The following is a 72,089-nucleotide window of genomic DNA, read 5'->3' as shown; positions in this document are numbered from 1 at the left end:
TAATATAAATTTTTTTTTCCACATACCTTTAATCAAACTGAAAGATGTTTTTTCTCTATTATAAGTGGAACTATAAAGATGTTAGAAGTTTAATAATTTCACAAATAAAGCTAAATTATTATTATGATATAAAAATTTAAAATTATTATAATATATTTATTATATTGACAACTAAAAATAATAATTTTATTATTTTTAATTAAATTATAATATTTAAAAAAATTATTCAACTATCATCAAATAATATATAATATATAAAATAAAATAAATATATGATATTACATAGAATATTAAAAGATTATATAATGCATTATGTCTTTTGGAAGTATCTTTTAATCTTTGTAGTTATTCTAATAAGAATCAATATTAGCATAATGGTAATGTCTATATTATTATATAAGAATTTTAGATTTTTTATTTTTATTTTAATAATTATAAAATTAAAATTAATAATGTAATATAATGTTTATTTAAAAGTATTTTTATGTATCTTTTTATAATTAAAAAATAAGTATTTTAATTATTGTAATTTTTTTAATAAATAAAAATTTATAATTTTTATAAGATTTTATTTTTAAATAAAAATTAATTTGTACTGTAACATCATATTTTATTCGAATTTTATATAATGAATTAATGTTTTTGTATTGGAAGGTTTTTTATTTTTAACATTTTGACATTATTATGAAATGTAATTTTGATTTCTCTAGTAACTTAGTATGGGAAACATATCTATTTTTAAGAATTTCTTTGTTATTATTATTATTATGATATGTAATTTTGATTTCTTTTATGAAATGTAATTTTGGGAAACAAATATTTTTGTAAGGATTGTTTTGTCACTATTTTAATCATTATATGTGTAAAATAATTTCTATTATTATTTTAGTAGAAAAATTTGATTTTCATTATATATATATATAGAGAGAGAGAGAGATATCTGTGTGTATGTAAGTTTTGGGTGGGAGTACATCATTATCATGTTCAATATATCACTTTAATCTTGCGTGGAATTAAACTAGTGATTTCACATCAAGAAATGCTTTAACAAAACACCCAATCAACATCTATCCAAAACTCTGTAGATCTTTTCCATTCAAATAATAATATTATCTTTTTACTCTATTTTAACATAATTTAAATCATTTTAAAATTATATTTTATTATAATATTTGATATTAAAATTCCTTTTTTAAAAAACAATGCACTAATTATTTATATTTAAAATTAAAATTATAAAAAATATTTGTATGATGCAATTTTTTAACTTTATAAGGTGCGTTTTAGTATTATTTTTTATATTTTCTTACCATATATAGATTGTAAACTTACCCTTAAAAATTTATGCAGAGTATACAAATGTGTTGTTGTGTTGTTGACTCTTCATTTGTCATGTATGTAAAGTACAACATTACACTTTTAAATGTCAAGTTTAGAGTATAAAATACCAGATGTTTAAGATACTTGTGCACCGTATACTTTAAATGGATACACTTTCTCAAACTCTGTGCAGTGTTGGCTCATCTCTGACCAAAAGTTGCAGAAATTTCAATATAATTCATAAGGATGTCTTCCCAAGCATACACAGTACATAATTGAGTTAAATTATATTATGAGTGTTAGGTTTTTTAAGAATGTCTATGATGGAAAGTTTTAAATGATGTTCTATCCATTTCGAATACAGGTCCTGTGAGATGGTATGTCATGCATGATGGTCGAGGCAGAAATATGCGTAGACAACACATGTTTTAATATGGTTTTTTTCTATTTTTTAAGGGTCAAACTGTTCTCTAGTAATATTTTAATGTTTTGATGGTTTATTGAGTTGTAATATTGTTTTTAATGATATATTAATGGTTCAGTATGAGTTGGCTTTCTGTAGAACAATATAAGCAATATACAATGGAGGGTGTGAAGAAATTTGGATGTTATCCCATGTATAGAAGGACATGAAACACGAATTTTGTTAAAAAGGATTGGATAGAGAGTTTGGACAATGATATCCATGTCTAAAAAGACATGAAACAAGAATTTTGTTAAAAAGGAATAGATAGAGAGTTTGGACAATGATATCAATATATAGAGATTGGAAAATTATTTTATATTAATAATAATAATAATTTTTGTTGATTTTTATTAAATATTAATCATGTATATATAATTAGAATAATGTAATTTATATATATATGAATGAATAGTTTTATATTTTTTAATATATTAATTAAATTAAAAATATAATATTTTTTAATTAAATAATATTATAAATATACATTATTGTGATGAAATTTGTTGTATGCATATAAGTGCATGTAATATAATTTTTTGTTAGATATACTTTTAATGAATTTGAAATATGTTTTCTCTCCATTATAAGTGTCAAATTGTTCTCTACATATATATGAGTAGACAACACATGTTTTAATATGTTTTTTTTAAGTGTCAAACTGTTCACTAGTAATATTTTAATATTTTGATGGTTTATTGAGTTATTAAATTGTTTTTAATGATATATAAGCAATACACAATGGAGGATGTGAAGAAATTTAGATGTTACCCTAGAATAGCAGGTATGGAAGGACATGAAACAAGAATTTTGTTAAAACTGAATAAATGGAAAGTTTAGACAATGATATATATAATAATAATAATAATAATAATAATAATAATAATAATAATAATAATGATGATGATGTTTGTTGACTTTTATTGAATATTAATGGTGTATATATAATTAGAATAATGTTTTATATATATGTATATATATAATTTTGAATATATTAATTACATTTAAATTTAAATGTAAAATAATTTTTTTTAATTAAATAATATTATAAATATACATCATGTGATGAAATTTGTTGTTTTGCATATAAGTGCATGTAATATAATTTTTTTTTGTTGGACATACCTTTAATCAAGTTGAAAGATGTTTTTTCTCTATTATAAGTGGAACTATAAAGATGTTAGAAGTTTAATCAATTTCACAAATAAAGCTAAATTATTATTATGATATAAAAATTTAAAATTATTGTAATATATTTATTATATTGATAACTAAAAATAATATTTTTATTAATTTTTAATTAAAATATAATATTTAAAAAATTTATTCAACTATCATTAAATGATATATAATATATAAAATAAAATAAATATATGATATTACATAGAATATTAAAAGATTATATAATGCATTATGTCTTTTGGAAGTATCTTTTAATCTTTGTAGTTATTCTAATAAGAATCAATATCAGCATAATGGTAATGTTTAATTTTATTAAATGAAATGATTATATAAGAATTTTAGATTTTGTTTTATTCTAATAATTATAAAATTAAAATTAATAATAGAATATAATGTTTATTTAAAAGTATTTTTATGTATTTTTATAATTAAAAAATACGTATTTTAATTATTGTTATTTTTTTTAATAAATAAAAAGTTATAATTTTTATAAGATTTTATTTTTAAATAAAAATTTATTTATACTGTAACATCATATTTTATTCTAATTTTATATAATGAATTAATGTTTTTGTATTGGAAGGTTTTTTATTTTTAATATGTTGACATTATTATGAAATGTAATTTGATTTCTCTAGTAATTTAGCATGGGAAACATATTTATTTTTAAGAATTTCTTTGTTATTATTATTATTATGATATGTAATTTTGATTTCTCTTATGAAATGTAATTTTGGGAAACACATATTTTTGTAAGGATTGTTTTGTCACCATTTTAATCATTATGTGTAAAATAATTTCTACTATTATTTTATTAGAAAAATTTGATTTTCATTTTATATATTTATATATATATATATATATGTGTGTGTGTAAGTTTTGGGTGGAAGTACATCATTATCATGTTCAATATATCACTTTAATCTTGCGTGGAATTGAACCAGTGATTTCACATCAAAGAATGTTTTAACAAAGCACCCAATCAACATCTATCCAAAACTTCTGTAGATCTTTTCCATTCAAATAATAATATTATCTTTTTACTCTATTTTAACATAATTTAAATCATTTTAAAATTATATTTTATTATAATATTTGATATTAAAATTCCTTTTTTAAAAAACAATGCACTCATCATTTATATTTAAAAATTAAAATTATAAAAAATATTTGTATGATGCAATTTTTTAACTTTATAAGGTGTGTTTTAGTATTATTTTTTATATTTCCTTACCATATATAGATTGTAAACTTACCCTTAAAAATTTATGCAGAGTATAAAAATGTGTTGTTGTGTTGTTGACTCTTCATTTGTCATGTATGTAAAGTACAACATTACACTTTTAAATGTCAAGTTTTTCGTTGACGTGAAATTGTTTTATCCTTATCTATTATTAAGCAAAGTCTTTGACTAAAGGTGGGAATATACTCATGTTGATGTAAATGTTAATGCTTTGGTGCAGCGTGCATGGATCTAAGAGATGCACTACAACTAAGTCTTCTTTCTTTATGCTATAAATTATTAAGCAATATAGAAAGTCCCTTCCAGACATAATCATTTCCACACCCATGCTCATATTTTTTGACCAATAGTTTATCATAAGTAAATGTATAAAATTTTAAAATATAATGGCTATCCCATCATTAATTTTCCACCACTTTTAACTTCCATGAAATAATTTTTATTTCTTTATTTAAATAATACTTTTGGAAAAAAATAGTTTGGTGGGGTCATGATATCCTAAAAGGAACACCCATGAAATCATAAACAAATTTTTTAAATCTCTCATGGAACATGAACACGAGCACTTAGCACAATGATTAATAGATGTGGGATTCACATTTTATTTTTTCCCTTGACAGTACGTAAAAGAATGAAAGCCTAATAAATTTTCATGGTTTGTAATGAATGGGTTAGTATAGAGCCAATGGGAAAAGTTATTTAAATATATTTTTATAATAAATAGTAATTTGTTTAGGTTTTTAAAGATGGCTATGTTGGAGGATAGTAATGGTTGAAATAATGTGAATTTAATAGGCAGTTAGGTTTTATTATTAAAACAAAGATATTTAAATATATTTTATAATAAATTGTAATTTGTTTAGGTTTTTAAAAGGTGGTGATGTTGGAAGATAGTAATGGTTGAAATAATATGAATTAATACGCAGTTAGGTTTTATTATTAAAACAAAGATGATGATATTTTTAGTATTATTATTTTTATTATTATTATAAAAATTAATTGTGGAATAAGATTTTGGTATGTATTAAATCAGTTTTTAAAGTTAATATAAGTATTTTTTATTATTAATTTTTATATTAGAGCTAGTTTTTGTAATTGTGTATTACATTGTTAAGGATTTTTTATCTTTATTTTTTCATTTTTTTTATTTTAGGATAATTGAGGTATGTAGAGAGGCATAACTATCTTCCTTTCTTACATTTTTAGACACTTTTTTTTTAAGTTATTTCAAGAACTCAACCAAAACTTCATGGCTCCTCTTAAGAATATTTGTGTGGATGATTCCTTGTAGAAGCACAAATGATTTTTCATAGTTCTAATAAATTATTCAACACTAGAAGCAAAATCTTCAAGAGCACACTAAGTTGATACATGATCTAGGTATGGAAGTACAAGATTTAAAGATCTACAAAACAACATCTTAACCACCCATTGCATTAAGTTGGGACCCTAAATTGACCCTGCCACAATTTTTTGATACCTTTGATGGCAATGAGGTCAAAGCTTGGATATGAGACTTATCTTCATATTTATAGCATTAGTCCATACTACTAGAAAGATACGAAGCCACCTTGGTAGCTTGGCATCCGTAAGGATTGGCTACCTAATTCTAACATACCCAACCCCTTGAGTACTGTTATAGGGATGGGGTAAAATTCTCTGTACTATTAGAGGGATCAGGTAAAATTCTTCTTCTCCTTTTTTTTAACAGAACTTTACTTAGGCTTCATAGCCTCACAATTAGAGCTTTTTCTTTGCATGCTCACACACACACACACACACATATTTATTTATCAGTCCCTGTTAGATGCAACGACCTCTACTCTCTGCATAAACTGACACCCTCAAGCATAGGCTCTTATGCTTCTCGGGTGGGTTCCACGAGACACACCACCCCACTTACCTTCTCTCAGTGATTCCTAAGCGCGTTCCTTATAACCCACTAGATCTCCCTTTCGGGCTTACAAGGATGGTGGGATTGCACAACCTCCTTCTTATCAGTCACCGCCATTATCTATATCACATCATCCAACACATTGGATCCCGATGTTCTCCTTTTCACACCTTTTAGTGCCTTCAGGGTGAGAATTTTGGGCCTACATGGACTAGTGGGTCTCAGCTCCACACATTGATGCTTCTCATTGGTCCATGTGGCTAAGACTCCACATCATTATGATGCTTATGCCTCGACATCTACTTTCACACTACTCGTGAACCTATCTGGTGGGTCCCTTACAGACTGGACATCTCACTTTTTCCCACGCACCTTTGGTAAGTCTTAGGATCTAACTGATAGGCTCACTTGTTATGTGACCCATTTTCTAGCAACAACATCCTCCGCCAATGCATGCACTGCCAGACACCTACTTTATGTCATCATGTAAGGCCTTACCTGATGCTTTCCTTGGCTGCTCCCCCTTGCACTTTCAGGAGCGGACCATCGAGTAGACTTGGCAGTTAGGGCCTCCTTTCGACCAATAACATATCAACCAGAATTTTATGCCAACTGAAATAATCCTTTTTTCTCTTGGCACTGCCAAACAAGATCTTCTATGTTGTGTTGTTTGGTGGGCACCACTCCCAGCCAATGGCATCGTTGCCAAGATTACGTGCCAGTTAGCTTATCCCTGGCTGACGTCATGCTGCTTAATCCTTTTGTTGCATAATATAAGTCTTTGGGCTAATCCCTCCGGTCTGGAGGTTTGGGGCCACACCATTAGTTACGCGTCCAATCACATGGGGAAAAATCAAACCCACCAATCTACAACAACCACAACTAGGGTTTTGATCAGTGCTAGGATAAGGTTCACCAAATTTTTCATTGTAAGTTTAAGGCTTGCCCTCCTGTGCCGAATCGAGCTTGCTCTTGACTTTGTCATGGCTCGACTAGAGGTACTTTTCAACCTTTGAGCTATGAGATCGATTTTGATTTCGACTGGTGATTTGATATCTCACTTCAACTCCTCACCAATCACTTCTCACTAGTCATTTCAACTAGGGATTTGCCATAGGGGTCTAGTAAACACTGTGAATGACATTGTCGTGTAGCGACGATGATGACGAAAGTGGCTTGCTAATGTACCCTATGGTGCTACCCCTCCTGTGCTTGGTAAAAGGCCTCTCCAACGAGTTCCTGACCATTCAATATTCCCCCTTTTGAAGCAGGGAATTCCTCGGTGTACGAGCGTAGGTGCTCCTGAATTCGTGCTCTGTCATGGACCTGTAGTGAATCCCTGAAGGGATTTTCCTCTCTTTCCACATGCTAACGCTTTCTGACTTCAATGCAAGACTACAAGCAAATCTATGGTACTATTCAGAACCATCTGATACCTTACCAACAATGCTAGGAAGCTAATGGAAGACATCCCGACTGCTAATAATGCAAGGCTAACTAATCCTTGATGCAAGGGATTAAACTATCCTTGTACTTAAAATATAGAGTAGCTCTTCTAGTGATTAAGCACTGCCTTCTATGTAAAATCACAGGCTTGTAGCTATACAAATAATTATATGTATGTAGTAGCAAAACCTGCCAAGTAGGAAACCTCCCATGTAATCTTTTCATAATATGAAAAGGATCTATATGCCCAAGGTTTCCAAGTTTTTGTTGAGGCCCATATGGAAAATTCATTGCCTGTGGAAGTCATGGTGTCTTTAAGTTATTCTCATATACAATGTTAGCAACATTGTTATGTATTTCATATAGAACAAAATTTCTATGTAGAGGCGTGGCATAATTTCTATTATCAATTTTATTCATTTATATTTTGTTGCATATTGTAGGTTATGATGACATTAGAAAATGCTTCACACAACACCTCTTTCCAGTCTAGAGGCACACGCTTGAGCAATTCATTTTAACAACAACAATAGTTCTGTAAATGAAACACACACACACACACACACACACATATTTGTCATAACCATAAAAAAATCTTCACATAGAGCTATGACCAGTACCACATGCTCATTACATCAACAACACTATTACAGTCTAGAAAATACAGAACCATTTCAAATGCATCATAAATTAATCAACGTGTAAACAAGCACAAAAGGTTATTTATCATTAAATTTGTAGGGAAACTGAGTCTGGAACAAGGAATCTCCACCCAACCATAGATATATGTAGCCACACTTACTTGCAACTATCACCCCAAAGGCAGATTCCAAGCGCCGAGGGGCTTTCTTAAGGGATTAGAACACTAATTGCCAACTAAAACAAGGAATCTAGAGGGCCTCTTCCAAAATCCCACCAGTTGAGCATTTCCATGTTCTCGGCATAGGAAGTCCATGGGTTCTTGCCTCACCCCAAGTGTATATATATTGATTCACCCCCTTCCAGCGAGTCCAGAATCCACTGTAGCAATAATGCATTAACCAACGATCTTTAATCAAGTCTTCCTTTGATGTTGCTTCAAGATTGGCCTCTTCCCAAGATGTCTATGGCTCCAAAGTCTACTATCTCAACCCACAACCTCTATGGGACACAAGTTATTACAGGGCTTTAGATATTTCATCCCAACCCATAGCCTCTAGGGACCCAAGCCATTACAGGGCACTAGAGACTCTGTCTCAACCCAAAACCTCCAAGGACCCAAGCTATTATAGGATTCTAGGGATCCTATCTCAACCCAAATCCTCGAGGGAACCCAAGTTGTTACAAGGCTCCAGAGATTAGAAGCTCAACCCACAAACTCTAGGGAACCCAAGTTGTTACAAGGTTCCAGAGACTAGCAACTCAACCCATAGACTCCAAGGAACTAGAGAACCAATCCCCTTCTCTTCTTTTATGTGCTCTTGTTGATTGAACCAAAGTTCTTTGTTTTCTATTTCTCTCCTCTCATGTGTTCTCTCTTAACATGAATTCAAATACCCTTCTTTTTCCTCCTCTGACCTCTTTTCCCGAGATGATATTTACTTCCTTATCCTCCCTTTCTTGTTTTGTGTAGTTCCATTATTAATTTCTTGTCCCTTTTTCCTTTTGCAGGTTCCCAAGTGCATGGGCCTATGTACCTTCCTTTGTATCTCATTCAATTTTAAGAACCAGTCCATTAAATTCATGCACGCGCTAGCTTTTAATGGCTGTCCAACAATTCATATTTTTTGCACAAGAAAACCTCAACATTGCAAGCAAGCAATTCTCCTCCTCAACTTTGAAATCCATTTCCCTTTGACTTAGCCTTTTTTAAATTTTATATTTGGAAAACTATTTACAGTGCATTTTATGACAGATCATGGGTGGGGTTGTCACACTAATAGTGGAATCATGTCAAACATATATGCGACAATGTAGATATTTTTTGCATAGAACTCACTTAGGAAAGGGTAAATTCACTCTCTAGTTCCATCACTAGGTGGGATCATTTATGCACTACATTTTGGGAACATTTGTATCCCATCTCGGCATTTTGGATTCAACTTTGCCAATTTTCCATCCAACATTTTAGGTGTACATTGAAATCTTTTGTTAAATCCAAGTACCACTATCTATTTTAGATTAAGAACATGTACAAGTAGTTAAATTTAATTATGTTTTACTTCCTACTCTTTATCACAGTTTTTATTTAGTGCTTAGTTCTTCACTTTTATTATATTTTCAAAAATTATGCTCTAGCTACAAAAAATAAGGTAGGGAAATGCCCAATTCCCTTCTATTCTCCACCTCATTTCCTCATTACATAATGATCCTCTCCCATGGCTACTCATTCACCTATGGTCATAACCTCTCCACCCTCCACTAGTTAATATTGAAAATTACATAAGTCATTTTTTTTATAGCACACTAGATTGACATGTTTTGTAGTGCTCGCATTTTTCCAAGGCCTTATTCGTTGACCCTAATACACAACCTGCCCCTCCATACATTGTTGTCAATGTAGAAACCCATATTGAACCCAATCCAAACTTCATTCTGATGACAAATATAACCTTTCCCACCTATCCTGCACTCTTAGAATTTCTAGATTAGTTATCATCTTATTAAGCTCATCATGGACAATTGTAGCGAAAAAGGCTTGGTATTTATGGACCTTATTCAATCATTGGTTTTATGATTCAGATTGGATCTTTATATTTTTTTCATCCATATTGATGATTTTAGAGTGGAAAAAAATGGAGGAATTGACTTATCGGACCATTTTTGTTAGCAGGACCCAATTTGGAAAATTGGGGTGTAAAACCTTATAGGAGTAGTTTGAGGCATTAAATGAACTTTTTTGGGGGTAAAGAAACTATACTTAAGCATCACATATTTTTTGGATAGTCTACACATAGAGACATTTCCAATGGTGCAATAAACATCTCAATCATAGTATGTATGCAAATGTTACACCACTCAGAAGTTTATGACCTTCCTGTTTTGACCACCATAATTTGAGAGGATGCCATGTCAGCCCCATTACTCATGGAAAAGAGGGTAGCCACATGATCATGATGAATAATACTTTATAACAATCTATGTTGTAACTCTAATTAAGAGTTGGAGGCAAACTTAACCACTAGTAGGCTATCGAGTTGTGTTATAATCGATCCACTATGAGGGAAAGGGGTTTCACTCTATTCGAGTGCATTTTTTCCATAGATGTGCAGAGTAGTCAAGAGTGGATAGGGGGAGAGAAAACATAGATTATTTGTGCACTGTAGTAGCCCACACACCACAAGCCTCACTTCTTTGTACTTGCATCCATTTTCTACTCAGAGAAGTAAAGGATAACATCATCAACTTCTAGTTGGGTTTTCTCTTAAAAGGGATTCTCAGGGTATATCTTGTGTTCTTATGACTGTGAGTGATTTTATTTTTGTAATTTCTCTATTTTTTACATTTTGCAAATTGCATGCATGAAGCCTTAACTTACTAATTTGAGAATACTAAGCAAAAATAATTTGCATAAAATATATTTTAAGTTTTTAAGTATAATTTTATCATATCTATTGTGACGAACCATCCAGTGGAATATTCATAGTAGTTTCCAAATCATTTTTCCAATAACTCCACAACATCACCCTTATCATCTTAATTGGGTGAATGAAATCACTTCTCATTTATGACTTGACAACGTAAAATCATCTTCATTGTTGGACCTCATTTTCAATATATTGTTTTATGTGATGTTACTTTTTTATATTGTGTCGACTTATTGCTAAGGTTACCTTACTATCATGATCATTCTACCACATATGCTTCTCAAATGAGAACATATACCCTCATTAAGGATGTGAGACACTTTCACATTCAATCATTCATTTTTTCATCTCTAGAAATGTTATTTGGTAATGATATTATACATCAAGTCATCATTTATAAATATTTACATTTGCGGTGTATCTTGGAAGCTAATCTTAATCAAGCCACCTCATCCATCTCATCATTGGAACCCCTCCTCCTTAAAATAAATATGTTTTAATTGAACCCACCACTTTTCCACCAAGCCATGACATATCAAGCATATCATTAACCCTGTGCATGGAATCTCCCTTCCCAATACTAAGCAAAAATAATTTGCATAAAATATATTTTAAGCTTTTAAGTATAATTTTATCATATCTATTGTGACAAACCATCCAGTGGAATATTCATGGTAGTTTCCAAATCATTTTTCCAGTAACTCCTGTTGTGGGGAAAAATGCCTATGCAGGACGATCCTATCCACCTAAGGTGTGACAGTGCCTTAGCAACAAACAGAGACAGCTATTCTAGTATTTCTTCCTTTATGAATTGATAATAAAGAGAGATAGATGGACTCACCGATGTCTTCCGTTTGTCCCTCGATCCGGTCTCTCTTCTCTTGGAGGATTCCCAGCTACTTGCCTTCTCGCTCGCCCAGCTTCAAGAGGTTTCTGCAAGATTACAAGAAGAGAACACTACACAAGACATGGATTCATATTCATAACTAGTTCAGGATTAGAAATAAACTAAACATACTAATGCAATCATACATCAAGAAAACATCAGCATATAGGAGAAACCAAGATAACTTTATTGATGAATAACAAGGTTCAGGAAGAGATACAACCCAGAGGGCTGCAGTCCAGCATCTCCTTCCCAGCAAATGGAATTCCTATCTTCAGCCCTTTCAAAGCATTAAGCACCCAATAGGTTCCAGTCTCAAACCAACAGCAATTCTTTGCAATAACAAAATTCCAGCCTCCAGATCTCATGGAGGAGAGATCCATATATAGATTTTTGGAGAGAGGATGAGTCAGCTTGAGATGTGACTAGTGTCCTCTCCCTCTGTCAGTTCTTGAGTCCACTTGGAGGTTCTTGCTTCCACTTGGAGATTTGGAACCTCTTACTCATCACCAGTCGAATTCCCTGAGGCAAGTGTCATTTTGGAAGCTTCCTAGGTTTTGACACCTTGAGAAATGAGCCTGCCACTTGTACACTCTCGTTCAGCGCAGGTAGCCAGTGTTCCAGTTGACATTCAGCGCAGGTAGCCAGTGTTGGCTTTGACATTCAGCACAAACAGCTAGTGTAGCCACTGAAATGATCCTGAATTGACTTGTTTTTGAGCAGTTTTCAGGTGGAGAACTTCTGTGAATTGCTGTGGTTTGTTAGCCTTGTTCCTCTAGGGGTAGGAACAACATGTTTAGGGACTTTGGATCCCTTAGATTATGGACATTTCATGCTCAATGCTGTAAGGCACAAAAATGTCTATAACAGTTGCCCCCTAAAGTATGAGGCTGTTTATCGGGCGAAATGCTTTATCAGGGGGATCCGAAGTTCATCCAATGCTGGGAGGAGACCTGTAATACAATACAATACATTATTTTTCATACTGCTTTCATGATCTAGCTGAGGCGGGCATTCCCATGCTCAGCTTTATAAATTCATTTTTTGGTACATAGAACAGACAATCGTCTGATGGTAGACTGATAATTTTGATGAAATTATCATCCTTTGAGTAGGATGACCATCTGCTGCAATGATGTACATGTCAATGTCTTTATCTTTCCTAAATATATATCGCAGCCCGGATGGATGAAACTAGATCCGGGGTCTTCAAACTCGTTCGATCTTCACTCTAAGTACAAGTCGATCCATGTGAGAATTGTTCTGAAGTCGAACATGGAAAGACATCGCTTGATTACCGGTCAAGGATGTAAACCGTTAACAAGCGCGAGAGGAATCGCCGATAATGATGATGACCCTCAAGGTACTGCAGTACAATTCACGTGGTGTGAATAAAGGACTTGGCGTCGAACACCACGCAAAATCTTTCGGTCGAAGGTCATTGATGTATACCTGTCGCCGGAAGTGAGAAACTTGCCATTGAGGCATGCAAGCTTCAAAGTACTGAAGGGGTTGTTCCTAGATCAACTTCTTGGATAATGAGCTGATGTCGATAAGAAGCGATCCGTCAAAGGAGGGCCTTAATGAATCCCACATCAGTGACACGGAACGGAGCTAATGGTTTTAATGGAGGTGAAAACGATCTATGACATATGATTCAGGGTGGCGATCATGAAAGGATGAAGGATAATGTATGGCAGTGGATGGGACACGGTTGACTTTTCTGAACGACTTCTCTTGAACATATGGCGACACAGATGCGATGGATCGGTAGCATTACCCCAAATATGGATGGTATGGCGAGACCATGGATGTGACCGGTGAATGAAACAACCCAACCCGATTGTGGTACGGAGGAAAAGTGTCATGTCCAAGAGCGACTTGCTACCGTCAAAGTTTTCTTTAGTTTCTCCCAATTTTTCCCCAGTCATTGCTGACCAATACCTCTTTATTTTTGTCAAGCTTGAGGAGGATAACATATGCCTGTTCTATAACCTGCCCTTCGGGCAAGCCCATCGCTATGTTTTAACGAGCCTAGCGATAGTGAAACTCGTTCTCGTCTAAAGACAAGTTTGTCGCTATTTAATGATTTTAACGAGTCTAATGACAAGGATAACTTGGTCCTTTTCATTTTTAGAGAGTCTGAAAAGGTACATAAAGTTAACTCCAAAAGTCCTTTTTCGTCATCTAATCCCTTAAGTCCGAAAAAGTATAAAACAATATAGAAGGGATGATTTTTCGATAGTTTTAACGAGCCGAATAAAACAAGCACTCGATCTTTTTGTGCAATAATCCCTGAGGTCCAAAAAGATTAAAATCTAGAGGAGGGATAGCTCTTCCGGTTGCTTTAACGAGCTGGAAGGCCAAAACTCGGCAATCTTTTCATATTTTACGAGTCAGATGAAAAGAGCTTAAAGAAGACTCATCTTTTGAGGAACGAGTGATAAACAGGGTTAGCAGCTGATTCCAGGTACAGGTTGGAATTTTCCAATCACGGCAGTGTCACAAGGATGGCTAGGTGAAATCACTCTTCGCAGTTGTTCCTCAAAATGGGTAAACAATCATATGGAGGTGAATGATCGGCCAAATGAAAAGTGGAGGTGACGGTGCAAACACGACCAAGGCTTTAATGGCTGATGGTATAACATTCACAGTGGTTATTTACCGGGTAGTTCATTTTTTAACGAGCTTAAACGCGGGTGGAAACATTTGCTCGATCTTATGTTTATTTTTTAACGAGCATGAACTATGTGCTAAAACTGCTTGGATCTTGCGTTTATTTTTTAACGAGCATTAACTTTGTGCTAAAACTGCTCGATTACCCAGTCATATGACAAGAGTGTCTCATGTAAGATTCCATTTTTTATGGAGCTTCATCTCACTAAGCTTTGCTCCGCATCCTTTCTTTATGCAAGTTAGGAAATGGCTAACCCAAAAAACAGGTAAATAACCGCTCTTTGCTTGCACTCCGAAAGGTTTGCATGCCCCCAGGTATAAAACAGAGTTTCAAGGTTACCTCTACTTCTCTTCCTTCAAAACAATTGTTTTAAAAAGAGAGACTTCACCTCTTTCAGGTTACCCAAAGATTGTCTCGTTAATCTTTCAAACAAAACACTTCCTCAGCAATGTCTACCGAAATAGACAAAGGTGAATGACCTTTGTGCCAAACACGTAACTTTGACAAAAGAATCTTATTCTAGAATAACCCCTCTTCCTCTACGGACGGGGTACAGACTAGTCATATTCTCCCTCGGAAACCTACTCTATACCCAAAGTTTTCCTACCGAAGTAGACCAGGACGCATGCCCCCTGGGTTCCAGTCATATCCTCCCGGATTACTCGCGCTCATCAGGAGGACGGACCGTGGGTTGAGACACTTCTTGCGTGAACATACCATTTAGGGATGGTATATGACTATTTCCGATGTGTGATCCGGGAAATGAAAGTTGGTCCACGAGCTTGACCATTCTTCCTTCATGCGGAAAACACATTACTCTAAAGAGTGAGGAGACGATGGCTCCCATGCAATATATATAGTCTCGTCCAAGGAGTAGGTTATAATCCAAGGGTCCTTGAATGACCATCACGTTCATTTGAATGGTCTTCCCTTTCAATGTTATGGGCACATTGGGGAGGATCCCTAAAGGTCGACTGGTTCCTTTATCAAAACCTGATAGATTTCTCATTTTAGGCAAAAGCGCTGGCGAGCCAAGCGCTTTCCAAGCAATAGAGGAAAGGATACTCACAGATGCCCACTCATCAATGATATTGCCAGCCATTACCATTCTGTATATTTGAACGATAATTCTAAATGGTATGCTTGCTGGCAACCGGGGTCTGCCTAGTTGGTTCCAATCAAAGGACACAACCAGGTTGCTTGGTGGTGGGACCGAATAAACGGCCAGATATCGCTCTGAAGAACTTCCTTCCTGTGATAAAGGAATGGGAGCATTGCCCCCTTGTTCATCAGAGTCAGTGTTGATGAAGAGAATTTGGATGGAGTCGTCTTTATTCTCCTCTGTGATGGTATCATTCGAAGATAGGGCCTCTGAAGGCAAAACTGGGTCAACTGCCGTATCAACCTTTTGAATTTCGTCAGGCATGGATCCAGACGGTTCATCTTCAATGATAGGTGCTTCGGCTGACCACCTGAGCGGGTCGGCCGGATTCTCAACTAGTGAAGGACTTGGCAGGAGTTTTTGATATCCAGGAGGAAGTTGCGCTTGTAATATCGGGCGATCTTCCAAAACTCTTTTCGCCTCGTCTAAGAAGGAACAACGGTGGATGGCGTGATCGCCTTCACACAGTTTGCAGGGAAATCTAGCTTTCCCTCTCTGTCCTAGGGCTTCACTTTCACTAGTTGACGGTGAGCAGTCAACATGGCTATCAGAGGTTGATGCTACCGAATTGTGCAAACGGGGAGACCAGTCCCTTAGTATCCGAGGAATACAGGGACAATCTCTGTGGAAGTGGTCTCCCTTGCATATGACACATGGCGATTTAGGCCTTGTAAGTGCTGTGTGTGGATTTTTGTCAGACGACACTTGTTTGCCCCCAGTCGCTTTTGGCTCCTTCTTCTTCTTCTCTTTCTTCTTCTTTTCCTTCTTCTCCTTAGGAACTTGGTTTTTTATTTTACCAGTTCCGTCAAGCGAAGAGGAAGGAGGAGAGGAAGATGAAGTAGAAGGCTGGTGGGCAACTCTGGTCTGGTCTAACTGTTGACTCGACTGGTCAGGAACAGTGGTGGTTTGAACGACATTGGTTGAAAAGAGCCAGACCGGCAGGCTAATTGTCAGTCCTGGAAGCGACAATGTGGCCATGTGGGGCGCACCAACATCTCCCCAAGAGGAGAAGGGACTAGGATTTCCACCAAGGGGAATTCCTTGGTTGGTGTGCTCCATTTTTTCAACCTAAAGATCAACGTAGGAATAAAGGGTGATTGTTCCGTTTAAAATAAATTTTTAACGACGCTTAGACACAACTTGCTTTTTCAGTTTTAAAGATTCGAGAAAAAGCTAAAGATGACTCTAGTCTCCTTCGATGTTTTAACGAGCCCGAAGTGACAAATGCTCGGATGGACTTTTTCTGTTATAGAGTCTGAAAAAGGCCAAAAGGAACTACTCTGGAGTTCTAGGCAGAGGGTGTGCCAAACTTTTCGCAAAACCTTAGAATACTTTTTAGGGTACGGGCGGTCGATCTTCCTGAATGCTGTGTTCAGTGCATTGCGATCAGTAGGGCGGTCGACACGGCTTCCTAAGGATAAAGGTTTTATGCCTATAGGGGTCTCCCAATATATACGCGACGGTACGTGGGAGCACAATCCGTACTGGCGCTATCGTCCCTCAGGAGGAATCACCCACCTTCCACGAGATTGACAGTCACCAGGCTTAATGACGCCGGAACACGTCTCTAGCCTAGACCTCTATGTTGTGCGTTATGTTGCAAAGCGTTGTTAAGTTCATTCAATTTATTTTAGGTTGATCTTTTTAAAGTTTTCCTTTCAAGGTTCACCATGAGATGTATGATACAAATTCCTAAATGCAGTCTAAAGATGATAAGCAAGCTTTTTATCTTTTCAACTTTGAAAATCCTGGCTACTAAGGGAAAAGAAAGACACCATCTTTTCTCGAAGAGCAATCAGCACACTCTAATGCACTTTTCCTAAATCAAGCATGCAAACTATCAAATGCAAATGCACAATGCAGGTGTTTTTTTTCCGCTTTCTTAGTATTGATGCCTACAAAGAAAGCTTTTTGCACAACTTTGAATTTGCTTTTAAATGACAAATACAAACAAGTTTACTTTTTCGAAATCAGAAAGGGTAGAAGAGATTACAACACTTAACGATTTTCGAAATAAACTTTTGTTTCGACACTTTAAAAGAGACAAACTCAAACCAATAAGCAAAAGCAAATGTATAATCAATATGTAAACAACCAATGAACTCTCTCCTAAGATCACAATAAACAAATCTGAATCAAGGGCTACAGGATGATTACTTCACTCATGCAAAGGAAAACTGCGAATGACGCCACAAACACATAAAAACACTCACAGCCTTTTTGTACAAAAGGAGGCGGAATCTAAGCAGAGAAAAAGAGTTATCAGACTGGTACCTATGCTGGTTACAGGCTGCAAAAATCAGAGATCAAAACAAGGCAAAATAGAGCAGAGAACCCCAGCTGCACTAGAGCAAACTGGTTCAGCGCAACCTCAACACAGGGGTTTTGACATTCAGCGCAGGTAGCCTTCATGGGACCTGCGTTGAAATGCAGAATCCCTTCACTGGGTCTGCGCTGAAGGAGAAACTCTCGTTTCCCACAGGTTCTGGGTCGCAGATTGCTATTTAATCAACTGTTTCAGGCCAAATAAAAGCAACAAGCAAGGTACAACTAAAGGGATGCTTTGAGGGGTACTAAGATCTATAACAAGGATCATCAAATCATTTGTGAATCCATTGTTTAGATCATAGACAAGTCCAGTAATTGGATCAAGGCAACAACTCTCTACTTTGCATCCGGGAAAAGCAGATGCAGTTCTATTGTTGCTGTCAAGTCTATGAAGTAAACAATGATAGAAACACAAATAAAATGACTAAACAAATCTCCCCAGCGGAGTCACCAATTTGTTGTGGGGAAAAATGCCTATGCATGACGATCCTATCCACCTAAGGTGTGACAGTGCCTTAGCAACAAACAGAGACAGCTATTCTAGTATTTCTTCCTTTATGAATTGAGAATAAAGAGAGATAGATGGACTCACCGGTGTCTTCCGTTTGTCCCTCGATCCAGTCTCTCTTCTCTTGGAGGATTCCCAGCTACTTGCCTTCTCGCTCGCCCAGCTTCAAGAGGTTTCTGCAAGATTACAAGAAGAGAACACTACACAAGACATGGATTCATATTCATAACTAGTTCAGGATTAGAAATAAACTAAACATACTAATGCAATCATACATCAAGAAAACATCAGCATATAGGAGAAACCAAGATAGCTTTATTGATGAATAACAAGGTTCAGGAAGAGATACAACCCAGAGGGCTCCAATCCAGCATCTCCTTCCCAGCAAATGGAATTCCTATCTTCACCCCTTTCAAAGCATTAAGCACCCAATAGTTCCAGTCTCAAACCAACAGCAATTCTTTGCAATAACAAAATTCCAGCCTCCAGATCTCATGGAGGAGAGATCCATATATAGATGTTTGGAGAGAGGATGAGTCAGCTTGAGATGTGACTAGTGTCCTCTCCCTCTGTCAGTTCTTGAGTCCACTTGGAGGTTCTTGCTTCCACTTGGAGATTTGGAACCTCTTACTCATCACCAGTCGAATTCCCTGAGGCAAGTGTCATTTTGGAAGCTTCCTGGGTTTTGACACCTTGAGAAATGAGCCTGCCACTTGTCCACTCTCATTCAGCGCAGGTAGCCAGTGTTGGCTTTGACATTCAGCGCAAACAGCTAGTGTAGCCACTGAAATGATCCTGAATTGACTTGTTTTTGAGCAGTTTTCAGGTGGAGAACTTCTGTGAATTGCTGTGGTTTGTTAGCCTTGTTCCTCTAGGGGTAGGAACAACATGTTTAGGGACTTTGGATCCCTTAGATTATGGACATTTCATGCTCAATGCTATAAGGCACAAAAATGTCTATAACAACTCCACAACATCACCCTTATCATCTTAATTGGGTGAATGAAATCACTTCTTATTTATGACTTGACAACGTAAAATCATCTTCATTGTTGGACCTAATTTTCAATATATTGTTTTATGTGATGTTACTTTTTTATATTGTGTCGACTTATTGCTAAGGTTACCTTACTATCATGATCATTCTACCACATATGCTTCTCAAATGAGAACATATACCCTCATTAAGGATGTGAGACACTTTCACTTTCAATCATTCATTTTTTCATCTCTAGAAATGTTATTTGGTAATGATATTATACATCAAGTCATCATTTATAAATATTTACATTTGCGGTGTATCTTGGAAGTTAATCTTAATCAAGCCACCTCATCCATCTCATCATTGGAACCCCTCCTCCTTAAAATCAATATGTTTTAATTGAACCCACCACTTTTCCACCAAGCCATGACATATCAAGCATATCATTAACCCTGTGCATGGAATCTCCCTTCCCAATACCCATCCCTATCATCTTACCCTTGCCAAGTCATTAAGAAAGACAAAAATAATTCCAGGATTGTTGCAAGCAAGCAATATTTACCCTGTCTCCTGACCTTGTGAATTTCTAATCATTATTATCTGTAATAAGGAAACTCATCAATGGTAGATAGTCACTAACTATAAATCCCTCAATAAAGTCATTGTTAAAAAATAAATACGCATGGGCTTGTATCAAGTATTTTCTAAACCATTTTTCATGGTTCTTGTTATTTTTCAAAGTTACATTATCTTCAAGATACCATTAGGTATGAAGGAAGGAAGTAAATTTGTGGAAGGCAACATTCAAGACCAAATTTGGGATTTATGAATGGGTTATTATGGTCCTTGATTTCATTAATTCCCCCATCACTTTTATAACACTCATTAATAACTTCTTTCACCCATTCCTTTCATTTTGTCATTATTTATCTAGATTATATCTTATTGTTTAATAAGCCTTGGTATGACCATGCCCTCCATATTTGTCAAGTGGTGCAAATTTTACACACTAATCATTTCCAAATAAAACTCAAAAAATTATATGTTTGGACAATGTTTTATTTCTTCCTTGATTTTAATTTCTTTAGAAGAAAATTAACTACACCCCTATCATGTCAAGGCACTCCTAAAAAGCCACTATCCCATAATGATGACTATACAAGTTTCTTGGTTGGTGTTAAATTTTATTAAAATTTAATTTTCTAAATTCATAAAATAGCACATCCTCTCGTTGTACTCTCCAACTAGCATCATTGTTATGAACCTTGCAACTTAAAAATGATAAGAAGCCAAAAATTATAGTCCAATTTGAGGGGAAAATATATTTTTATAATGAGCACACTAAATAACACAATATTTGATGATTTTAATACTAGGTATCCTTGGTATATATTGAGGATACAAAGAGTACAACGAAATATTCTAGTTAACACAACAATTTAACCATAGAAATGTAATCACTCAATATTTAGGTATTAATAAGGGGTTTAAGGGTTAACATGGGGGTTGTGTAGGGCTTAACATGATCCTCCCCTTGAAACAAGTGTTTTCCTCAACACTGGACTAATTGTGGGTGTTTCTACATGAAAAAATCATCTACCCATGCCACCTATTCCATTGGTAGGTTATTCCATTTGACAAGTTATTTAGTAATTTCTCGATTTCATAGTTTCTAATCCTTATTCCTAGGATTATTTTTGTTTCTAGTATGATTTTCCATTCTTCATTAATCTCTAGTAAAATATTTTGGATTGGGATCTTGTCACAAACTACCTTGTTTAAGAAAGAAACATTTAAGAATGGATGTACACATGAAAATGGAGGTAACTCCAATTTCTAATCCATACTTCAAATCCTCTACAACACCTTATTGGGGCCATAAGGCCTTAGTGATAATTAATGTCATTTTTTTTTAATCCGAATTGGATCATTATATTTTTTTTCATCCATCGCGATGCATTTGGAGTGGAAAAAGTGAAGGAATCAACTCATGGGACCGTATTTACTGGTAGGACCCAGTTTGGCGAAATGGGGTCCGAAACCTTCCAAGAGTGTTTTGAGGCATCAAACAACGTTTTTTGGGGGTAAAATTTTCTTCTCGATGGTAGAACCTTTTGAAGCTATTCTACACACACATACCTTTCCAACGACGCAAGAAGCACATCAATCAAAGTCCATATGCAAAAGTTATGCCACTCAGAAGTTGACCTTCCTGTTTTCACACCTATAGTTCGGGAGGATGCCGCATCGACTCCCATTATTCATGGAAAAGGGTATATCCACATGTTTTTACTGTAAAATACTCTAGAAGAGTCTACTATGTAACTCTAGTTAAGAGTTTATGTCGTCAAACTTAACCACTGGTAGGCTATCGGGCTGTGTTATAACCAGGCCACTAGGAGGAAGAGGCATTCCATTCTTTTGAGAGAATTTTGTTCCATAACTGAGAAAATATAGCTAGAAGAGGTAGGAGGTAGAGCACACAAAGAGGATATGTTCATTGTAGCATCCCATGGTCCACATGCATTACTTCTTTATACCTACTGCCATATTTCTAGATAGAGAAAGAGAGTGAAGTGGCCTCACCTTCCAACTGGGTTTTCTCTTGAAAGGGTTTCCCAGAGAGCATATATTGTGTCTTGTGTGTGATTATTTTTTCGTTCTCTACTTTTCCGCATAATTTCCATTCACATGCATGCACTAATTACAATAAAATCTACAAATCTAGAAATTAAATAAAACTGTAATAGTGTAGAATCAAAATTTTTTAATATAGTATTATCATATTTGTTGTGACAAGCTATCCAGTGGAATATCCATGACATTTTACGGATCATTTTTTCTTGAGGGAAATATATTTATATGGTTGTAGTCTCACAAATATCCAATCCCCCACATTAAAATCCCTTTCACTATGATGTTTAACTATTGTTTGTTTGATCATATTTTGTGCTATAACGAAGTTGTTCTTTAATAGTTTCAAAACTTCTTGTTGGTGCCTTATGTGGTCCTCCATTACTTGAGCCTTCATCATCCCTTTCAAGGGTGATGTTTTTGATGGAGTATAATATCCATAAATTTCTATAAAATGGAGACATTTTTGATGAAGTATGGAGGGATGTGTTGCACCAACATCCTGTTGAGTGAAAACACTTGACCCATTGCATTTATTTATCACATGCAATGAAACAAAAATATCCTTGCAAAAATTTATTCACAATATCTATTATACCTATCTTATGGAGGATGGTAAGATAAGCTATGAACTAATTGAGTACCCAAACAAGAAAATAATTTATTCCAAAAATTTTAGTGAAATTTTTTTTTTTTTCCGGAAAAAAAAACCACTTTTTATTGAGCAGAATAAAAAGTTACATACAGTGATCCACTTGCAGACCTGTTGCAAGATTGTTGCGCTGTAGAGTACACAAAAAAACACAGTCCTAATTGACTGTTAGAAAGGAGTTCAGATAACTAACACTCCGAAGATATGGACATATAGCTACCTGTTTGGTCTTCCTCCTTGGGCGAGTCTTTGAGCACTAAAACTATAAGAAAACTTTTTCAGATCGAGGTCTCCTACAGAGAGGATAGAACACACTCTTACAAAGCTGTTTTCAGAACTTCAGGCGAGATGAAGATCAGTATGATGCGGAATATATAATGGAGTTCTGATATGAAAAATCTGTCCACATATTAAAACATGAAGCAGAGGAACAAAAACATATATGAAGAAATATCCAAGACCAAGAAAGCGTATAGAGACAGAGTGTCGCTATCACTGAGGTTGTTCGAAAGGAGGGTCATTCGAGACGATGGACTGCCCCTGCCTGTATTCTGTAATTGCCCAGCTTCCCAAAACTTGTTGTACACCAGCCTTAGAGAACCTGTCGGCATCCTCGTTTCTGTCCCTGAATACATGGCAAAGGATGAAGACATTGAAAGATGACTTTAAGCGCTGTATTTCCTCAAGAATAATCTTCAGGATTTGATTTCGACATGCAGCATTTCCGTTCACCCAATTGATTATGTTCAAAGAGTCGCCATAAATTTGAATTGAGTGAATATTTCGCTGAAGAAGCAAACATAGAAGAAAGCGCAAAGCAGAGATCTCAGCAAAGTTATTTGAGCCTGGTCCGAGGCCTACAGAGGCTTTAAGAGAATGTTCTTGATTAAAATGAATACACAGTCCAGCCCCAGCCTTGTTGTTCTGAGAGGCCCCGTCAAAAAAGGCCCAGGGAATACCCTCTTGGATATTTACAGGCTTAGATATTTTTTGAGGAGTTTTGAGATCAGGAACAGGAATGGCAGAGTAGATAGCTGCACAGTTTATCGCTGTAATTGCAACGGGGATGTCTTTATCTTGAAACAAGCTCTTATTTCTCGCAATCCACACTCCCCAGAAATAAATAAGAGGAAGGATTCTCATATTCCCTTCCTTGTAGGTTTGCCACCACCTACTCCAAACCGCTTCCAAAGGATCATCACCCAGCTGTGCATTGATGTTGAGCAGACTAGATAGCTCCCCCCAAATCTTTTTTGATTCAGCGCATGTGATAAAAAGGTGGTTAATAGATTCCTCTTCTGATTTGCACAAAGGGCATCTCCCTGGTCCAACTAGATATCTGGCTCGCAATGTATCCCAGGTTGGGACTTTCCTTTTTAGCATGCACCAGAGGAAAATCTTTGATTTTCCAGGTCCTTTAAGCTTCCAGATAAGTTTCGACCACCAATCTGGATTGCCCCAACCTTTCTTTTGCATAAGGAAATTGTAACCATCCTTAGGGGAATATTCGCCTGTTTCCCCCTGCGCCCATATCAAAAGATCTGATTCATTTTTGAGCCTGACATTAGAGCGGTGAAGTTCTTGGATATAAGAACACCATTCGTTCTTCCACCTGATATTTAATCCCAGATCTTCTGCACTCTTCCAAGCCTGTCCCCATATTGAAAATTGACCAATTTTCTCCACCTGGTTTAGAGTATATATGCCCTTGTGTTCAAGATGCCTGAGTAAACCTGGGGATAGGGCATAAGCTTCATTACAGCCTACCCAGGGATCCCTTCCAATCCTGCAATGACTTCCATCACCTATCTTCCACGCTAGCCCTTGTTCAATCACAGAGAAAGCTTCCACCGTTGCTTTCCATACGACTGAAACATTTTTTTTCCTCTTTTCCTGGCTTCTGATCCAGTCCTCCATCGGGACAGGGTCGATATATTTTCTTCTGACCACTCTGGTCCAAAGATTCTCCATCGAAATAAGCCGCCAACCTGATTTAGCTGCCAATGAAAGGCTAAACTCGGGGATCCTTTTTATTCCCCATCCTCCCCAATCTTTGGGTCTTGCCAGCTTGTCCCAAGCTACCCATGGGAGGACAGAATTTTCTTTAGCCCCTGCCCATAAGAATTTGCTACAGATCCTCCTGATTTTTTCCATCACACCTTTCGGAACCCAAGTTAAGGCTGCCCAGTAGACAGGGATGGCTAGTAGAACTGATTTAATAAGGGTTAATCTGCCTGCTCTGGACAGCCATCTATGACTCCAGTGTGAAATTCTAGCTTCAATCTTAGCAATGAGCCAGTTCCAGTCCTCTATCTTGTATGCTGAAGGTTTTAACCAAAAGCCCAAATATTTAAAAGGTGATTCCATCTGTTGATGAAGGAAGGGGAAGAGATTTTGCATCAAGGATCTTTCCCTTCTTTCAATGTTTGCCATAGATACCTGGGATTTCCTATGATTAATCTGCATGCCTGTAGCTTTTAGAAACAGATCAATTATGCTTTTAAGCTCTTTAATTTCATTGATAGATCCATTAGTGAAAAGCAATATATCATCGACAAAAAGGAGGTGGGTAATGAAAAGATTAATTGCTACCTCAATACCTTTTACCTTCTCCTCTCTTCTGGCTTTGTGAATCAACCTGCTTAAGCCCTCTGCCACTAGAAGAAAAAGAAGAGGTGGTAAGGGACATCCTTGCCTTAAACCTCTTTGGCTTTTGAAGAAAGGGGATGCAGCTCCATTAATAAGTATCGCATAGCTGACATTGGAGATACAACCCATTATCCAGCTGATGAAAGAATAGTTGAAACCCAAGTGAGTTAGCAGCATCCGAAGGTAAATCCAGTTTATTCGGTCATAGGCTTTAGATAGATCAATTTTGAAGACCACCCCTTTCTTTTTCTGCTGCCTGACACTGTGAATGACTTCCTGTGCTACTCCTATGGCCTCATGGATTTGTCTTCTGTCCAAAAACCCGAATTGTTCCATAGAGATATTCCTTGACAGAATGGGAGAAATTCTTATAGCTATTACCTTTGCAATAATTTTGTATATGCAGTTGCATAAAGATATCGGCCTGAAGTCATCAAAGGTCTCCGGATCATCCTTTTTAGGAATGAGGGCTAAGAATGTTGAATTGAAGGGCCTGTAAACTTCTCCTTTCTGTCTTGATTCTTCAACTACATCAGTTATTTCAGAACCTATTTGATCAAAGAAAGAGAGGAAGAGTTCAATAGTCCACCCGTCCGGCCCAGGGCTTTTATCTTTGCCCATGAGTTTCATGGCAGCTTCAACTTCATCCTTGGTAACGGGGGCTGATAAGTCCTCTGCTTCATCCTCTTCGACAAATCTTGGGAAACACTGTGCAGTTCTAATAACCTCAGCTATTGTGGCTTCTCCCGAATCTGAGAAAAGACTCTGGAAGTGTCTCTGTCCAAGACCGGAGAGGCCTGTGTATGTATTTACCTCTCTGCCTTCTTCATCTTTTAGACTCCAAATGGTGTTAACAGATTTTCTCCCTTTTGCAAAATTATGAAAAAAGCTGGTATTCTCGTCACCTGCTTTCAGCCATATAGCCCTGCTCTTGAGCCTCCATTCTTCCTCCTTATCCAAAAGAATTTTGTTCTGAAACTTCTCCAATTGAAGAATTTTATCCTTGGTTGCCTGCGAGATATAGCCGTCCTCCTCAATGCTTTCCAGAATTTTCAACTCCTCCCTGATTCTATGTAATTCTTCATTCTGTTTGTATTTCCTATCCTTTGCCCAGGAAATAGTTGCCTTCTTCAGTCTCTTGAGATTCTCCATAAATAAAAAACTTTTGTCCTCCCTTGCATCCCTGTCCGGATGAATCCATGTTTCCACAAAAAGATTTTTGAAGGAGGGATCTTGTAGCCATGAAGAGTTAAATTTAAAGGGGGAGGGAGGTTTAGGGGGAGGGCAGGAGATATCAAGGAAAATAGGGAAATGGTCAGAATTGCCAATTTCCTCCACCCATTGCTTGAAGATAGGAGCCTTTGAGATTAAATCTTCAGAGAGGAGGAACCGGTCCAATCTTTTTGCAATGCGATCCTCCCCAATCCTTCTATTCCTCCAGGTAGGTTTCAGTTTAGAGGGGGACGGGTCAATGAGATTATTATCCAAGAGAAGGCTGTGGAAGAAGTCCGATAGGGGGTCTTCCCTTGCTGAGGGGCCCCATGCTTCTGCGCGCCCTATTGAAAAATTTAAATCACCTCCCACAATCAGTAGGGACGATTTCATCAAAGATTTGTTCAACAACTCGATCCAGAATGACTCCCTTCCTTGACAGGGGCCATATATATTAACAATCAAAAAGGGAAAGGAAAAATCTGGGGAAATGATCTCCATACCCATTACTTGTTTTGACCCCCATAGGTTCATGACCTTTATTCTTCCTTCTTTGTAGCCTATCGCCAACCCCCCGGAATGGCCTGATGAGTCGATTGCTGTGAAATTCCAACCTGGGAGAAAGGAGTTTAACATATTTTCCACTTCCAACCCTTTTCCCAGAGTTTCTTGAAGGAAAATAATGTCGGATTTGGAGGAGAGGAGCCAATCTCTAAGGGCCAGTTTTTTAGGTTTGCTGGCCAAACCTCTGCAATTCCATGAAGACAGGATCATTTGATTACCGAGACGGGGTTCTGCACTGCTCTAAGTACCCCAGGAATTGAAAATTGTTTCCCGTCAGCTACATCCATCTTCGCTTTTAACTTAGCCTTTGATAGCTCCGAGATTCTGCCCCTTTTGTTTTTAGGTAAGCTATGGGAGGCCATAACCCCTAAACCACCTACAGAAACGGACGACCCGGACTTCCCAGCCATTGACCTGAGATTATAGGGACAAGGAGTCTGGGGAACCGAATGACCAAGAGGAGGCCATTTATCATCACTATTTAAATCTAAGGAAGGCATGGCATCCGGAAGGGGGTCGATGACAGGGGATCCCGCAAGGAGATCAGTGTTATTATTTAAACCATGATTAGGAGAAGAATGAATAGGAGAGGAAATTTGATGGTTATCAGATAAATGCCCAGGAAAAAGATAAGTGGAGGGAGGAGGATTATCCTTCTCAGGAACTGAAGCTTCGGGCTGATCACCGCTTGGATCTCTTGCAGGCTCCTCCTTAGAATCCTCCATTCGAGCTTCTGGATCCTTGACCGCTTCATGGGACTGGGAATCCACCGGAGCTTCTGCGTTCTGTCCCCCCTCCGACTCCATGACATCCGCTGGATCCTTGACCACTTCATGGTGCTGGGAATCCACCGATGCTTCTGCGTTCTGTCCCCCCTTCGATTCCAAAACTTCCGCGTTCTGATCTGCCATGCCTTTTTCCTCTTGAGAGGCGAGTCCATGCCTGAAACCTGGTTGTCTTGGTATGGGGGTCCTCCAGCTACGCCTTCTTCTTCTGGCCTGTGTGCAATCCTTGACAAAGTGACCATATGCATGGCATTGATAGCATCGAAAGGGAAGATGCTCGTAGTCCAATAACTGTTCGAACACAAAATCTTTGTATTGGAGATTGATTTTTTGCGCAAGACCGTTGCTGGGATTAAGACTCACCAGAATGCGTGCCATTGCTCTATCTTTGGTCTGCAAGAATGACATATCTGCCGCCAAGAAAGTTCCCAATCTGTTACCAATGGATTTGAAAACTGCTTCGGTCCAAAGGAACGACAGAAGTCCCGGGGCCCTTACCCAGACCGGGAAAACATCGGATTTTTCTTTGAAAGCATCAAACAATGGACTCCACTTTTTCAACAGGACTGGTATGTTATCGATACTCCAATTCCTGCCGAGCACCCACTCCGCTGCCTCCTTGTCCTCGAACTTGAGCATAAACCAGCCCTTAGCAAGAGCTAAAGCTTCAAACCCCAGGGGTCTGTCATAGACAAAACGTTGTTCTCCCCATGACTGCAAAAAGCCTGACGAAAACTTCTTACCTCTTACCCTGCCTACCAGTGAGCATTCTGCCATAACTATGGTTTCTTCAATAGATACCTCCATTCTGAGGATCAGGTTGCCCTCCAACTCCTGGGATCCAAAGCGCCTTTGATTTTTCCTTTTACCCCCTTTTTTCCAGGATCCCTCCGCTGAATCCCTAGCATCCTCAACAGAACCAGTCCTTTCTGGATCCTCCAAAGGCGGGACCGATTGTTTCACTTCCTCCGGAACAGACTGATAGAGCCCAGCGTTTTTAGGTTTAGGAGTATCTGTTTTGGGTCTCCCAGCCAGCAATACCTTGTTGCCTTCCGGCTCTCCCTCATGGCTGCCAACCTGACCGTTGCGCCCTCCTACTTCGATGCCGTTTGAAAGAAAATGGTTATTCGCTAGAGAGGCCCCTGCTTTGCCCTTTGACCTGGGTGAATGACCCGCTGTGAACACTCTATCAGTTGCTTCTTCCCTGGCTGGCTGCTCTTGGAGAGCTTGTCTGCAAACCTGGGTGGCCAAACTGTCCTGGACCTTACCAGTTTGCTGAGACAAGACCTTATTTCCATGCGAGACCGGGAATGACTTGGAGTATTTGAACCCTCCAAAATAACGCTCCACATTTTGTATTGTCGGTTCCTTCCCCCAAACAGAGAGAATGTCTTCCACCTCTGGGTCCAAATCGACCAGTTCATTGGGGTTTACCATTGTTACGGGAGCCTTCCAAGATAAACACCTGAAACAGTGCTAAAAGCCAGTACAAACTTTGTCCTTACTCTGGTAAAAACTATAAAGGCGGGGTCAGTCTTTACGATTGCTGATGGAGGGATTACAACTGTTGAAGGGGTCTCACTGTGAAAAACTCTTTCGAAACCCCTCCAGCTGCCAGTCAAAGACGATGAACCCTTCCTGCTCCTGCTGCTACACACTGACAGCTATAACTCACTCCCTACCCGTGCCCTGTGCGTGGATCCGCCCGTGATCCTAGCTGCCGATCCCTGGCCATCGCTCCCGCCTGCAAAATCGATTCAAATTTTTCTCCCGCCTATGCCTTCGGCTCTCCCACCCCCGAAGAGGTATTTTTCTCTATCACTTACAATAATTTTTAGTAGTCCATGTAGTTTTTGGAATGTTTCCATGCATTATTCTACCATTGTACTTTATTTTGATGGATGAGAAAGAGATAAAAAATGGGCATTCTTTTTAAATCAATCTAGCACTATCGTGGTGGCATTCATTCTTTATATTTGGGTGAATTTGTAATAAAATCCATTGAAACGTCTTTGCAATATTGGCTTGATATGGATAATGGTTGTAAGAGGCTTAGGGTCTTGATTGTCTAGTTTAATTTGGCATACCAAATATTAAACTACAAAATTTTGCACATTTGCTCTATGATCTTCCAAATTTTTGTTTTATCTTTCCTGTGATATGTTTTCAAGAACCCTAAATGACCTCCTAGGAGAAGTGTGTAACTTAAAAATAAACACAAACATAATAAATCTTTATACCACAATAAACCATTATTCCACATAAATTCTTATTGCGTTGAGGTCCCCCTATAGTTGTTGAATTATCTTGCATACCTCCTCGTCTTGATTCAATTCTATCTTTTCTTCTTCTACCCAATAAAATTGTGGAATGCACATAACACATAGTAAACACTTTTTGTGTTCCTCTTTCCTTAAGAGTGCATTTTCCACAATATTTTTTTTTACCATTTTTGTAGATCATTTCAAAGTCATAACCTAGCATCTTCGTAATACATTTTTGTTTCTCTTCTCATGATAGTATTTGTTCCAAGAAGTACTTCAAACTATCTTGATTTGTTCTTGTTTTTCAAGTGTCTTCCTATTAAGTATTGGTGCCATTTCATAACTACAATGTAGTATGACCAACATTTCTTTCTTATAGATGGGTCTAAGTAAGTATTTTTACTTTATGTTGGATACTTTCAAAGGTAAGGGTCCTTCATTCATACATCAATGTTGCACCAATTTTATGGCTTGAAGCATCACACTCCACAATAAAGGTTTTTGTGAAGATGGGTTTGTCCTGGATGGGAGTTGTACACATATCCTCTCTAAGTTTTTAAAAATATTTGGTTGCTTCTTGAGTCAAGAAAATTATTCCTTCTTCAATAATGTTTTATAGTTCTTCTATTTGACCATGATTCTTAACAAACTTGTTGTAATATCTTATCAATCCTAAAAATTCTCTATGTTCCAATTCTTTGGGGTTTGAAACGTCGACAGAATGAACACAAAACTATGGATAATCCGGATCATGCCGCTGCAAAAAACTTCCACAGAAGCCTAAAATCTAACATTCTTAAGGTCCACTTTGATGCCATCATTAGATACAATATGACCCAAATCTTCCACTTATTGAACCTCAAATGAACATTGGAGGTCTTTTCATATATTTTCTTTTCCAATAGTTTTAATATCCTATCAACATGTTGTACATGATCTTCCCAAAATTTGTTGTATATCAGTATGCCATCAAAAAGAAATTTTCGAAGAAATGGTTTGAAAATCATAATTCATCAAGATTTGAAATGTTAAAGGTGCATTAGTAAGTCCAAATGGCATAACCAAAATCTCATATGACATTCATGTGTTCTAAATGTTATTTTGGGAACATCTTCTTACCTTATTATGATTTGATAGTAAAGAAAATCACTCCAAGTAATGCATCTAATAAATAATTAATGACAAGAATAGAAAACTTATATTTTATTGTCAATTTTTGATCTATCTATAATTTGGACACATATGCCATGAGGTGCTATTTTTTATAACCATCACCATTACACAAGAGAAAGCAATCTAACTAGGTTGAATGCTTCCATCTTCTAACATTTCACGAACCATATGCTCAATGTCACACTTTTATGGATATGGATACTTGTAAGGACTAGTGTTAGGTGGTACACTTCCAAGAGGCAGATGAATAGTGTGACCATGATATTGAACATGTGGAAGACCCTTATGCATCCCTCCAAATACCTTGGCATGATTGTTGATAACATTTTGGAGATCCACTCAATTTCCTTTCCTTTTCAGGAAAATATCATAAAATATCTTGAAAATTAAGGTCCATCGTTTCCAACGATTGTAACCATTGGACCCCTAATATACAATCAACATACCTCATTTGTATTTATTATTTAAAAAGAACTCCATGTTCAACTTAATAACATTGCACTTCCTTCAACAACTTATGGTACTTCCATTTGCAATCATTACTTGAAATTATGGTGTTGTATATAGAAATAAAATTACTTGAGTTTTTCCAATTTGTAACTGATTAAGTTATGGATATTACCTAAAAAAATCAACACAATTGCTCTTTTATTTTTTATATAGCCTTCTATATTTGGTGAAATATTGATGCTAGCCAATGCATGGCAAGATATTGTTGGAGTAGTCTCTTCTAGCTTTATATCTTATGATGGTTCTAATTCTTGATCTTCTTCCTCTTCACAATCTACGTAAAATAATTTCTTCTCACAGAATTTATGTTCCTTACTAGTTGTCACAAATGAAACATAATCCCTTTGCTCTTCTTTCATCCATTTGTTGAGGTGTCAACCTTATCAATTGAGGGAGGTTAGAAGAGGGATGATGATGTTCTATATAGTTTTTACTGACCACACTTCTAGTATCCATATTTTTACTTTCAACTTTCCTTGAAAGATTGAAAGCACATTCTAGGTATTTAAGATCAAAGAGGTGTGCCTCATGTTGTATTATTTCCTTTAATTTTCCCATAAAGAGGTATAACAAATTTTCCTATGAAATGTTCTTTAACTTGAGATTCAACATTTGTAACTATTGAATGTCTCTATAACTAGACCATTTTGACAAATATTTACCAATTGAGTAAAGAATGTATTACTATTAATATCCCCATAGTGTGCTATCAATTCCTCTGTAAAATGGACCAAGATACAATATAATTCTTTTCTTTTGTAAATCCATTGATACCATACAAATTGATATTTTTATCAAATCATGGATGTAATATTTACCTTCTGTAAGGTTTTCACTTGGTGTATATCAAAGTATCACTCCATCTGAAATATCCATACTATAGCATCATTTCCAGCACACTTCATTATATCTATATTCATAATGAAGTAATTCATTGGTGCTAACTTGAAGCCGTGACGACATGGATATTGTATTGAAAAATCATGATTATGGTCCTATGATTCAATATTTATGCTCTCAAATTGCGATAAAATACTCCCATATGTGATTGATTTCCAACAATTTTTTTCTCCTTATTTTCATGATTTTCTTGGATATCCATAATCATTGTTGGAAGCCTCTTCGAGAGGAGCTTCCCCATGGAATTTATGGATTTTTGTATTTCATCCTCAACATTTTTTTATTTCTTCCTTGAATTATGTTTTTCTTCCTCATTTGCTTTCATCTTATATTCCACATTTTTTACTAATCCTTTCACCATTGACAATGACTTTCCAACTTGGATACCTGGTACTATAATTCTTCTATTTTTTCATGAGGTATGGATGATATTTCTAGAGGTTTAAATGGTGAAGTAATTTTTGAATCACCCTTATGATCCATGTTAGTAAGAAATAATTCTCCCTTTGTTCCTCTTTATCACAAAATTTGAATCACGAAAATAGTTCTTCCAATCAAAAATTATAGAAATTGTAAGTTATATACCTTTCAAAAAAATAATTTGTAGATTATTTGGATGGCTAAAATTTTTCCTAATATATATCTAAAATTTAAACCCTTATTAATCTAAAATTCCGGTTTTTCTTCACTACAATTCCACAAGTCTGACGAGAATTTGATGTGCCAAGTGAAAGTTATAGTAACTTTCCCAAGACTTGTTGATTTTTTGCATGTTCCCAAGAGGGCACTTGTATAGTGTTTAATGTGTCTAATTTTCAAATATTTTTCTAAGTTTTTACATGTAGTATATTAGTATGTCTTCTTAGATCTCTGAAAATTTCAAAGTTTGGAACTTCTCTAGGAGAAATTTATAATGAAAATTCCAAGTCCACTCCTTCGAAACTGATTTTATGATGATTCACAAACTCTAACTTCCATAGGGTGTATCTTAAATAATGTAGCGACCCAGAGTCTATAATTTTTACTATATGTACATAGAAATCTCTCCTTGGTCTCTTAAAAAATTCATAGTATGAAGTGTCCCAAGAAAAAAAACCATAGTGAAAATGATAAAATATCTCATTTGAAATTGATTTTAGGACCATTCATGAACCTTATCTTTCACAAGGTATAACTCTAAAACTATAGTGGAATAAAATATGAAATTTTTATTAGGTTTATCTCTATATATATCCTTAATCAACAAAAAAATTCATGGTCTTAATATCTCCATAAATGGAATTATAGTGAAAAATATGAAAATCACTCATGAGACTAATTTTAGGATCAACCATAAACCGAAACTTCCATAAGGTATATCTCCCAAACTATAATGAAGAAAAATATTTAATTTTGACCATACGTACTTTTATATCTCTCAAAAATCATCTCAGAATTTCATTTTTTTAATAATCCCTAAAATTGAATTATAACTAAAGTTCCATAATGGCTCATTCGAAGCAACAAGACCCTAGGATCATAGCTTTGATACCAATTGTTATGAAACATGCCCGTTACGAATTATAAGAATCCAATAATTACAATAAAATTCAAGTGGGAAACCTCATTTTACAATGAATATAATGTATAAGAGAATATTTTATGATTTTAAGATTAGGTCTCCTTGGAAAATATATAACAAACAAATGGTACAATTGTAATGAAAGGGTACAATGAAAGGTTATGGCCGACACAACAATGTAACAAATAGGAATGTAATAACTCAATATCTATGGATTAATAAGGGGATTTAGGACTAAAATTTGGGTTTCATAGGGTTTAACAATCATTTTGATTATATCCCACACACTTAAGACACCTTTCAACACCTGAGGAATTTCTTGTGCTATGCATCCATCCTCCAATTCCCTGACTTCCAATACCCTTTTAGATAGAGTGTGATGCCTTCAATTATCCTAAAGGGCCATTCTAAAATAGGGAGTCCATATTACATATAATATCATCTAAAATCCTTATCAACAACCAAATTGAAGTAAAACATATATGATACTGGATTTTATATGTTGGTTCATAGTTTAAAAAGCCAGCATCATTATATTCTACGTTAGGAAACTATGCCCCACATAAATCACCATCCATTGTTCTTTCTTAATTCTAAATATAAGCTTTAGGAGTAGCGTTGTCTCGAATGGGTTACCTATATCCAATAGTTTCATTTAGTGCTCAAATACAATAAGGGGTCACACAATCAAGTAGTAGATATGTTGATTTACCCACCTCCCCTAGTCTTGCAACTTTTGGAGGCGATAATTCCCAATTTTTATGAATGGGAACACTAATATGCCACAAATATAGCGTTTATTTGATTATATTCCCTAAAAAACCCTACTGTAGTGGGTGAAATGGTATTTATAGATTACACACTCATGAGGGTTGGTTATACCATTTGTAGTAGATTTGTGTACCTATTACTGGGGTCTGTATACTATTGAGTCAGGGAAGCACAATATTCACTCTATGGGAACTAGGGGACACTTATATGTACAAAATACAATCTTCCATTTATATAATTTTTTTATTTACCATATGTGTCCCAATATATTAGCGACTTTATGAGGCATCATGCCTTCTGTAACCAGAATTGCCCTTCTAATCACAACTTACATTGTAATAGTGATTTGATAGGATCCCTAAAATTAATCCACTCATTTTTTTCAAAGATATTTTAAATATTTCATGCTAACCAAGAAAATTAATATGCAAGCTAATTACCCTCTTCTAAACCAATTCAAAGTTTGATTTATGCATTTTATGCCAAGTTTTATTCCCAACGAAAGGAAAATGATGGATCATATTCTTCATAATAATATGAAGCTAAAATATATTAGGAACATATGTTTATTTCCTAGCATCGTGGAGGATAAGATATCTAGTCAATTAAGAAAGTGAAATATCACATCAAAGTACCACTGTGAAGAAGCCACCAATGATTTCAATTGGCTATTCGAAGAGCTTTATAGTAATTAGAGGATAGGAAAATATTAGTGCTAAAGAAATATGTTTAGTATTTTGTTGAATTGATTCTTGAAATCTAGGGATTTTTGTGTTTTGGTTTGGTGATATTCACTCTAATAAAGAATTTAGACATATCCTAAGTTTACCAATGAATAAATGTATGATTGCATGGTTCATACCTTTGTATCTTTGCATTTGTAATAATAATAAAATGAAAAAGCTACTCACTAAATAGACACATTCTAGTAAGGAGGCCTAGATTATATCTAATTGATTGGAAAGGTGGGATAAATTGAAGAGGGAAATCTTACATTAATTTAATGTAGGAATAAGCCATTGTTATCTTCCTATAGGATATTAGGGACTAGTTTTTCATACCAAGGCCATTATTTGATGTACAAAGGTGAAATGATGTACTTTGAATCCTTATAAATGGATCTATACATCATTTGAAGTGGACATAGAGATGTTATAGTATATGGTAGAACTCCACTATCAATGTTTTTTCTACTTGTGTTATTTTAGTTTTTATTTTAAATTTCATCTTTTAAATATTGAATTTTCTTGTTATAAGAATCTGATTCATTGAAAAAACATTTAAACTAATTTTAGATCAATTTTGGTATAAGAGAAGTCCATCCAAGGACATCCACTTCCTACCTATCCTTAGGAGGAGGATTCTATGGATTTAATTTCAAGCATTTTGTTGACCCCTTAGAAATATGATTTTTTTTTTTAGTACATTTCTTTTCAATGATGAGCTTATTCATTCTTGTAACAATTAGGCCATTACACAAAAACATATTTATTTTGTTTTTTTTACATGTTTGGATAGCATTATCAATTTTTATAGGGATCCTTGTTTTCTTAATCATTTTTGGAACAAACTTTGGAAATTTTTGGTGTGAAATCTACAATTATTTATTAATTTCCACCCCAAAATCAATGGCCAAATTGAGGTGGTCAAGTGCACCTTGGTCCAGCTATTCCCAATAGCCTACTACAAGAATAAGTAGTGGGATACAATTTTACACATAGTACAACATTACGAGTGATCGAGAAATGCACTTTGTCATGGGATATTTTCCTTTCGAAGTGTGTTATAGGTACTATCTAGCCACCCCTTTTGACTTACCAACCATCTTACTAGCTCCTATTTCATAAAAACAAATCAATACCGATAACAAGCACTATATTTGAGAAAGACTTAGCCCATATTCATCTTTGGTACACAATTCCCTTTAGAGTAGCTAATCTCGCATAAAGATGTCATGTGATCACCATCATATCCTTACATTCTTCTACGTAAATGGTAAGGTATGGATATATGTTTAAAAAAAATGCTTTTGTGGGGATAAACATCACAAGATTCATCCACTCCATTATGGGCATATAAAATTTTGTAGTAGGTTAGTGAAAATGCCTTCAAACTAGAGCTTCCACCACAATTGGGTATACATTTAATAGATAATGTCTCCCAACTCAAGCTATATGAGCATTCTCAACTGGATGAAGACATACCCATCTCTCATTTGGGGGTCAAAGTTCTATATTTCTAGTGCTTATTGGATAATGATACCTTTCTAGAGTTGTAACACCCCCTCCCACCACCTTAAACTACCTTAGGATGTGGGAGGTGTTACTTAAACAATTGACTCAACCTCCAAGTTCTATTATGAATATGGGGACACAAAATTCCACTTTTTTCTAGTGCCATTAAAACTTGAAACCGATGCCACTATTGTGTTCATCTCGTCAAGATATTTCCAATGATGTAAATTTGATATTAATGCAAATCCAGGTTTGGAAGTTATGCCGTCTTGAAGTTTGGCCAATTAATTAAGACCGCATCAACATTAAACTACCATGCAGAATCTAATGTGCCTCCTGTTTGGCCCATGTGGCACTAAAACATCATCATCACATAGGTCCTCATCATCATAATACTACCATGTGGAATCCATGTGCAATCCATGTGGTATTGGCAAATCATCACAATATGAGTCGACATCATCATGGAACCATTTGCGGCATTCATGTAACCATGCTGAGGACCTTGGTGGAACTTTCCATGTCAACTTAGGCGTGGGCCCCTCTAGAACTCCTGCTTATGTTTTTGGGGATTTCCTTGTTATATGTGTTTTGAGCCCATTTCCTAATTTTGGTGGGATCCACAAACCCACATAACATTAAATTGGCCATTGCCCCACCACCTCCTATTTCATTATCTAACTAGATAAAAGAGTTCAGTGGTAAGTAGTGGGTGGTGGAAAATTTTCCATACTATAACCATGGTCAATTCAATCACTTCCTATCATTGCCTCTCAATGGAATTCCGTCTCCAACTGTTCAGCAACGAGAGGTGATTGGAAACAAGGTTCCACACTATAACCTCCATTGAGTTGGAAAATTTCGCTTCTCGCTCATTATAAGGTTAATCACAATTCTAACAGTAAGTGATGTTCCACACAACCTCTCTACAAATTCGGTGGCTTGAAGGTTGAAAGCTCAATGGGCCCACTCCTGACACATATTGACATCAGGGTTCACTGACTCGCTTCTTCAACTTCTTCATTCTAACAATTTGAAGCCCTGAAGGCCAAGAGAGCAACTCTGGGGTGTTATGGTTTTACAGTTGTGGTCTTAGAATTCAAATATAATGAGTGGAAATGATGAGAGAGGAGACCCTACTCATCAATTGTAGATATTCTTTGTATAAGGGTCAAATCCATGGCCATCACAGTGCTTTTCCATAGTTTATAACAAAGAGGACTTTGAGTTACTCCTTTAGAATTTAAGAGAGAGAGAACATATTCTCAAAATGCAAGTCCTCACAGATTGGAAGTTATATGAGAAGGCCTTATAGGAAAATCCAACTCTTATTACCCTTTAAAAGTCGATATACAAGTTCAAAGAGATTCAATTGACCAATTAACTAATCATGAAAGACACAGGGTTGCATGTATGCTCAAGGAGGATTATGGTCCAATCATTAAAAAATATATTATCTCTAAACATTCAATACTACATTGTTCTTCCATCGCAACATGAATGTATGTAAACCTATAGTTTACCACATTATTTTTGATCTAATTAATTATTAGCATAATGTAGGTGCTTACTCATAAAACATGCAATTTATCTTGAATTCACAAATAGGACAACAATCTCCATAATACATGTTGGCTTGAGGGGGCCTGACCCAGGTTCAACGGTAATTAGCTAAACAAATCCCTACACTACTGGCCCTTTCGGCATCAGCCCACAGAGCATAGACCGAAGTCTCACCTGAAGCAATATGGGAGGATGCTGGTACCAAGTTTTTGCGCCCTAAGATGGTTTTGATTTTGTTTGATTTATTCTATCCCTGCCTTCACACAAGTGGTCTCACTCTAGGGCTTGTAAGACATACCCCCTATTTTGACCTTCAATACCTTCGCGAAAGTATACGATCAACCTTCACACAACCCTAACCTATGGCTCAGGTACTTTCGCGCTGCTATGGCAGTGTGCCATGCAGATATCTCATTTATCCTAAGTGATTTGCTTATCTTGTCAAATACTCAAAGTTATCATTGCATAATCAGATATTCGTAATTGCATTTAATTATTCAATGTAATTGCATTCATTCGCACATCATATAAGCATAATAAAGGAAATTCATACATAATATATCCAAACCCATCAATAGAACAAAGACACAGAAATTGCAGAATAACTCCTTTTATTAATATCTCCCAAGTGTTACAGACTTTATCCACCCTGCGCACACAGCTACAGGGGTCTGTGCACTCAGCTGTGGACTTCTACCCTAGGCCTCTGCACACTCATCTGCAGAGCCTCTATCTACACTACAACCCAATACTTAGACTTCTTCTTCAGAGCTATCACTCAACTACATGATTTGGAAATTTATTGATTGATGCCTAAACTACTTAGAGCTTAGCTCTTTTTATACAATCCCATGGTCCGCGGACCATGGGTAGGTCTCTTACAACCGACTTTACTTTACAAAACTAAGGGTGGACTACCCTTTTTGACACATAACACCTTTGCGCTCCACGACCATAAAATGTGGAGACTTTACAATTATATTACAAAAATTGAATTAATCATGGGCTTTTAGCCCCAAAACTACCCTTGAGGGATCCTGCTCCTAACAGGCCCCCAACACAAACAACATGACTCACCCTTGAGTCACTCCGTAGGCATGGAGATCTTTGTGTGAAGCCCATCCAACTCGACCCTGATGACCGCAACTTCGGCTGTGCACTGAGCTGTTGTCTGCTTCACATCTTCAGTTGTATTCTTGGTTATTGCCCCTATGCTGTTAGCCTGAAGCTGTAGAGTCACAAGCTTGCCTTCAATGTTTCCTGTGACTACGTAAACTTCCTCCAGCCAGGGCTTTAGTCATGCCTTCAACATTACTTCCTTGTACAGCACTGCGTCCACCTGTTCCTTTAGCTGCTTGGCTTCCTATAGCTTGGCTAACCTTTGTGTTAGCGCGACAATTCGCGGTGTGCCCTTAACTTCGTCATAGCACTGTTGGAGTTCGTGCACTTCCATTTCTAGCCTCTAGATATTTGGGTCCTCCTGCAAGTTTCTCAGGACCTCAAACGATTGTTTGAATAACTGTGTGTAGTCTGCTACTACACTCTCCACTGCCATGACTGCTTCTGTGACAGCGGCCGCCTGCTGTTCCTTTACCTCTGGCCGTCTTGAAGGCCGGGCCCTCAACTGGAGCTCTGTAATATGTAGGTTCAGGTCCAACTCAACCCGTGCCATCTCTATCCAGGTGTTGCGCACCATTGTTTCCAATTTCCGGATGCGGATCTCGACTAGCTCCTCCTTCAGAATGGCCAACTCAGGGACCATTCTGCATGTGTCTTCCATGACCTGTATGATCTTCTTGCTCTAGCTTGTTTCCTCGGCCTCAGCGGCGATGACAGAATTTATTTATAGGGCCATCTATTCTTTGTTTATCCGTTGTTCGCTGATCACCTGGAGGGCACGATGCTCGCGGGCTCTCAGCTCTGTAATTACTCTATCCTATAAGAGGTGGAGTGCTTTGCATGGAAGTGTTACCAGGTTCAGTCCAACTCCCTTCAAGGCACTCATAGTGAGCCTGTCAGCCTCATTTTCTGTGGTCATTGCTCCATCTGAAAACACTATCACACTGGAAGCCTTCAAGCACAGCATATCAACAGCCTTTCATGTGCCGATAACCAAGCTAGTGGATAGCGTACCAGCTTATGACGTGCGGGTCTGCAACTCCTACAGCCTAGTCTAGATGGCCCCTAGGATGATCTGTTGCTACTTTTCAAATAGCTGTAGGGCCTCTGTAGTGACATCTCTGACTGTGTCACTGATGTCATATAAGTCACCCTCTGTTAGTGTGATAGGGTCTAGCAAGGTCTTGGTTGCCTTTGATTTCTTTCTGGACCCTCCCTTCTCCATCTCTCTCGGGTGCTTAATGCTGGTGGACATCTCCTGAGAGTTCGTGTTGTGCTGCTCTGTTTCCTCCTCTTCGGTCTTAGGTGAAGGCAACTACGCGCCTTTGTCAGAGCCCCACTCTATGCCACCTATCTATTTTCATGTCTCCTTTCCTGCCTGTTCTGCCTGGGCCTTCTCAACAGCCTCCTTTTTCCTCTTTTCAACCAACTGCAACATCTTTAGCTTGGCCTCTTCCTTCTTCTTCTATGCAGCGGACTTGCTTCCACCCACTGCCAAGTCTGTGGTAGTGCACCACTCCGCCAACCATTTATCAAGCACCACATCGATGGCATCATTTGTGGCTAGGTACGACAAATCATACCACTTCTGCACAGGGTCCTTTCATGCCCTGATTGAGATCCGATGGAAATCAGCTTTAAAATTGAGATAGCTCTGCAAGTTAGTGTATACTGTGGGCGACAATCGCAACTTATGATTGATGGCCATCCTGATATTCATTTCCATCAAGATCTAGAAGATCTTGCTATCTTGAACTTGATCCACATCCTTGGTTGCCCACAGCGAAGCGTACTTCACTGCTTCAGGAAGGTCTGGCACGACCGAGGGGAATTGGCTCTCCTATGGTAGCTCCCACACTACCAGCACGATCAGTAGAAAGATCCACACGTAGTGGAAGGTCTTGCTTTGCTCTTGCACTTTGCGGCAGTTCGTCAGGAACTCTCCGCGAAGGTAGTTTGACCAGTTAAACTAGACTCCTTCCGTGCATTGTTGTGCGAGCGTGACAATAGGCTTTGTCACCTCATCAACGCAACACTTCCACATCACCTTCCCTGTAAGGATCTACTTTGCCACCTTTACAACAGGGTCACAGACGCTGGAGATAGTCTACCTATGCGACTTCTTCACCAATTGAACTTCTCTCTCATTGATTCTACGAGTGCATGCTCTCCACCCTTGCCGCCAAAGATCATAGCTGGATTTTCGCCTGTATACGGCAGGAACATTATTTTGTGAATCAACATATTAGTGATGGGTATCAGCTCCTCTAGCCACAAACACCCATCATGCACCAAGCACAACAGCTTCTTGATGACCAAAACTGTCACGGGGGTGTGGTTATAGTGCGGCACCCAGAGCAGGTTAAGTAATCCTGCCTTCTCTACTCCTCTGAGCCACTTCCGTGGCTCCAATGCAGTCATCCCCATATTTGTGTCTATGATGCGGTGCATCAACTATTCAGTCACCAGGTGCAAGAACTTCTTGTGGTCCACCAAGTCCCAGTCTTCGAGCTTCAATATCAGCACCCGTGCTAAACGCGGACTGTCAAAAGCGATTTCATCCGGTAGCAAAGGGGTTTGTAGGGGAGTCTTACTTTCATCAATGTCCTTTGGGACCTTGGACTTAGGCTTGCATGGAGGGACATACTCCAGCAACCGTGTAATAAGGTCCGCACCTTGGGCTTCAACCTCCTACATTTCCACTCCCACATCCTCATCATCCATGGGGATGTCTTCGATATCCTCCTCCTTTGCTTCTAGGTTTATAGCCTTGCCTTTCTCCTGGGTAGTGGACTTTGGTGGACTTTGGAGAGTTTGAAACATTGAAGATTAAGGAGTCTAAAAATATTAACTAGAGTGATGGGAGGTGTGAATCAACTCAAGACTCATGGATAGACAATTAAAGATCAAAAATTTATGGAGAAAGGTCTTAAGAGTCTACCTAAGAAGTTTGAGATGGTTTTCATTTTCATAGACAATTCTAAAAATCTATCCAAATCGACAATAGAAAAATTAATGGGATCTCTTTTGTCCCATGAATCAAGAATCAAAATGGAAGAGGAGACCTTAGAACATGCCTTCAAGACTAAGGAATTCATTGGTATAGGCAGAGGCATAGGAAGAAAATGAAAACGTAATCATCAAGCAGAAGGAAGAACTAAACTAGAACAATTAGGACAATCAAATATTCCTAAACACTTTCAAAACCGAAGAGTGCGGGGGGGAAGATGGATGGAAAATTATAAGGTACAATGCTACTACTGCAAAAAATATGGACATAATCAAATGAATGCAAAAATAAATAGTTAGATCTGAACAACAAAAAATGTAATGTCTCTAACACTAAAAGGCGACATTTGAATCAATGTTCATCTCATGTCAAATCCTTAAAGAAGATAAAAACAAGGACCTTTGGTTGTTGTAAAACGACTAAAAAAATCACATGATAGGTAACAAGAAGTCATAGGTAGAGGTTTTGTGACATAGGAAGATGTGTTGTGCAATAAGCACAGGTGTTATCCCCATCCTAGCTAAGAAAAATGAGAAGAAAGATATTTGTGATGCCTTTATGTGCCAAATATTAAACATAATTTATTAAGTATTAGCCAATTGAGTAAACATGGTTATGATGTCATATTTAAAGACTCCACTAGCACAATCTTAGATAAGTCACCTAGTAGAAGACTTGTTACAAAGGTCCAAATGACCATGAATAGAATGTTCCCCATTGAATTTGAAGTGTAAATATGTCACATTCATATGCACAAAATTTCATGAGAATAGATGGTACTTGGTTCTCGCATTTTAGTTATGGTCACCTACATTCTAGGAGCCTTAGCATCTTGTAGAAGCAATCTATGGTTAAGGGATTTCCCATATTGAATGAGCAGAACAACACTTATGAAAGTTGCATTCTTGGAAATCATCAAAGAGAGTGTTTTCTATAAGCCCCATACAGAGCTAAGGAGCATCTATAACTTGTCCACACATATGTGTGTGGGCTCATGCAAACTCATTCCATTGGTGGAAGATTTTACTTTCTAACATTTATTGATGATTCTAGCAGGATAGTTTGGTTACACTTTCTCAAAAACAAATCAGATACTTTCACAAATTTCAGACAGTTAAAAGTTGTAGCAGAAAATAAAAGTGGAAAATATGTCAAAGTGTTCAAATCACATGGTGGAGGAGAGTATAACTCAAAGGAGTTTGCAAATATTTGTATACAATAAGGAATTAAAAGGTAGTTCACTGCTAGATATACTCCACAACATAATGGAATGACTAAATGGAAGATAACCATTATGAATAGGTGAAGAACTATGCTCAAAGCTAGAAACATTTCCAATGATTTTTGTGTCGAAGTTGTTGCTTTTTCAATCTACATTTAAAGAGATCTCCAACAACCTACATGAAAGGTAAAGTGTCTCAAGAAGCATAGAGTGGCACAAAGTAACGTGTCTCATATTTTATATTTTTTGGTTGGTATTCATTATGCACAAATCCTAGAAAATTTGAGGAAAATAACGGAGGGAGTGGAAAATGATTCTTCATTAGATAAAATTAACAATCAAAAGGAAATAAGTAGTATGATTCAGACACTAAGAAATCTATGGTTAGAAGAGATGTAAAATTATTAGAGGAAGTATTGGAAGTCTAGGCTTCAGATGTATTGGAAGTCTAATTTTAGATGAATTCAAAGATGGAATAAAAAGATAATTTGAGATGATAAGCATTGGTCTTATGAAGTACTCTTTGGGAATTTAAGTTAAGAAATCTACTCAAGGTATTTTCATATGTTAAAAAAAGTATTTTGCATATATCTTAAAGAGGCTCAAAATGGAAAATGAAAACCAACAGAGACACTTATTACAATAGAGACAAATTTGTACAAACAAGATGATGGAACAATAGTGGACTCAACATTGTATAAGAGGCTCATTGGTATCATCATGTACCTTACTACAACTATATGTGATTTTATGTATGCAACTAGTTACATTTCCATATTTATGGAGTCTCCCAAGGAATCTCACTAAAAATTTGGAAAAATAATTTTGAGATAATGTTGTGGGTACAACTCTTAATATTCATCTATGGATTGCATTGTTTGTAAGCTCCAATGGTAAACAAGCCCTAGAAGGATGAGAAGTTCTTGCGATGTGGTTATGATGGCCCAAATTTGATGAAGAATTTGGATGAGAAGATCAATGAAATTACAAGTGAGACCATCTTCATTTGATTCTCCTCGTCATGTTGATTCCAAGGATAGGTGGCACACCTCATAACTCTTCACTGTTGAGGAAATATGATTTTTCAAATTGGATCCCCCATTATGTGGTCAAGGAGCCCCAAGTTGAAAGTTAAAAGGAAACTTGATGTTTTGTTAAATATTGACAGTTATATTCAAGGAACTTTTGTGGGTCATGGGTTTTGAAATCAACCCTTTGAATGAGAGATTTTATTTTCCAAAATCGGTTGCCAAAGGGTTCAAGTCGGCTCTCTAAAAATAAATTTTATTTGTGGAAGCTATCTCTCGTTGGATTTCATGGCGACTTATTAAAAAATTTAAATTTATCATTTTAAATTTTAATATTGTTTAGATCGGCTCCATGGCCTGTTGGGCTAGTCAGCCCCTCTTTTTAGGCCCTTCAACTAGTATAAATAAGGGAGGCTCATTCCATTTATTTGTATGAAAAAAAACTCATCTTGTTAAAATAAAACATATGCATTGGCATCTGAAGCCTAGACAGAACGTGGAGATCAGAAGCAGGCTAAATCTAATGCCACTATTGGGCATTAATTTTTACTCTTCTCCTGTTGGCTATTCATTAAATTGTAGCAAGTATTTTTGTTGGTTTTTTTCTTAGGCTTAATCAAGTATGGCATCACACTAATCCTAAAGCTTAATTTGATTACCTTAAGGGCCTACTCTGAGTAGAAATAAGCCCTTTCCCGGAGTCCTTCTTGGCCTTCTGTTGAGGGCCAAAAAAGTCTGCCTCAACATTGGGGAATAACCACCTGATCTAGACCTTAAAGTAGCTCCTTTTCCGTTCGGAGTAGTGGCTCTGACTGGTTTAACTATGTCCAGTTACCTTTTCCCTATCGCTATTTGTTTATGATAATATCTTTAACTACCAATAGACAGGGATATCAGATAATTTCTTCATGCTGATCGGGCAAGAGAATGACCCTTAAGCTGATTTGGGTTTAGCCAAGCCACAACTAAAATTTTGCCTCTTTGAGAAGAAGACTTAAAAGAATGTAGAACTTAATCTAAATGCAAACTTATTCTAAGATGCAAGCAAAAGAAACTATCTTAATCCTATCTCAATTAGGCAGATATAGATCTAACCTAACCAAGAGCAAGATATTTAAAGTATTGGGATTTAAATATGTCTTGTTTATAATGAATATCAAGTTAATGAAGTAGTTCAATTAACTGACACTATAAATACCAAAACACATCCTATTGAGACCTCTTAACTGAAATAATAAACCAACAACATTCTGGGAAGTAATTCACAAAAATGATATTTATTATCAGATCAGTGAATCCAATAATTAAACAATAATATGCAGAAATAGTTCACAACACATTACTATTTAATAAATCTGTTTTATAACATAGATTTTTGAGTAAATAGTTACTCAAAAATCAAAATTTAATCCATAAGAACAAAGATACATAATAATAATATTGAAACAAATTACCCATATCAACACAAGTGCACAAACATGAATAAAATGACACATTCTTGTTATCATAAAAAATGAAACTAGTATTTGAAACAATATTATTAGAAATACCAATTTATTGAATCCATTTCTCTGACCCTGGTCTCCAACAGTCCTTTACATTGCTTGAACTTCTTCTTTCAAAGCTAGAGCCACAATAGTGCAAACTTCACCTATCATACATAATTCAAGATATAAAAAAAAAATGTTAATAATCCCTAGATCTGAGATTTTCTCTCCTCTCTCCTACAACTCTAAATTCCTATTGTAGAAATTCTTTTAGAAGTCTAAAATTGCAGAGGAGAGCCCTTTATTACATTCTGCAATCTATTATTTATAATATTTGGAAATGAATTCTTGAGAAGAAAATTTGTTGAAGAAAAATCTGCTCAATCCAATTTTATTTGCTCAAAATTCCAATATTTAATTGCTGGAGCATTCTCATTGATTGAGATATTTTTCTCCATATCTCTTCTACTGTTTTTCTACAAAAAGAAATCAAACTAAATTAAGATGCGACAATAAAATCAAAATGTCATTTCTGGTATTAAAACAAATCCAATCAAATACAATTTAATAAATAATTGAAAATAAAATATAAGCTTTCTATTGATGCTTGGATGGTTTAATTGGCCAAGGATATCATTGACGAATAGATCTGCATTTAGGTGAGGCTTGGACAAATAAAAATGCAGAAAATAAAACTCAGAAAATTGATTTTGTTTTAGAAATTCGGAACTTGATCTTCTGTCTGATTTTTGTCCCAATAAATGATGAAATCTGCTAGTGAAACCTCCTTAGAAATGTTCTCCTTGATTTTATCTTTCTAATGAGCTGTCCTGGGCCTCATTTGGCCAAGTAAAACTCAATCTATGAGTCTCCAAAGTTGATGAGTTAAATCTCGCACAATTCAAGAATTTCTGTTGTTGGGCTTAAAAAACAGATTTTTAATTAAAAAATTAATCCTAAATTAGAATTCTAATTATCTAATAATTAATTCTAATTTAATCGTTAATTATGAACTAAACTAATTATTTAATAAACTATTATTAATTAATCTAACTAACTAATATAATTAACTATTTATAATCTAATTAATCTAAATAACGATTAAATTTTAATTTAATTAACTTAATTAAATTTTATATATTAATTAATTTAAAAATTATTATTTAAATTAATAAATATTAAATCTAATATTAAATTAATCCTACACTAACTCTCCATACTTCACTCATACGTATGAGTTGAAAGTTTAAAACATAAAAAAAACAAATCATTCGAAACTTAAATTATAAAGCCTTTATAATGAAAGCTCGTATGCCCTTTAACTTTCAATGATCGGCGATTGGCATCGAGGATTTTAAATAGGTTGCGATTAAAACTTCTGATTCGATCAAAAGTCTCGATGTGATCCTCCAATTACGAAATAGTTTTATTTTATATATATCATTTTTATATTGTTTTATTTTCATGAGGTTTATTTAAGTTATAAAATTTTCTAAACTACAATCACTTTGACATTTTGATTTTTCGAGATTAGTAGTTTATTTTGAAATATTGGAGTAAATCACTGAAATCTTGTTGCTTCATGATTCGGCTGCATAAGCAAAAATGAAAAATGTTAGTAATAACTAGATAGGGGTTAATATTTAAAACAAATACATTATTGAACTAATTTAATTACGAAAATGGAATATTGTACATTTTATGCACTTTTAACTTAGAGGACATAAATGATTAAACTTCAAAGGAGTGCCATTTATAAACCAGTGGACCAAATGAGGCGAAATAAGTATCAATGGAAAGCTTAGAAAAAATTGATTTTAACGAAGCAATAAAAAATGAAAGTCTAAAAAATGGAAAATTAACAAAAGCATAGGATAATCAACTAAAAAAAAAATCCTAAAAGGTGTTTAGCCAAAATTTTATAGAAAGGGTCCCCATTATTTGAAGTGAACAAATCAATAATGGAGGGGTTGTGTTTTTACCACAACAATGGCGACATAGGGGAGAAGAACTAGTTATCTCTATTTGACATGAATGAGATTTTCCTAAAATTAAGGTAAAAATAATTAAAGAAGAGAAAATTATTTTTGGATTGCTTGACTAGGTTCATTAGTATGAAAAAAAGCAAGAATCATCTCACTATAATTTTTCTTAAAATTCCTCATAAATTAAAATATTTCAAAACTCTATATCAGTCCTTAATTAGTTGTAGAGATAAAGTAGGGGTCACTTTACAACTTAGCTTTTAAAATATACTCATTTGTCACAGATAGAGTCACTACTACCAGCAAACATCTATAGTCTCGACAGGGTTACCTTTTAATCATCAATGATTCAGAATTCCATTTCTTTAAAAATTATTGACCCTAGAGATAAATCCATTTATATATGTTTATTTTTTATTTTTTATTTTTAAGTTCTTAAAAGCCATTGTCCTGATTTGGTAGCCAAATAGTTGACAATTCCATTCACTAGTTATAATTGGACTGAACAAGCTGACTCGTGATGAGACCCCTTGTCTTATAATTGTTTGCAATCATAAGCCATAACCCTGGTTTGTTTAGCAGTGTTTTTAATGTTAGCCTACTTTTCCCCTATGATCATGTTAAGCGGGCTTCTGATGAGATGTCTTATTTTCTAAGTTTTAAATATATTTTTGGATTACACTCTAGAAAAACAAGACTTTTTTTTTTGGGACAGAGAGAATCATTGACTCCTTAAGAGTTAAGAATGACAATTTTAGAGTTAAAGGTGCTTTGCTGTAAAGTGTCTTTACTTGGTTAAAAATAACTTTTCTTGACTGATAATAGAATTTTGAAAGATCTTAATAAAATATCGAAATCTCAAAATAATTACAATTTTGATGAAAAAGGAATTTCTCAGATTTTATGATACTTTGTCAACTTCTCTTGTTTTGTAATCTCTTCCTTAAGTATGTCTACCTTTATAATAAGAAAAACAAATTTTGTTAAGAGATTTAAGAAAAAGCTAATAGGTGACTATTAACAATTTTTCCCTATGTACGTCGACCATTATTAGGTAACTAGAAGGCCTTCCATTAAATCATGGCAAAGTCACTAAAATTAAAACTGAAAACCAAAGAAAAAGAATTCTTAAGCTATATCGAGAAAAGAAATCAACAAACAAAAATAAAAATAAAAAATTCATAAGTGAAAAGAAAAATTTAAGTTTTTGAAAGATAAACTCTAACAAGAATGTTTCTACCAATGTCTCAACAAAATGAAGCAAAGGAAGATAATCATTTAATCATTTCCTCTTATGTTGAGTTTCAGATAAATTATACTTTGCAAGGTTGTAAATGTTTTAGGCTTTAGATAGCAGTGATGATAAAATCTATCCACAATGAAAAATTTCTGTCTGGTGTCAATTTTCTTGTTTCAAAGCATCATTTTAATCATTTTCTAATAAAAGGAATGCTAAAGAAACAAATTAAAGGTTCAGAAACTTCCTAATGTAGCTGTTTCAACGAAGATTATCGCTGCTTCTTGAAATAAAAGTAGGAGAAGAGTATAGGACTTCCAAAATATGATCTAACGGAGGATTGAAAGCTTTTATGAAGAGCTGCAAAACAAATTTATATATCAACAAAATTTAAAAACAAAACTGAAACTAAAGCAACAAAGTGGCAATTAATGAAAGTGGGTACATGAATCTTACCATTGGATGATTGCATTTGATCTTACTTGATAGATAGCAATTTCTCCAATACTAGCTGACTTCTCCTTTTAGTTAACATTAAAAACATGAAGAAGTCAAACTGACCAATTTCTTATAACCCAAAATCATTATTTATTTTATTTAAACTAAAGAAAACAGTAAAATGTAAAAAAGTGAATGCTTTGTTTTCAAGGGAATCGAAATTAAAACAAATGCATCAGAAATGAGAATGAGAATTTGTAGTGATGAATGTTCTCAAAATATTATAAGTTTCATATAAACTCTAGAATTAAGACCAAATCCAAGATAATGAAATATAAATGTGAAGATAGAGAGGTCTTGAATTTCATATTAATTATGAAATCATTTAGAACTGAAATATATGAGAAATCAGAATGATCTAAATATGCTGCAAATTTGTTATCAATTGCTTTAGTGCCATAGCGGTTACCCAAGATTGCTTTAAAATATTTCATACAACACAATGACTTATCAGATGATTCACATTGCATGTTTCTTCACCATGCTTAAAGTTCAATCTGCAAATATTTCACCTTTGTTGATATGCCATATATCGATTGAATGTTAATGGCATAGAGGCATGCATTGGAGTCTATCTCATCAAAAGTTGCAATGGAAAATTACCGATATGAGAACATGCGATGAGAATATGTGCAATAAGATGGAGTGATCACATCATTGAAGAAATGTTATATTGAGGATCGGGGATATTCATGTCATGCTTTGTGCTTCGCACATCACACATCACACATTCGGAATTGTGATATGAGCATAAAAAATGCAATGAAGCGATAGCGAGATTGGAATATCAGAATATTGAAAAATAGTCATGTTGGAAATGCTAATAAGATACTTGCGATAGCAGTGATGCGATGGATGATGTGGTTCTCGATGATCGACAAACTTTAAATACAGGATGTAATATTCTTGATACGTCAATATGCGATGAAGAACAAACCTGATGGATTTATTATGACCATTTAATATCATATTGGATCTAAGATGTCAGTACTTTTAAAATTATGCCTCTACCACTATTGCGATTGAATGGATGTGATATGTTTTATGAACTTGATTTAAATTTCATTCGGGTCCAAAATTATGTGAACATCACAATATTGGTAAAGAAGATTATCGGAGATTGGTGATTCAAGATAATGGAAGTATATTCAACTGAAAACCTCCGACATGCGAAATGGGATATAGCACTTTATGAGAAAATGAGTGAGGTAACACATTGGAGGTCTTGTATCAGCAATTTTTTTTGGGTAAACACTAAGAGTCACTTCTGATGTGATATTGCAATACAGATATTTGTGATATGGATGATGTAATATCATAATGAAATAATTGACAAAGATGAGCAAGATGAAAATCAGATTGAAATGTTTTTGATATGAATCTTGTGATACTGTTTTGAATTTCAATTGGGTTCTCTAATGAATGAAAGCAAAGTTAAAGAATGCTCAAATTCTAATGAATCACAAAATAAAATTTCCATGGACCTTTTGCAAATTTGAAATGGGTTCGCTGCTTACTTCAAGTTTTGAAAACAAATGAAAACCTGTAAATGAAACAAAACAAGAATAAAAAATAAACTAACGAAAATAGAAACTAATAATAGATAAAAATAAACTTGTAAATGTGTACTTGGAAGGAAATTGTCTGTAGATTTTACCTCATGAATCTTCAAATCCTTCATTGGATTTATCAAAATTCTAACTTTGTTCAACATTATCTCATTATTTATTCTAAATCAAAGTGTGCAATCAACTTAAATAAAATCTGTTTATTCATGTTAAGAAAATTTGAAATCCATAAAATTCACCAAAAATAAAATCAAAATATGCTTCCCTTTGAATTGTAACAATAGTTTATTACCTCTGCTTATTTCGAGTTAACTTGAGAAGAATCTGTATTATTATAGTGATTGTTCAATAATTCCTTTAGTAAAATATGATGCGTATTGCAGCATCAGATAATAAACTAAAGATGAGAATGGGATAAAGCCACTAATTGTGGAAAAATATCAACACATATTTGAATGTGTGTACCTAGCAACATAGACACCATTAAGGTTATTTAAACCAATTTTGAGGAAAATAATGTAAACTTCATGTGATTAATGAGATCATGAAGCTTTGTATCTTCAAAATCATTAACAAATAAATTTCAGAAGAAAATATTACAAGGACATCTCGAAATGGAGAAAAGTGACTTTGAAGTGATTGATGCCAAGTGTGAACTCAATTAAAGCCAAGACATTACTCGGAATACGCAGAGATGTATTCATGGGTAGAGGTATTGCTGCAAGACATTTTTGATTTAAAAATGGGAAGCAAGAATTAAAATGTTTCCGATGAGAAGAAAATGTTTCATTGAACATGTATGAGAAGGGTTGATTATTTTGCTTTATTTATATATGCAGAACTGTTGAAAATAAATTAACTACATTAATTCTTCTCCTATTCTAACCATATAAAAAAAATGACTAGATGTAGTCATATTTCCAATGTAACCATTTTCTCATTTTAATTCATGCATGTATATACAATTCAAACATTAATAATAGAAATACAAATCTAATTGAACTAAGAAAATTAAATCTGTAATCAGAATGTATAGTTATTATTAGCAACTTATTTATAATCACGTTCTTTTGAAATGTTTTTTCCAATTAAATTCCAATTGGATCATAAAAATCTGGATGGGTTTTCATTAAGGATTGGGAAATGTTCAAAAGAGGAGATGACAGGCTAGATTGTGGATATGAGCTTTTAAATTCAAAGACTTAGAAAAAATTGTTAGTGTTATGTACAAATGTTAAGCTATTAACAATCTTCCATGAAGGAAAACTTTTCAAATATTTTCCAAATGAGTTGATGAAAAATGAATGGAAATCTGTTAAATATAATGGAAGATTATTAATTGAATTGGATTGCTGTCCAGATTGAAAAAATGCACTCTTTTGTTGACACTGCCTTTGAGAAGAAAGACGCAATTGATAAAAGATGAATATCGATTTAAATTGAAATATTAATAGCTTTTGATGTTCATGAAAATACTATGAAACTTCAATTTCCCAATAGGGCAATGCATTAATTGGATATTTGATAGTAAAGTGTTCAATATGCTAATGTAAAGTGTCAAAAATCTAAAAAATAAAATCAAAAATAAAATCTGATTTTAAACAAATTAAGTGAGGAAACAAAAATAAAATAAAATCAGTAATGTTACAACTAATGTTACAGCACAATTGGGATTCTTTTGAAATATAATTTTTTTTTTTCACAAGGATTTGCCAGAATTATGGAATTTCAGTAATTTCCAATTCCAACTTGTGAAGTAGAAAGAGAATTATGATTATGAGTAGGAATGAGAGGTTGATCATGATATGAATCATAAATTGGAATGTTTTCTTGAATGGTGAAATCATGAAGATAATTCGCTGCTCTAGAATGAGGATTTGTTGGAATAATTTCTAAATTGAAACGTTCTTCACTCTCAGATGTTATTTGAATTTTCTCAAGAGAATTCACTTGAAAAGAATAGAAATCAACATCCTCAATGTCAGAGTAATTATCATAAACGACTTCGCAATATTCTCTAGAATTCCCTTTGATCTCGTCCAATATATCAAAACAAGGAGGAATAAAAATTTCATATTTATTAATGGCAAACGAATGATCAATAATTGGTTCTCTATCTTGATAAAAACTTATTGGTAATTTATTTAAATCATCATCTTTATTTTCTGAAATATCATTTATACCAAGAGGAGAAAAATTACCATCATTAAAAATATCAGGATAAAGGGAAAAATGTGAATCTAAAACAATGCATTTAAAACTGTCTCTGTTTGAGAACTCTTGTGCATTCTGTTCACTATAAATTTCAGATTCTAGATCACTCATGCTTTCTTGAAGAAGGCTGCTTTGTTGCTTTGATTTCGGCATTTGTTTATCATGGAAAAATTCAAAAATTTGTACAACAGTTTGCATGCTATTATTTACTTTGATTACTGCTTGTACTTGATGATTTGCAATCTGATTTTCTGAATTTAATGCAAAGTAATTTTCAGATTCCAATGGAGCTCTTTCTCCAAAATTATTGTTGTTGTTTTCTTGCATTTGAATAGAAATATTTTCTAAACTTTGTGAAACCATTTCATCACAATTTATTTGGACATCCATATTGGAATTCTCATTTATGTTGGAAGGGGATGAAACAAAGATTGAACTAATATCATATGGATTGGGAATGGGAGGAAGAGAACAAATATGTTCAAACCAATATAGTGATTCTTCTTCTATATGTTTATCTCCGACTTTAAATATTAAACAATTCAAATGAAATCAAATATTAAAATCTCTAATAAACTCATTTTTAAATCTTTGTAGACATTCAATTTCATCACATACTTGTTCATAATCATAACTGTCAAATTTACAAATGAAAATTGTAACAAATTGATCCCAACTGTGAATTGAGGCAACTGGAAGAGTTCTATGCTAGTTTCTGCTTTTGTCGCGAATGTGAGAGTAAAAATTTTGCATAAAATGTCTTCATCAATTCCTTAAAAATCATAATTTGAAACATTTTAAATAAATTGAAAGACATGATTAAAAGTAGAAGAATTTCTCTTACCATTAAATTTTACCTGAGACAAGAGTCTTACCACTTCAGGTGGAGTATTGGAAGATGCACGCCCATGGATACAACTCCAAATTGAAAGTTCAAGAGGAGCTATCGTGATTAAAATAAAATGTTAAAACTGAAAATATTCCAATAGACAATAAGTTTCAGGCCCTCCTTCTAGCGCCAAAAATGTTGAGGGCCAAAAATGTCTACCTCAACATTGGGGAATAATCACGCGGTCTGGACCTTAAAACAGCTCCTTTCCCATTTGGAGTAGTGGTTCTGACTGGTTTAACTAGATCCAGTTAGCTTTTCCCTATTGTTATTGGTTTATGATAATATCTTTAACTACCAATAGACAGGGATATCATATCATTTCTTCTTGCTAATCGAGCAAGAAAATGACCCTTACGCAGTTTTGGGTTCAGTCAAGCCACAACTAAAATTTTTCCTCTTTGAGAAGAGGAATTAAAAGAAAGTAGAACTTAATCTAAATGCAAACTTATTCTAAGATGCAAGCAAAAGAAACTATTTTAATCCTATCTCAATTAGGCAGATATAGATATAACCCAATTAAGAGCAAGATATTTAAAGTATTGAGATTTAAATATGTCTCGTTTATAATAAATATCAAGTTAATGAAGTATTTCAATTAACTAACATTATAGATACCAAAACACATCCTACTGAGACCTCTTAACTGAAATAATAAACCAACAACATTCCGGGAAGTAATTCACAAAAATGATATTGATTATCAAATTAGTAAATCTAATAATTAAACAATAATATGTAGAAATAGTTCACAACACATTACTATTTAATAAATCAGTTTTATAACATAGATTTCTGAGCAAATAGTTACTCAGAAATCAGAATTTAATCCATAAGAACAGAGATACATAATAATAATATCGAGACAAATTACCCATATCAACACAAGTGCACAAACATGAATAAAATGACATATTCTTGTTATCATAAAAAATGAAACTAGTATCTGAAACAGTAGTATTAGAAATACCAATTTATTGAATCCATTTCTCTAACCCTGGTTTCCAACGGTCCTTTACATTGCTTGAAATTCTTCTTTCAAAGCTAGAGCCACAATAGTGCAAACTCTGCTCATCATACATAATTCAAGATACAAACGAAAAATCCTCAATAATTTCCAAATCTAAGATTTTCTCTCCTCCCTCGTACAACTCTAAATTCCTATTGTAGAAATGCTTTTAGAAGTCTAAAATTGCAAAGAAGAGCCCTTTATTACATTCTGCAATCTATTATTTATAATATTTGGAAAGAAATTCTTGAGAGGAAAGTTTGTTGAAGAAAAATCTGCTCAATCCAATTTTATTTGCTCAAAATTCCAATATTTAATTGCTGAAGCATTCTCATTGATTGAGATCTTTTTCTCCATATCTCTTCTACTGTTTTCCTGCAAAAAGAAATCAAAATAAATTAAAATGCAACAATAAAATCAAATTGTCATTTCTAGCATTAAAACAAATACAATTTAATAAATAATTGAAAATAAAATATAAGTTTTTTATTGATGCCTGGGATGGTTTAATTGGCCAAGCATATCATTGATGAATGAATCTGCATTCAAGGGAGGCTTGGACAAATGAAAATGCAGAAAATAAAACTCAGAAAATTGATTTTGTTTTAGAAATTCAGAGCTCGATTTTCTGCCTGATTTTCGACTTAATAAATGACCAAACCTGTTAGTGAAACCTCTTCAGAAATGTTTTCCTTGATTTTATCTTTTCAATAAGCCGTCTTGGGCCTCATTTGGCTAAGTAAAACTCAATCTATGAGCCTCCAAAGTTGAGTCAAATCTGGCACAATTCTAGAATTTCTGTTGCTGAGCTAAAAAATAAGAATTTTAATTAAAAATTTAATTCTAAATTATAATTATAATTATCTAATAATTAATTTTAATTTAGTTATTAATTATGAACTAAACTAATTATTTAATAAATTGTTATTAATTAATCTAACTAACTAATATAATTAACTATTTATAAACTAATTAATCTAAATAATAATTAAATTTTAATTTAATTAACTTAATTAAAATTTATATATTAATTAATTTAAAAATTATTATTTAAATTAATAAATATTAAATTAATCCTACACTACCTCTCCATACTTCACTCATACTTATGAGTTGAAAGTTTAAAACTTAAAAAAAAACAAATCATTTGAAACTTAAATCATAAAGCATTTATAATAAAAGCTCGTATGCCCTTGAACTTTTAATGATCGGCGATCGATATCAGGGGAATGAAGGTGTCGAGGTTTTTAAATAGGTTGTGATTAAAACTTCAAATTTGATCAAAAGTCCCGATGCGATTGTCCGATCACGAAATAGTTTTATTTTATATATATTATTTTTATATTGTTTTATTTTCATGAGGTTTATTTAAGTTATGAAATTTTCTAAACTATAGCCACTTTGAAAAATAAAAAATATAAATAAACTACAACTACTTTGACATTTTGAATTTTCAAGATTAGTAGTTTATTTTGAAATATTGGAGTAAATTACTAAAATCCCGTTGCTTCATGATTCGGTTGTATAAGCAAAAATGAAAAATGTTAATAATAACTAACTAGGGGTTAATATTTAAAACATATTGAACTAATTTAATTACGAAAATAGAATATTGTACATTTTATGCAATTTTAACCCAGGTGACATAAATGATTAAACTTCAAAAGAGTGCCATTTATAAACCAGTTGACCAAATGAGGCAAAACAAGTATCAATGGAAAGCTTATAAAAAATTGATTTTAACAAAGCAATCAAAAATAAAAGTCTAAAAAAATGGAAAATTAACAAAAGCGTAGGATAATCAACTAAATAAAAATCCTAAAAGGTGTTTAGCCGAAATTTTATACAAAGGGTCCCCATTATTTGAAGTGAACAAATCAATAATGGGGGGGTTGTGTTTTTACCACAACACCTTTCTGAAGCCGTAGTTTGAAGCATATTCACAGTATTTTTTAGGGTTCTCTTAAGGCCTGTTCTAAAGCTTATTTATCTCGCTTTCTTGGTAGACCTCTATAGTATTTGATCCAAGTATTTTTGGTGGCATCTTTGTGGAAAAAAATTGGATTCTTCTAAAGTAAGGTATATCTAAGTTAAAGTTGGAGGACATTATTGTGTTATCGCTCTATGGTTTTGTTGGATCAGAGAGTGGATTAAGGAAGATTTCTAAGGAAAATTTTAAGACTGATCTAGGGCTCATTTAAGGATCTATTTTGGGCTCTTCTAAAATCAATCTAGAACTATTCAAAAGCCCTAATCTTAGGCATCCTAAGGCCCATCTATGACACTTCCTATAAAGTGGATTAAAGGTAGTCTAAGCCCTATTTATATGGAAATGTTTCAAGATATTTGTACCAGTATCATCTTGCTTCCCTTCTCGGCCCTCCAAGATAGATTGTCTAAGGCCTTATCCACACGTTTTGGACCTTTTCTAAGGTTTGACCAAGATATATCATTTGTGCCAAGTTTGAAAGTTTTGTGGAGCTCAAATTGTTTCATTATCCTATGTAGAACATATATTTATGATGGAGGAAAACTGAAGTATATCTAGGCCTTTCTGAAGTTGCATCGAGTAATCATTAAGGTATGATCAAAGGCTTAATTTAAAGGGATGACAAAAATATATAATGGAATGTTTCCTACAAAAATCATATTTGGGTCCTATTTGTGCAATCAAATCATGACTCGTTTTGAAGGACCGACTGGCAATATAATCTAAAGTAGTTGCAAAAGGTTTCTTATTGACCATTGTTGAAGAATTAAGTAACTTGGACAAGGAATCTCAAGAGCATATCTTTTAGGAAATTCTGAAGGTTATAAGGGTGTGTTTCAATTCCTCTTTCAAGGAAAACTAGAGGATAAGGTTATGAGTAGATCAAAGATCTAAATTGAATCATCTCAAGAAAGTGAAATTTAAAGCATAGATGAAGATTGTTCTTAGACTAGTTCAACTGAAATTGAAGGCATTAGCAATATCATTGTGTTACATCATAAGTATGAATTTTAACAACATCCTAACAGTAAAGCACAATTTCGACTTATCCAACTTTTCTAAATTTGATCTAAGTGTGACAACACTAATAACATGAGCCTACTATGTTGCTTGATGATTTGAGGAAGTGCTAAGCTATTGCTAATTGTTCCATGTATCTAGAGTTTAGATTGAAAATATTTTTCATCATCACCAAGCACTAGTTATTGAACTGTATTTCCTTAAAGATATTGTTTTTGGAAAAATTTGGCAAAGCAAGAATAACTGTGTAAAGCTGAGTTAGCATTGGTGCAAGTGTCTATATGTGACTGATCTTGCTAAGCGAGAATTTTCCAGCTATGATTTGATGCACTATCAAGTAGATTTATGTGTTTACAAAGAACCCTTTGAATGATGATGAACTTGATTTGAGTTAATGATGCAGTTACATGTACCAAGGTTTAACACTTATATTGCAATGTTTGATTGTTGGCTCGTCTCTAATGGTTGATATGGTTGACTCAGATAGTAGGTTTTCATTTATATGCTGATACTTTTGGAGTTTTGATAGTGGAATGTGTTGAGCTAAAAATAAAATTGCAAAGAGATTATTGGATTGGTATCTTATGATTTTATGTCTCCTAAGGGAGAAGTTGCGATATCTTAAGGTTGGGCACAAGACAGACTAGTGGTGCATTGGTTTCTGCATACAGGCACGAGTTGGCAATGACAACGGTGATAACATTGTGACAGTGATATGATAAGAACATAGGGAGTACAACAATATTATTAATAGCAGTGGTTGAGAAACATATTCGGTTTAATTTATCTTATTCTTTTATCTTCTATCTTTAGGGTGGCAGGGTGGTGTAAGAGAAAGATTGGAGTCTACTTTAGATTGGAGCATGAGAACACTTCAAGGTGGTAGGGTGGTGCTAGGGAATGTTGGAGCTTGCAGGGAGTTCAAACATCCTTTTAATTGAAGCTGATAAAGCCAAGGGGTTGGAGCCTCCTTCTAGTTGGAGCTAGTAAATCACGGTGTTGGAGCATCATTTCAATTGGAGCTAATAAAAATAGGAGGTTGGAGCCTCCTTCCAATTGGAGTTGGTAAATCAAGTTGTTAGAACATTCTTTCAGTTGGAGTTGATATATCAAGGCGTTAGAGCCTCCTTCTAGTTATTGCCAGAGAATTTTGAAAGTTGGAGCTTCCTGTTGATGTAACATTTACGACCTATATTAAAAGAATTTGGTGGTTTTTCTCCCTGAAGTGTTTTCACCTAAAAGTATAGTGTATTGTCTTTGATGTTGTGCAATGTGTAATGGTGTTGTTAACTATTCATGTGATGTTGATGTTGATTTATGTTTTTATTTGATTCTAGTGTCTTTTTGTTTGTTTAAAGTTCAAATTTCCATTAATAGAATAAGTTATTATAGAGAAAATTGTTTTGTGCTACTGATCTGCCCATGTGGGGTCTTCACTCAATGAACCTTTCACATATTAATTGTGTTCATGGAATACTAAACAATACCCCAATTTTGTCAACATATTGGAAAATACCTCTAAAAATCACATTATTTAACCCCCTACCAATATGAACCCAATACACCTTCCCAATTTAAAAGACACCTACTTTCACTAGATATTGTAGGTATCTATTTTTTCGTTAACATTTTTTATACGTTTTATATGTTTTCATTAACTTTGAGCTCCATTTTTTATACTTATAAATATAAAATCCCTTTACCCCCTATATATCCCCCAATATATTATGCCAATTTTTCGTCAATATATATCCCCCAATATGAACCCACGTGGTATGGTATTGCTCCCCTAGTGATACTCCCGTGTCTACCCAAAGGGAAACCAAATTAGTAGTAGAAGTTTAGTATCTTGAGATTACATTGTCTTTGCCTCATTTGGGCATTAGATAGACACAAAAGCTTGCCAAAATTGTCAACCAACCCCATAAATACAAAGACATAAAGGCCATATTGTGACCAGTCGACGTAACAAAAACAAAAGCCTATGATTTTATGAGAAGCAACAAGACTAATCTATAGCATCACTCAACTTGTAATGCCAATGGAGACTACGAATTACCTAGACCCAGAGGTGCTTGGAGTTGTACCATGCTTCTTGATGAGAGATAAGAGTTGTGTATCGACTACTTGCATCGAATCCCAACCACAATTTCCATTCCACTCGAGTTAATTGACCATTGCTATGGATGTAGCAAGCCACACCCACAGAGCACAATTTTGAAAGGCAGCCATTGAAGACCCCAATGCCACAATTTTCATCCACATAATGCCTCGTCAATCCCAACATCTTTGAGACTCCCCATCCCATCTCATCAGAAATGGAGTAGTTAGGAAGAGACAATGATCACCATGTGAGAAACTAAGGGAAACTTGCAAGATGAGGAACACATCGAAATTCACCAGACCCCACCACCAATAATGCAAGTCTAAGAACATAGTTACCAATCAAACATGAACTATTACCTCAAAACGGGCGCTCTAGCTCAAAAATCCCAAAAAAGACATGAAAAAATAACCCAAAAATGAAAATTGTGTATGCCAGAATGTTGTTTTTTTAGGGTAAATTTTCAACAATTTTTTTAAATGGAAGTAAAAACCATTTTTTTTTTGTGAAAAATGAATGAAGAAAACACCCTCAAAAAAATAAGTGTTGATTATGGAATAACAAAAAAAAAATCGAATTACAATTTTGACACTTTTTAGCAATGGAATTAAAGATAAAATATTTGGACTTTGAAAAACTGTAAAATTCCAACAATTCTCTGACATGATGTTAAAGATAAAATATCATGTCTCAAATCCTGATAATTCCAACAATTTACATCCCCGTTGTTAAAGATAAAATATCTTGATTCTAAAAACTCTAAAATTGTAATTGTTTTCAACCATAACATTAACGATAAAATATCATCAGTTAGAAAAATATTAAAATTTTGACAAATTTTCAGCTATGCAATTAAAACCAAAGATTATGACTAAAAAAAGTTTAAAAATGAACACCTGAATGGATGAGTTATTATACCAAGAGTAATTTTTTGTTAAATTCTAGATATATAGTTATTTTAAAATCTTAGCTTAAGACAACTTGATACACTGCAACAAAATTTTTAAAAATATACATCAAATTGGCATGCGGTGTAGGTGAACTCGACCCGTTGTAATGAAAACTTAAAGATAAACAATGAAATTAACACATTGTGGGGGAAGATTCGATTCATTATAACAGAAATTTTAAAATCAACTATCAAATTGCACATAATGGGATCACGTTGCTAGACGAGCATCGACACAGACCATGTAGAAAAAAAATAAAATTATAAACCAAAATAATAAATAAATATATAAAGAAATAAAAATACAAAAGAAAATAAAAATTCAAATATTGAAAAAAATAAAAACAATAAAAAAAACCACAAAAAATAATACAAAAGAAAACAAAATTGAAAAAAACGATTAAAAAACATAAAAAAATAGTACAAAAAAAAATCAAATATTGAAAAAAAACACAAAAAATAATACAAAAGAAAACAAAAATTCAAATATTGAAAAATAAAACAAAAAATGATACAAAAGAAAACAAAACTTCAAATATAGGAAAAAAAATAGAAACAATTAAAAAAAACACAAAAAAAGTTAAAAAAATAATAAGAGGTAATAAAACATAAAAAAAAAAAACAAAAACTAGAAACATGACCAAAAAAAATCAAATATAAAAAAGACAAAAAAAACTATAAAAATGTATAAAAAAATTAAAACTAACTTGTAAATATATATATCAGAAAAAGAAGAGAAAAAAATAGACATAATTTAAGAAAACAAATTTAAAATTAACCAAAAATAAAGAAAAAATAAAATAAAAACATTTTTTTTTAATTTAAAAAAAAAAGTACATAACTAAAAAATATAAATAAATTATAAAAGTTAAATAAAATAAAATAAAATAAAAAGAACAATTCAAAATTACAATTCAAAACAAAATAATTAAAAATTAAAATTAAAAAAAAAAATTAAAAGTTTAAAAGTTTAAAATTTAAATAAAAAAATAATCAAAACAAAATAATAAAATAAAAACAATTAAAAATTAAAAATAAATAAAACCAAAAAAAAAAAAAAACCCCAGCACCCCTAGGCGGGGTTTGTTGTGCAACCAACTCATAAAATAAAAGAAAAAATAGGTCAGTGACTTCAAAATCAACCTTTCCGAGGGGGCAACCTCCTTTACATTACACAAATGAACAATTCTTGGATGATACAAATGACAAGACCTTCTTTCTATATATAGGAGTCTAAGGGGTCACAATATAATTAGAGCCGCCATAACAATAATAATGTAAGGGTACAACAATAACAATAATGGGCTTCCCTAGGGCACAATAATAACAATATGGGGACAACATGGGCACAACAATAAAAATAAGGGGCTACAATGACAATAATAATAAGGAAATACACTAATATTATAGGGACCTAATATGCCCCTGTCCTTCAGAAAAGTGTTGTCCTCAATGCTTGAGTAGTTCTGGATGCTTCTATATAAAATTATCATCCTCCCATGTGGAATCATCAATGGGTAATTTCTTGCACTTGATGAGATACTTTGAAATTGATTGATTTCGTATTTGTCGAGTTCTTGTCTTTGTGATTTCTTTAAGTTCCAATATGATTTTTCCTTCCTCGTCAAGTTCTGGCAATATTGTTTGAACCGTGAGCTTGTCACCTATGACCTTCTTTAAGCATGAAACATGCAAAGCGCTCAGGAAGCTGCACGAAGCTCCAATTTGTATGCCATAGTACCAATCTTTTGCAACACCTTGTATGAACCATAATACTTTGGTTATAATTTATTATCCTTCTTCGCTTGCTTGAGGGACATTTGTTTGTATGGTTGTAGTCGTAGAAATACCTAGACACCTACGTCAAAACTTCTTTCACTACGATGTTCATATGCCTGTTGTTTCATTCTATTCCATGCCAAAGTGAGGTTATCCTTTAAGAGTTGGAGAACTTGTTTTTGATGCTCGATGTGATCTTCCACTGCTTGAACCTTAGAATTTTCTCTTAAATATGATGTGATGGACAGTGGATGATATCCATAAAGTGCCATAAATGGGGTCATTGTTGTTGTAGTATGGAAGGAAGTGTTATACCACAATTCAGCTACAGACAACCATTTGACCCATTGTGTTTGTTTATCAGATACAAAGCAACGAAGATATCCTTCCAAACATTTGTTCACTATCTCAGTTTGCCCATTAGATTGAGGATGACAAGATCATATATAAGCTAAGTGAGTACCCATGCAAGAAAATAATTCTATCAAAACATCTCTAGTGAAAATGGGATCTCTGTCGCTTACAATAATCTTTGGGTTTCCATGTAGCTTTTGAATTGTTTCCACTATAGGTTTTAACCCTATACACAAATTACCTGCATATGAATTCTGAAACATAGAAAATAAACAAGGCGAGCGCATAACACATAAAACACATATACACAGAGATTTTCCCCTAGATCCCAAAACTGGGACTACCAGCTTGATTTTTCATTATATTCCTTTCAATGTTGCAATACATATTTATACATGCCAAAGCATCCAATACCATGGACCGAAAACCATTGCGTCCAAAACCATGGACCGAAAACCATTGTGTCTAAAACCATGTGGGAAAAACATGCACAAAACCATAGGTAGGTTTGCCCAACCTAATATAGGGTCCAAAACCAAAATTTTCTGAGGTGCTACCCAGACCCCATAGAGTGGGGTTGCCTGCACCCCTCAAACCCCCTGTGACTCCCCCAACTACACAATCGGCGCAACAAAGAGGGGGCTCCGCCCCACTTCTAACCCCCCAGTTAACTACGTGGGCTAGTCATGGAAAGAATATAACACAACCCAACATTCTACCACTTGTTGTTTTCTTTCCACAAGGGGCCACAAGAGAGCTTAGTCATTTATCTAGCCCTGCAATGCCCATTATTTCTCTTCACCAAGAGAACTTCTCAGAGCTCACAAATTTTGTCAATACATCTACAATATTCTTCAAAGTGTCCACCTTTACCAGCAACACCTTTTTTTATTCTATCATATCTCTCACAAAGTGATACTGAACATCAATGTGCTTTGTCTTTGAATGATATGCAGGATTCTTTGCCAAGAAAATTTCACTTTAGCTATCACAGTCTATCCTTATAGCTCCCTATACTAACCCCATACTTGAACACAATCTCTGCAACAAAACTACTTCCTTTCTTGCATGAGTGGCTACCATGTATTCTGCCTCTGTAGTTGATAGTGCCACTACAGATTGTTTCATACTCATCCAACTGACTGCACCTCCAAATAGTTTAAACAGATACCCACTTGTAGATCTTCTTTGATTCATATCTCCAGCCCAGTCTGCATCAACAAAGCCACGAATATCCAACACTCTATCCAATCCTGGTCTTCCTTGGTGGCGCAAACCATAATCACTAGTGCCACGTAAATACTTGAAAATCCGCTTCACTACTGTCCAATGCTCCTTCCCTAGTTTTGACATAAACCTGCTCAATACTTCCACTGCATGTGCAATGTCTGGTCTAGTACATACCATTGCATACATTAGGCTATCGACTGCACTTGCATATGAAACACGGGACATATCCTCTTCCTCTTCTTGTGCCTTGGGACATTGTTCAGAAGATAACTTTACACCTACAGGAATAGGAACCTTCACCGGTTTACTATCCTGCATATTAAACCTCTGCAATATTGTCTCGACATACTTCCTCTGGTTTAACTAGAGCTTCCTCTTTGTCTGATCTCTTTTAATTTCCATGCCCAAAATATAGTTTGCAGCACAAGATCTTTCATGTTGAATTTGGAGGACAAATGGGTCTTCAAATCCTGGATAATTTCTTTGTCATTTCGAACCAACAACATATCATCCACATACAAGACCAGATAAATAACACGGTCACCAATTAATTTAAAATACACACAATGATCTGCTTTGTTTCTGGTGAAGCCAAGTCCCCATATAAATGTATCAAATTTCTAATACCACATCCTTGGTGACTGTTTTAACCTATACAGAGACTTCTTTAACTTGCATACCAGTTCTTTCTTACTCTTCATCACAAAGCCTTCAGGATGCTTCATGTAGATCTCCTCTTCTAGATCTTCGTGAGGAAATGTTGTCTTCACATCCATTTGTTCTACCTCAAAATCAAAAGCAACAACAATAGGAGAAAAAATATCACCAAAATCAATTCCTGGCACCTAGGAATAACCTTTTGCTACCAACCAAGCTTTGTATTTCTCCACCTTCCCTTATGTATTTGTCTTCTTCTTGAACACCTATTTGCTTCCAATGGGTTTCCTTCTAGCCGACAACTCCACCAGATCCCAAGCCTCATTTTTGTGCAAAGATACCATTTCATCAACCATGGCCTCTTTCCAGAGTTTTCCATCTTTTGAATCTACTGCTTCCTTCACAGTTCTAGGATCATCATCAGTCATAGATAAAGAAAAATTTGAATAGAAAGCAGATGGACTATCTCTTTCTGGCCGCCTTCTTTCTCGAACTAATCTTCTCACACCCAGAGTTTGTGTCTCTTCATCTTTTGATTCCTCCTCTACTGTAGAGTCTGATTCTTCCTCCTTTAGCTCAAACTCTACCTTCTCAGGTTCCTTTGGTTGGACTTCATGCTTAATAACATCTTTCACTTCTCTGAACACCACATCTCGGCTGTACACAGCCTTCCTTGTTACTAGGTTCCAAAGCTTATAACCCTTTAAATCATCCTTATACCCAATAAAGATGCACTTTTCAGATTTACTATCCAACTTGGTTCGTTTCTCCTTTGGAACATGTACATATGCATCACATCCAAATACCCTCAAATGTGAAAGAGATGGTTTCTTACTAGTCCATACCTCTTATGGAGTCTTATCCTCCAATGCTGATGAAGGTGATCTGTTGACCAGGTAACATAATGTCTCCACCGCCTCTACCCAGAATTCTTGTCCTAACTCGGCACCACTGAGCATGCTTCTTGCCCTTTCCATCAACATCTTGTTCATTCTTTCTACAACTCCATTTTGTTGAGGTGTATATGGAGTAGTATTCTACCGTGCTATACCACACTTCTTACAGAATTATTCAAATTCCTTACTGCAAAACTCTCCACTGTTATTTGTCCTCATCACCTTTATCTTCTTCTCTGTCTAACTTTCCACCAGAGCCTTAAATTCTTTAAACCTGTCAAAGAATTTAGATTTCTTCTTAAGGAAATATATCCATGTATTCCTTAACAAGTCATATATAAATGATACATAGTACATGGGCTTACCTAGTGATGGAACCTTCACAGGTCCAAACACATCACTGTGCACAAGCTCTAATATCTGTTTCGCCCTCTTATCACCAGAGGGGAAACTCACCCGATTCTGCTTCCCATATACACAATTTTCATAGAAATCAAAATCCAGAGAGCTATTACTCATACCTTCTACCATACCTTTACCATGAAATATTCGAAGGCCCTTCTCTCCAATATATCTAAGCCTTTGATGCCACACCATGGTCTTCTCTCTAGAGACACACTAGATTTTCTGCTCCACTTTCACGAACCACAAAATTGTTGCACCCATCAACAATAGTGCTACCTTGCAGCTTGTACAAAGTTCCAATCCAAACTCCCCGCATCAATACTAGTGACCCCCCAAACCATCTTGCAGGGATCCTGCTCGAACACTGTTTTTACACCTGCATCATCCAGCTTGCTTATAGAAATTAGATTTTTGGCTAATGTAGGAATATGAAGAACACCTAGAACTTTTCTAACCCTTCGACTTTGCAACTTCAACTTTACTTTTCCGCAACCAACGATTCTAGCCTTCTTGTCATCCCCCAAGAAGACATCACCACCATCATATTTCTCATACTCACAAAACCACTCTCTATGGGGAGTGAAGTGAAAGGATACACCTGAGTCAATCAACCATGCCTCATGATCTACATGTGTACTTGAAGAAGCCAAGTACACATCCCCATCTTCATCTGAGGTGGTTTTCGCCTCTGCAGAAGGAGCATCATCAGATCCCTTTCCTTTTTCAGGAGCTTTAGATTTACAGTCCCTTTTGTAGTGCCCTTCCTTTCCACATTTCCAGCACACCACCTTTATAGGTTTTCTTGGAGATTTAGATCTCCCACTCGATGACTTATTTTTGTTTCTATTCTAGGACCGTCCTCATACAGACAAGACATCACCTTTCTTGCTCGCCATATTTTTCCATCTCATCTCCCCCGTTAGCAAGGATGAGACTATTTCGTCAAACTGCAAGGCAGTTGTATTGCTACCTATTGCATTAAGCATGCTATCCCATGAATCTAGTAGAGAACACAACAAACTGATGCACTTATCTTCATCTGAAATTTTAATATCAACAGATAATAACTGACTTACCATAGTATTAAATGCGTTCAGATGCTCTGTCACCAAGTCTCCATCTTTCATCCTCAGGTTATACAGTTTTTTCCGCCGGAATAATTTATTCACGAGAGACTTAGATTGATACAAATTCCATAACTTATCCCACAAAGCTTTAGCCATAGCTTCCCTTGATACATTCAGCAATACTAAATCTGAGACACACAATCGTATTGTGCTCTTTGCCTTCCGATCTAACTTCTTCCATTCTTCATCGGACACTCCCCTTGGTTTAGTACCTGGAGCTACCACGACCCACTGATCTTTATCCACCAACAGATCCTCCATCTTGAGTTTCCACAACTCAAAACTCTAACCGTTAAATTTCTCGATCTCTATCATTCCATTGCTCGCCGTCTTCTTTCCCCACCAGAATCGATCTCGTAGATCTCCCATTGAACAAGGTCTATCATAGGCCCGAACAAAACTCCTCAGTAACAAAGGCGTCCCCTTGAAGCCAAAAACAGCTTTGATACCAAATGTAGGTTTTAACTTCGTACAGAAATTACGTGCATACGAATTCTAAAACACAGAAAATAAATAATGTGAGAGCATAACACATAAAACACATATACATAGAGATTTTCCCCTAGATCCCAAAACCAAGACTACCTGTTTGATTTTTCATTATATTCCTTTCAATGTTACAATACATATTTATACATGCCGAAGCGTCCAATACCATGGACCAAAAACCATCGCCTCCAAAACCATCGACCAAAAACCATTGTGTCCAAAACCATGTGAGAAAAACATGCACAAAACCATAGGTAGGTCTGCCCAACCTAATATAAGGTCCAAAACCAAAATCTTCTAGGGCGCTACCTTGGACCCCATAGAGTGGGGTTACCTGCACCCCTCAAAACCCCTATGACTCCCCCCGCTACGCAATCGGTGCAATGAAGGTCCACCCCCCTTCTAACCCCCGGTTAACTACATGGGCTAGTTGTGGAGAGAATATAACACAACCCAACATCCATAAATGTATTAGAAATTGTACTAGATTGAAAGGGATGAGATAATGCACAAAACTGTGATACTTGGTAATTCTATCAAGTACCAGCATGATGACACTCTTTTCGGACTTGGGTAGACTCGTGATAAAATCCACTGAAACCTCCTCCCAACATTGACTTGGAATGGGTAAACGTTGTAATAGACCTGGGGTCTTAATTGTTTCAACTTTATTTTGTTGGCAAACAAAACATTCCACCACAAACTTCTAAATATTAAATTTAAGGCCATCCCAAAAAAATTCCTTCTTAACCCTGTGGTAAGTTTTTAAAAATCCCAAGTGCCCTCCTAAGGGAGAGGTTTGCAATTCCATAAGAATGTTTTGCTTGAGTTGGGAATTCCTACAAAGGTATAAGTGATCTTTGTACCATAATGAATAATTTTTCCAGCTAAATGTATCAGATGTACTGGGATCTTGTTGTAACTTTTGAATGAGTGCTCACACTTCTTCGTCATTCTTCCATTCATCCCTTGCTTCATTTATCCAATCTAGTTGGATAATAGAAATGGCACTAAGCAATGCTTCCATGTCCTCATCATTTCTTGAGAGTGCATCTTCAACAACATTTTTCTTCCCTTTTTTTTAGATGATTTCAAAGTCATAACACAACATCTTTGTGACCCATTTTTGCTGCTCTTCTAAAGGTAATATTTCTTCTAAAAGGTATTTAAGACTATCATGATCCCTTTTTACCTAGAAGTGTCTTTCTATTAGGAAAGGTCACCATTTCTTAAGTGCATGTAGTATTTCCAACATTTCCTTCTCATAAATAGCTTTGTGTGAATACTTTCCTTTGATTGCAGGACTTTCGAAGGAAATGGGTGTTTCTTCTTGCATCAAAATAACACCAATTCCATTACATGATGCATCACATTCCACAATAAAGGTTTTTGTGAAGTCTGGTATAGCTAAGACCAATGCTTGGCACATTGTCTCTTTAAGATGTTCAAAAGCCTTTGTTGCTTATGGAGTCCAAGAAAATGCATATTTCTTCAATAATGTTGTTAGAGGTGCTTCTATTCTCCCATAGTTTTTAACAAACTTGCGATAATACCCTATCAACCCAAGAAATCTGCATAGATGCGCTATGGATGTGGGGATTTTCCATTCCTTAATGGCTTTAGTTTTACTAGGGTCTACCTTAACACCTTCATGAGATATAATATGACCTAGATATTCAAACACTTGTACTCCAAAGAAACATTTGGAGGTTTTTGCATATAATTATTTCTCCTCCAATAGTTTGAGAAACTTGTCAACATGTTGAACATGATCCTTCCAAGAATTGTTGTAGATTAGTATATCATCAAAAATACTAACATAAATTTTCTAAGGAAGAGTTTGAAAATGGAATTCATCAAACCTTGAAATGTAGAAGGTGCATTAGTAAGGCCAAAAGGCATGACCAAAAATTCATAATGACCCTCATGAATTCTAAATGTTGCTTTTAGAAAATCTTTAGTATTCATTGTGATTTGATGATATCCTGAACAAACATCTAACTTGGTGAAGTAAATTGATCAATGCAATTGATCCAATATTTCAGCAATGGCAGGAATGGAAAATTTATATTTAATAGTGAGCTTATTGAGCTCCCTATAATCTGGACACACGCATAATGATCCATCCTTCTTGTGCACCAATACTATTGGAGCACATAAAGAACGTTGACTACGTTGAATTATACCAACCTCTAGCATTTCTGCAACCATACGTTCAATTTCACTCTTTTGGGAATAGGGATATCTGTAAGGCCTGATGTTTGGAGGAACACTTCCTAGAATCAAATGAATAGCATGATCATGATCACGAATTGGTGGGAGGCCTTTGGGAGTATCAAATACCTCAGAATGATTGTCCAAGGATTTTTGGAGATATGGAGAAATAGATGATTTCAATGTGGGAACCTCTAGCGAACATAATTGTGGAATTATGCCCTGTTGTTATTTCTGTAGAATATTTGTCATGCTATTAAAGCTAATTGTATTTCTTGTTTTCCCTGGGATACCCCTTAATTCAACTTCCTTTCCTTCCGAAAAAAATTCAAGAACAATTCTTGAAAATTAAAAGCTATTGTACCCAAAGATTGTAACCATTGGACTCCCAGTACAACATCAGCACCATCCATTGGAATGGAAAGTTTTAGACTATTCAATAAATATTCTCCCATGGATAGCTTGATATTATGGCACTTC

This window comes from Pinus tabuliformis, chromosome Q (genome assembly GCF_031772625.1).
Source record: "Pinus tabuliformis cultivar Carrire ecotype Pingquan chromosome Q, CPIR1, whole genome shotgun sequence".
Classification (NCBI taxonomy): Eukaryota; Viridiplantae; Streptophyta; class Pinopsida; order Pinales; family Pinaceae; genus Pinus; species Pinus tabuliformis.
The sequence above is the reverse complement of the archived record's forward strand: the minus strand, read 5'-3'. Positions refer to the sequence as shown.